At 47.5% G+C, this 72,089-nt stretch overlaps 2 protein-coding genes and 1 non-coding gene across 6 annotated transcripts; 1 reads left to right on the top strand and 2 right to left on the bottom strand.

The window, feature by feature from the left end:
• Nucleotides 1-19,165: 19,165 nt before the first annotated feature.
• Nucleotides 19,166-53,132, bottom strand: LOC125939634 (eukaryotic translation initiation factor 5-like). 4 transcript variants are annotated; one of them, XM_037720241.2, is made up of 10 exons: nt 52,979-53,132; nt 52,498-52,622; nt 41,124-41,265; nt 39,987-40,051; nt 36,964-37,621; nt 35,538-35,912; nt 25,241-25,495; nt 23,072-23,386; nt 21,322-21,576; nt 19,166-20,273 (listed from the first exon to the last, which is right to left on the bottom strand). In XM_037720241.2, exons 5-10 carry the CDS (start codon nt 37,036-37,038, stop codon nt 20,142-20,144), a joined length of 1,407 nt encoding a protein of 468 aa, XP_037576169.1. In that variant the 5' UTR covers nt 37,039-37,621; nt 39,987-40,051; nt 41,124-41,265; nt 52,498-52,622; nt 52,979-53,132; the 3' UTR covers nt 19,166-20,141. The 4 variants fall into 4 exon arrangements, with proteins under 4 accessions (XP_037576169.1, XP_037576170.1, XP_049527122.1 ...); XM_037720242.2 differs by lacking the exon at nt 52,979-53,132 and adding an exon at nt 52,804-52,966; XM_049671165.1 differs by lacking the exon at nt 52,979-53,132 and adding an exon at nt 52,795-52,960.
• LOC119458403 (uncharacterized) lies at nt 25,576-35,508 on the bottom strand. The gene is made up of 3 exons (XR_007468023.1): nt 34,308-35,508; nt 28,407-28,634; nt 25,576-26,965 (listed from the first exon to the last, which is right to left on the bottom strand). It is a non-coding gene; the product is annotated as an uncharacterized LOC119458403 (transcript).
• Nucleotides 53,133-53,418: 286 nt separating the features above from the next.
• Nucleotides 53,419-69,502, top strand: LOC119458404 (zinc finger protein 622; the record flags this gene model as incomplete). The annotated part of the gene is made up of 4 exons (XM_037720244.2): nt 53,419-53,817; nt 58,720-59,229; nt 61,131-61,330; nt 68,151-69,502. Coding segments are annotated over 4 exons (1,344 nt in total), but the record flags the coding sequence as incomplete, so codon positions are not given.
• Nucleotides 69,503-72,089: the final 2,587 nt, after the last annotated feature.

The following is a 72,089-nucleotide window of genomic DNA, read 5'->3' as shown; positions in this document are numbered from 1 at the left end:
TAAAATCAGAAAGAAAAGGGTACATGAAACAATGGACCACACAACTAATTGAGGACGTTGGTGCCACAACTAAAGAGGTGCTAACGGATGTCCCGATCGACAAGATGGGCAGCCGATTGGCACACCTCATAGAAGCTAAACAATCCCTATTTAACCGATAGAAGGGGCAGAGGCTGAGAAAGAAAATTGCCGAAACCAATCGAGCGACAGAGGAGCACTGCAAAACCCTCTCTAAGCAACAGTGGGATGAGGTTTGCCACTCTATAGATAGCCGAATGAAAAAAGGAGGAACCTGGAATCTACTGAAGTACCTACCAGACGAAACCAACATGAAATCGAATCAACGCAACACGTTAAGTAAAATCTTGCACGTGGCAAAGTATGACTCATTCAAGTCAGGTACAGCTAGTGAATAAGTACCCATCCGTCGAGGACACGCAGCAGCCAACTCTTCGATTGGATTATACGGGAACACGCAATCCAACTTTAGATGCTGAGTTCACAGTAGGAGAGGTCAGGGCGGTTTTACAAGACCTTAATGGAAAATCTGCCTCCGGTCTCGACAGGATAACAAACAAGATGCTCCGCAATTTGGATGACAACTCCATAGAGTACTTGACCCAACTAATTAATGAGATGTGGAAGAGCGGTGACGTTCCTGGCGAATGGAAGACCACCAACACCATTTTAATCCCAAAACAGGGCAAGCCCCCTGGTCTAGAGAATCTACGACCGATCTCACCCACATCGTGCGTGGGAAAGGTTGCTGAACATGCAATACTGAATCGATTATCTCGGTACCTGGAAGAGCATGAGGTTTACCCTCACACGATGATCGGCTTCAGACCTGGTCTATCTACGCAATATAGTATGCTCCTACTCAAGAGCCAAATAATCAGCCACAAGACTAGGGACACGAGAGCAATACTGGTACTAGGCACGGAGAAAGCCTTTGTTAATATCCTCCATACGTTTATACTCAAAACAATTTGGAACCTCGGTCTGCGTAGTCACTTTCATCAATACGCCGTAGCCTTTTCAGCGGAAGGATAGCCACACTCAAGGCTGGGGACCTAACGTCAGATACGATGAAGCTAGGCAACCGAGGCACACCTCAAGGAGCGGTCATCTCGCCCACTCTCTTTAATATCTCCATGATAGGTCTCGCTAGAAGACTCGAAGGCATAGAATACACCATTTACGCGGATGACGTCACGATATGGTGTATTGGAGGCAGCGATGGAGAAATATAACAAAGATTACAAGAAGCCGTAAATGTCACTGAAGAGTACCTCATCCCAACGGGACTCCGATGCTCACCCAAAAACCGGAACTACTACTATACAGACCGTATTACAGCAATAGATTATAACCATAGAGAAATTCCCAAACATCTGCGGAAGAATACCACAGTCATGCCTGTTCCAAGGAATGTTCACCCCATTCATAATGTGGGCAGAAGGCAAGCCAGAGCCAAAGCCCATCTAGAAAAGCTAAAAATGAGGCTGAAGAATGCTCGCTCGTCGACGCGGCTTTCATGTCCATAGACGAGCCTTCACAGCGGTCCTTCTGAACGGCAAAGGTGAAGTCATTAACTCGGATTCCACGTACACCACGCATCCAGAAATTGCAGAACAAGTAGCCATCGCATTCGCACTTTTAGACCGAAATAGATCCAGGATCCACAGCGATTCTAGGGCAGCCGTCCGAGAATTTGCCAAAGGAGTCATCTCTAGACAGGCCCTGGTAATTCTCGACGGAAAGGTATGTAGCAAAAGAACGACGGGGATTAGACCCGCACCCGGACGTCTGACTCGTCATCTGGTAGCAACTGAGCCAGCAACGCCCATGGTCACTGCGCGTGCTCGGCGCACTTTCTACTTTATTTGCAACACACTCCCGTGGCCGACAAAATTGCTAAAGGCTGCCGGCTTCAAGATGGTAAAACTTTTGGACGGGACGCCTTATCGCGGAGCCGGACGGCAACTTCAGGCAGCACGCTTGAGCGACGCCGTCGCGACTAGGAAGCAGTTCCGTCACCGGGGTCAGTTTCCACAGGATAGGTGCGAATCGTGGTCGTCTTCAACTTGAAGCCGTGGTGGTAGCTTCGGTGTCGCCTCGTGCGCAGAGCGCAGAAGCAGTAAGTACACTATTGCACGCCGAAGTGCAACCACTGAACGGTAGCCACGGATCGCTGAGCTAGCACACTGAGCGGCAGTTCAACTGATGGCAGGAGCAGTTCAAGTGACAACCTGAACAGCAACACAGATGGTAACTTGGTCAGATCATCACCGGTGATGATCTGAGTAGCAACGTTTGTGTTGGCTAGATTGGCAACGACCAGCGTCAGGTCCTGACGTTGCCTGTGGTAGGCTTTGTTCTGCGAGTTCCAAATACGAGTCCTTTCGTCTGTAGGGTATGTTTTGGGCATAGTAATGTGTCTGATGCTGGCTTGTCGTCATTCGCATTTCGACTCGTTGCCGCACCGGCAGTGGCATCCATCGCAGACGCCCTTGTGACTCGACGTAGCATTTATGCAGTAGGTGTGTTTCCGCTTGTTTTGATCTCCGCTGGAACGTTGTGCACCAGCGTTCATTCCGGAAGGGCGGCGTTTGTGCACCTGCGTCTTGACGTAGTTGCGTATTGTCATGCTTGTACTTGTCGAATTACCGTCCGGAGTACGTGAAACCATCGTTGGCAATGTGCTTGAGCCTCGTCTGTTACGCTTGGACAGCCCTGTAGGAGGTGGACATTTCTTGGCTTTAGGAGAAGCGATTCTCACATGTCGTCGACAGAAGACATCGCAGCTGAAGGCGACGAAGGGACTACTTAATTTTTTAAAAGAAGCGGGCTTGGACAAGCGGCTGTGACAGTGATGTCACGTACCACACAAGAGTGACGGACGGTAACTGACGATGTGTGTGCTGTGCTATGTGCTCTCTCTCCTCCCCATGTTTCATTCCCCCTTATCCTGCTCCCATGTGTAGGGCAGAAAACCGGTTGTGCTAAACTGGTTAACCTCCCTGCCTTTCCTTCTCCACTCTCTCCTTCCTTCCTTGGCGTTAGGAGACTTCGTCGGCGCATCGTCACTGGGAGGCTCTCCAGTACCAAAGACCAGAGACATGCTTTTTACAGTTGAATCTTGGGAGAAATCATGGAGGGTTCCCTGGACCGTCCATCCAAAACGGGTTTCCACTGCCGTAACTTGTGGCGATAGTCGAGCTATATGTCCGGTTACAACGTCCCAGTAGAAGTCGGAGCCTATCAGGATGCTGATCTCGTCCTCCCGGAAAGACTTCGCCTCGGAGCGTGCATCAGTGGGAACAAGATCGTGGTGCGTCATGATGGTGATGATCGCGCCATCCACTGGTGGGCTGGTTACCGCAGAGATTTTCGGTACTTCGAGGGCATCTATAGTGAGCTCGTTGGTACTGTGCTGGCTGCGGAGCGTAACCGACACTCGGTTACATATCAGGGTCACAGGGCGATGCGTTTTTCCGAAGGTGAATAGGGTGAGGCGCTCAACGCTTTGAACCAGGCAATTAAGTGTTCGACCAACGTCCCGCCGAACGAAAGTGCGCTGACTGCCCGTGTCTAGCAGGAAACGCAGCAAAATTGACCTTGCTGGTCTGACAGCCCAAGCTCTGCCTATCTGTAGGAATACTGGCATGAGACCGGTGCCACTCGTGGACACGGATGTTGCACGAGGTGGTGTATCGATGGACACTGATTCGCGTGCGCGTTGCACGGACGGCGCAGACACGTTGCCCAGACGCTTTGATTGCTCGTGACTTGGAGTAGATGCGTTGCACAGCGACGTCAAGTGCTGTCCAGCACAGTGGGCACATTGCAAATTCCTGGCGCTTCGGAATTCAGTGGCAACGTCGTTGCGCTTGGCGCAGCGGAAGCAACGCCTGCGCGCCTGAAGCTTCCTGCGCGTTTCTTCTGAAGTGAGCGACGTGGAGCATTCGTGAGTGTGGTCCGACGCGTTGCACAGGAGGCAGGGACGCGTGTACGGCGTTCTGACTTCAATTGATAGAGCCGCTGCAGAGGGCGGGTTTAGCTCCAGAGGTCGCGATTCACGTTGATGAAGCCGCTGGCTGGCAGATGAGCTGGCTTGATCGAGATTGCTTTCCTCTCTCGCCTCTACTTGAATGCGTAGGAAAGTCATAAGATGTTTTACTTGCTGGGACTTGTCTTCTGTCACCGCTGCCGTGTCATCGTGGTTCGACAAAGAAGCCTCCTTCAGCCGCTGACGGTACAGGATACTACTAAGCTCAGGTGGTAAAGCCTTCTGATGACGCGTCGCAGAACAGCAGCATACTCATCTGGTCAAACGCCAAGGCCCTCTAGTGCGCTTGTGCGGAAAGTGATCTCACCATAAAGATTCCGAAGCTTGTATATACTCTCCAATACTGAAGCTGGGCGTGAGATCCTGAGACAACTTCACTACGCGCCACCACTCAACGAGAATAAGCGACATCAACTTCCTCCGAACATACAGGGCCAATACCACATCCTAGAGCACTGCACGGGCTCGGGCTTACCCGAAAGCCCGGCCCGGCCCGGCCCGTGGGCCGGGCGGGGCCGGGTAGGGCACTTTTTTTACGGGCTCGGGCCGGGCTCGGGCACGGCATGTGCTTTTTGACCCGGGCCCGGGCCGGGCTCGGGTTTTTGACGCGGGCCCGGGCCGGGCTCGGACTTTCTGGTGGTTTGCATGTAACGTGCAGCGAGTTGTACTCGCGCGTCTCGACTCTGAAAAAGATGTCTTTTTCGGTCTCGGGCCGGTTTCGAGCCGGGCTCGGGTCAGGCTCGGGCCTAAGGTAAAGGGGTGGCGGGCCGGGACGGGCGGGTAACGTAGATTATTTCCGGGCCCGGGCCGGGCCCGGGTCTCGCCATAATACTTTTGGTCGGGCTCGGGCGGACAACCCAATGTAAAAACGGGCCCGGGCCGGGCCCGCGCTGAAAAAATTGTCCCGTGCAGTGCTCTACCACATCCAACCCCTACCCAGAAACATGCACCCCGAATTTCACGTCGAACGCGGGAAACTTCGAGCCAAGGCGCTGCAACGCAGCTATGGACAGGCGGAAGGAGTCTACTATGTGGACGCCGCAGCCTATAACACTAAACATCGTTATGCTCTAGCGGTCGTAGACAAGCAGGGCAACACTGTTCGTTCAGCATCAGTCAGGACCACCTCTGCGGGCGACGCAGAAGATGCCGCCATTGCACTCGCATCGGGGCTACCTGATTGCGATGTCATCATCAGTGACTCGAAGACTGCTATCCGGAACTTCAGTAGCGGCTACATTACAAACCTCGCGCACTCTCTACTTGTCGCTCACCCACCGAAAAACTACATCGCTCTCATCTGGACTCCAGCACATGAAGGACTACCAGGCAACGAAATGGCTCATGCCGCTGCTCGAGCATTCACGGACCGAGTGGACGGAAATGTGGGCCTTACCCTAGAACCCAATGACTCCCAACAACAGACAAATAAAGACGCACTCATCACATTCCATGAAATTTGCACACATTACAAACACCAACGCCTAACGTATCCTCCTCTCTCTGTGTCGAGCACGCGCCAGAGAGAAATATTGTGGCGCCCACTACAAACTCGCATTTTTCTTACCCCACGAACTTTGCACTTATTCTTTCCCGACACATACCCGACACCCAAGTGTCGCTTCTGCCCTGCCCAGACAGCAGATCTCTCCCATATCATGTGGAAATGCCCCATCAAATATGCCCCCCCCCCCCGCAACCTCAAACCAGTGAGGAGCTGTAGGAGACTGCCCTGCGCAGCTCCGATCACACCCTGCAGGACCGATTCCTGAGGTAGGCTGAGGAGGTAGCGGAGGCCTACCACGACTGGTAGGCGGACGTCTGGCAGCAGAAGGTGCTAAGACTGGAGCACAAAGGCCTCTCCCCCCCCCCCCGGCCCCTCCCCTATCTTAAAAAGGGAAATAAAAGTTCATTCATTCATTCATTCATTCATTCATAGATTGGCGGAACTACGAACAGGTGCCATTGCGAGTAGGTGGTCCAGATGGTCATCGACCAGCATGTCGCGACGGCCGAACCAGTCAGACAGGACCTTGATGGCGACATCGCAGTTTGCCTCGGCGAGGCGGATAGCCTCAATTGCTTTTTTAGCTGACCCGGGCAGGTACGTCAGCAGATATTTAAATTTGTATATTTTCGATAGCGAGTCATTGCTGTGAATGCTTGCCTGGTACTGGTCCCAAAAGCCTTGCCAGTCGCGTCGCTCTCCAGAAAAGCTCGGGATGTGCAGCTTTGGCAGGGCAACGCGGCAGAAAGACGCCGCGGGTGAGACTCCGGGCGCGGCGGAAGGAGCAGCTGGGTACGGTGGCGAGGCAGATTGCGTGGTAGGACCAGCAAGAATCGGTGGACGCGGCTCGGTAGCGAGGCGCATGCTTGTCTTGGTGAAGCTAACCTTTTGTTCATATTCGAAAGCTGTCAGTTCTGCCTCCAGGACTGCATCCGTGCGCGTCTCTTGCATTGCGCGGTCGAACTCGACGAGCTCCGCCTGCTTCGCAAATACGAGCTCGAGGTGATGGTGCAGCACCCGCACAGGGGTGGCCCAATCTGACAGCAGGGCGTCGATCGTAGAAATGGCCTTGGTGATGGCCCTCCGGACGAAGCTGCGCTTGGCGCGGAGTTGCTCCATTGCCGGAACGCGAGGGCCAGACGACAGGGTGGGTTTCGGCACCAACTTGTAGCAAAATAACGACGGGGATCCGACCCGGACCCGGACGTCTGACTCGTTCGTCATCTGGTAGCAACTGAGCCAGCAGCGCCCGTGGTCGCTGCGCGTGCTCGGCGCACCTTCTTCTTTATTTGCAACAAGGTCGTCAAACCCCACACGATCATCTGCTTTCCTGCTCATATGGGAGAAATCAGCGGTGCTCCCGCGAACCTCAATGAATCTGCCCACAATGCTGCACGGGACTTGCCAACCGTGCAGCAACAAGGCAAGAAGATGCTGAGGTTCCTGATTGCAGGGACCACCTCCTCAAGTACAACGAGCTAACCAAGCACTTCTATCCAGGACGCAGGGTCTTCCCCCCTGCGCACCGTAAACTAAATAGAGCTCAGGTCAGTACGCTAAGGCTCTTAAAAACAGGAACCTATCCAAAGCCGCTATTAATTAACAAGATCTATCCGGAGTTGCCTACTCCTACAACATGCGATAAATGTAACGACACCATAGTTCATAGTCATATGCTCTGGCGTTGCTCCGCGCTACGCAGCGACAAGGACAACACTGAAGAGAGGTGGGACGCAGCTCTACACAGTCTCACATTAGATGAACAGCTATGGGCAGTCCAACGGGCCCGCGAAGCGGCCGTAAGGCTAAGCCTTTCGGTCCCAACGTGGGAGCGGCCCGCTTCGGGCTAGGAAACTAGCGCGACCCAATGGACTTCAATAAAGCTTTTCCATCCATCCATTAATCCATCCATCCATCCATCCATCCATCCATCCATCCATCCATCCATCCATCCATCCATCCATCCATCCATCCATCCATCCATCCATCCATCCATCCATCCATCCATCCATCCATCCATCCATGCATCCATCCATCCATCACGATGGTGCGCATAGGCCCGTTAACGTTATGCGTCAGCTTCGCTTCACTCATTCTCACCGACAAGGAACACAGGTATCTACTTGACTAATCATTATTAATCATTATATGATTGTGTTTTACCTTCAGACCCTAGCGCGACTTGCATCTAAACCCCTTGCCCCCTTGTTTTTTTTTTTTGCCTCCCTTTCTCCCTTCCATTTCAAGTTATATATTTGTGCACGCACAATAAACCGACCATTGGCAGTCAGTGTTCCTCGTATGCTCTTCCTTCTGTCCGTGTTTTAGCACTGTTTTTTACATCTTGATCTGACCTTTATAAACCCTTACCAACACTTATCGCCCCTTATCAACCTTATCGGATTTGATGCAACCCTTATCGAGCCTTAGTGGGTGTTATTCACCTTATCGGACACGATCCGACCCTTATAAACCCTTATCGGTCGTTATCAATCTTATCGCAATTGATCCGATACTTATCTACCCTTATCTCTCCTTAAAGTCCTTATCGGACATGATCCGACCCTTATCAACTTTATCAGCCCTTATCATACCTTATCAGACTTGATCCGACCCTTATCAACACTTATCGGTCCTTATCAACCTTATCAAAATTGTTCCGGCTATTAAAAGCCCTTATCGCTCTTTAGCACCTTATCCATCCGCGTCGAACCATTATCAAACGCGACGAGACCCATATAACCTCTCATCACTCCTTATGAACTCAGTAGTGACTGCTTATCTGTCGGTGTTACGCAACGCGAAGCGCATGAGCCCTCAGAGATCGGTGACATTTCGGTCGGTGAAGGAACGCCCCAGCGCAAAGCGCATCCCGCGACCACCGAAACGCACCGGGGGTGTGGCGTGTTTGGCTATAAATTGTGGCAAAGTCGGAATTTTCCTTATGTCTACAAGGCTCCAAGTCGGCTGTACATGTGGTCCTACCTCCCTATCTACCTACCTACCAAATCTTTTAACAAAGCCTCCATAGAAACTGTTCTCCTTTGACATTTGTTTTGTACCGCCGGTACAACAGATTCATAATGTTCGGATATATTCACGTTCCGGAAGCGTGGCTGCGTAGCCCAGTTATAAGACGATTGACTGCGATGAAGATGTGATGTCAATGTTGGACACTTGAACACATATAGAACGAGTGTGATCTGCGATCACAAACTGGCTATTTAGGCTTGTAGGACAAGCTGGAAATAAAGAAGAAAAAAAGGGGGTGTGTAGCTCAGTGCGTAAGGCACTCCGCTTCTGAGCGAGGGTGAGGTCGAAACTCACCACTGCCAACGTTTTCTTCTTTCCATGTTTTTTTTTTTTTTTTTTTTCTTTTATGGAGCGCATCGTTTTGCGTGCTTTGGACGGACGGACGGACGGACGGACGGAGGGTTGGAAGGATGGACGGACGGACGAATGGACAGACAGATCGACAGACAGATTTCCTGGGAGGGTCGCCTAAGAATGCTTACGCATTAAAATCGACTCTGGTGGAAGGGACCCTAATCTAATGTAATGGCAGATGAACAAGTGTCTTGTGAGTCGAAGATGCGTGTGTTCCGGCTTTGATATATGTGGTGAAAAATCCCATTTTCAGCCTAGAGAAGTTCGGCTCCTGGATAAAGACGGTATGAGTCGCAGCTTGGATAAAAAAACGCTTCTTGGTCAACGCTTCTTGTCAGGGCTGGGCAAAGATACTTTGCAAGCTAGTATATCATGATACGATAGAAGATACTCGGGCAAGAAGTATTTGAGAAACAGATACAAGATACTACCGCAATTATTGTATCCGGTGGGATACTTTCCATTTGTATCTTAAGATACTTCGCTACATTCGCAAATTTCTTATTACAGAACTACATAATGTAGCAGCAAACGCATATGCACAAAAATGTTTGCTTGGACATTTCTTGACTCCGACCAACCTTATTTCATTTGAATGAAATGTCTGCCAGTATCTCAACATTTTTGTCTTTTTTGCTGAAAGTATCATATTTTCATTCCCAAACAATTTATTGGGGTTGATTTAGCTGCTTGAGATGAAATCTCTTTATGCGCTGCGCTGTCAGCGGTTTTTGCTTGTCGCTTTTGTAATTGATGGGAGTCACTGCTTTGCTTGCCGACCAGCTAGCGGGTCGCCATCTCATTACTACAACGTCAATGCAAAGCCTCTGCACGATGACGCTAATACCGGTGTGGTGTTTTACCTTCTCCGTAAAAACGAAAAAAAATTAGGAGTCCTTCCACTATTGTGAAGATGGAAGCCAGCGAACTTGTGACTATGGTGGGTCTGCTGTAGTGAATATTGCTATAGTGAATTTATATATTATTATTGACTATATTGAGCGTCTTCGGCATGTTCGTCAAATAGCAAGGACACCGGTGTCTTGTCTTCGCCCGGCGCCATGGCCAAGTAGTGCATTTGCTGCGCCAAGTCCGCCCCATCGTCATAGACTAGCGTATGAGCCACAATGTTCATAGCCGCGGCACACTGCCCGGCATCGTCAGGATCCTGACGTCAGGATCCTGGAAGATGTGGTTAAACGAGCGTCCGTCCGATAGCGAGTACAAAGATCAAGCTGATAAGAGAGCTAGCGTGATCTCTACGTCACGAGACAAAGGGGCACAACGATTGGTGGGACGTGCAGCCGCCGAGTATCACGACACTTGTGAAAGAGGCATCTGCGGTGGCGAGGGGAATAATAATGAGCCATCCATAATCCGTTTTGACACTTGTGTTAAGGCGCAGCTGGTGGGAAACCACCACACACATGTAGCCAACCACCGCGCACATAGAGCCGAAAATTGTTTATCTACTTCCGGTCTATCTGTCTACTTCCGTTGCCGGACGCGATCTCCTGGAACCTAGCCTATAATAGCGTCGCTGTAAGGGCCCATTCACACTTGCGACTAGGCAAGGTCGCGCGACCGATTGCGACTGGCGACCAGAAAGCTACTCAAGACGAACGATGTTCACACTGACAAATGCGACCGACGAGACGCTAAACCGAAATGTCTCACGATATGCCGTTCACGTCTGCTTGAAATGTCATCGCCGCGTAAAATGAGCGTCGGCGTATACGAACATCCTGTTCCTTCGCATCTGATTGGTTCAGCTGTTCTGCGACTGCGGTCGCGCGACTGAAAAATCGAGCAGTGAGCGTCTGGCCCGAAACGGTCGCATTTCAAGAAAAGCGACCATTTGCGACTAACTTGGTCACGCGACCTCGCCTAGTCGCAAGTGTGAATGGGCCCTACAAATCAAGAAAGTGCGGCTGCTGCAGACGTTTGCGCGCTTGTTTTTGTCGAGACGGCGCGAGAGCCATCACGTGGCACTGCTCCGCCGATAGGGACGCGCAGACCTCATCGCCTGCCCTCGCCATGGAGGGATCTGGTGGAAAGATAAAGGAATGTCGCTGCCTTTAGTTTTATTCCGGTGGCTTAGTGGCAGCAGTTTCAGCTTGAGAAGCGGAGTTCAGCCAACGTTTATAGTTTCGCACGGTGATGTTGCGATAGCAGTATCTTGCATCTTAAGATACGCGATACATTTTTTCATGCATTGGAAATACAGATACTGATACACGCCTTGCCAGACGCCTTGCCAGATGCCCAAAGAGTATTTAGGATAGCATCTAAGATAAATGCATTTTTGATACTGCCCAGCACTGACTGTCGTTTTCCTAACTGCCATCGACAAGGAACATTGTCTACGTCAGAAGTTCACGAAACCAAAAATATCTGTTTTAGGATATATATATATATATATATATATATATATATATATATATATATAGAGAGAGAGAGAGAGAGAGAGAGAGAGTAAACATTTTATTACAAAAAGAAAAGGTAGTGAGAGTGTGAAAGGGACCCCTAGTCCGGGGTCCCTAGAACGATCTCAGCGACAGCACGGGCCCGTTGAACTAGGGCCCGGTGGACCTCGGGAGGCCCGTCGCGGAGGGCATCCTCCCACAGCTCTTTGGTGCCGAAGAGGTGCAAGATGACTGGCAGGGGAGGGAATAATTTTGCGGTGCACTCCACCGTGAGATGGAACGCCGTGGGGGAGCTTCTACAGCTCGGGCAAGAGTCTGCGTAGCGGTCCGGGTAAAATTTATGTTGGGAGAGGAGATTGGGAAATCTCTTTGGAGTTGGCGGAGTGCCACCTCTTCCTCTCGCGAGAACGACGGCGGCGGCGGACCCATGGTGTGTCTAGCTCGTGTAGAGTAGTTTAATACGTCTCTGTATGTGACCGGGGAGCCCGCCTGATCTGGACTCCGATCCTCGTCATGCCGGGCAGCTCGGACGGTAATTTCTCGAGCGAGAGCGTGTGCGCGGTCATTACCCGGCAGTGAGGCATGGCCAGGAGTCCAGAGCAAGTGGATGCGTTGTGGGGCAGATGTGTCTGTGTTTGGTGACTGGTGTAGGATGTGGAAAGCCGCCTTGAAGAAGCCGCGTCCCGTCAAAAAGGCGCGGCATGCTTGCTGGGAATCGGTTAGGATATACACCTCCCCAGGAATCTGGAGAGCGTGTCGCACAGCAAGCGCTACTCCAAGGACTTCTCCGTGTCCAGGAGTAGAACCCCGTAAGGAGGCGACCGTAATAAATGTTTCAGCGCCATCCAGCACCACCGCGGAATACCCGTTGTGGCACCGAGCAGCATCCGTCTCAGGGATGTTACCGAGCTAGCTAGCATGTGCACCAGGTACCGTACACGGGCGCGCCGGCGTCCCGCATCATGCTCAGGATGCATGTTTCGTGGTAGTGGGTGCACCTTTAAGGCTGTACGGACCCAAGTTGGAATAGTGATGGCGATGTCTTAATCATAATTGTGCAAAACTGGATGTCCCAATCGCGAGAGCAGGTGCCGCCCAGTGGGTGTGAGCAAAAGACTTGTCTTTGACTGGCCCACTGAGCTTCCAATAACTCACCGAGAGTGTTATGCGTCCCTAGGGCTAGCAGACGTTTCGTTGCGGTGTAGTGTGGGAGGCCGTGGGCGAGCTTGGTCGCCTTTCGCAGCATTGTGTCGACCCGTACGTATCTGCTCCAACTGCGTAAGTCTATGGAAGGGAAGGTGGTAAGTAATGCGACTGATCACAAAGGCCTCCACCAGACGCAGCAGGTCCCATTCCCGTAGACCTGAGCGCCTGTTGGAGACCCGCCGAATCATGGCCAAAGTCTGTTCGTTCTGCCGGGACAAGAGAGATATAGTGTAGTTCAACTTCCCGTTCGCCTGAACGTGTAGTCCAAGAATGCATGCGAGCACGGTCTACCTGGGGGACAGGAACGTACGTCATCCACGTGCACCGTCATTTCGGGTGGAGGGGTAATGCTACGTGCGCGGATGAGAACAAGCTCGGACTTTTGTGGGCACAGGACAAGCTGCCTTGTCGTGCGTAAGCGGTGACGATGTCGACGGCCTGCTGCAGTCGATCCTGAATGGTGCCGTCTGACCCTCGCGTCGTCCAGATCGTGATGAACGTTGTCTGCGTAAATCGCATGTGCAACATCGGGGATCTGGTCGAGCTGCTGAGGTAGTCTTGCGAGTGCGATGTTAAATAGAGTGGGGGACAGAACTGCTCCCTGTGGGGTGCCGCGACATGTGAGGCGAATCGTATCCGACCCATGTGGTCCTATTCCAATGGTGGCTGTTCTGTCCCGCAAAAAAAGAGTGAATGTAGTTATACATACGGCTGCCGCAATGTGATTCTGCAAGATTTCGAGGAATCAAATCGTGTACCACGTTATCAAATGCTCCTTTTAGATAAGGGCGAGGATGGCCCTCGTCTGGGCACGGGACGGGGGCCCATAACCTCTTCCTTGAGCTGCAGAAGCACGTCTTGCGTGGAGAGATGTGCCCGGAATCCGAACTGTGAGTGGAAGCTAGAAGAAGGACTGTCGTTCGAGAAAAGGTTGCGGTCACCGCAAAAGCACGTGTTCCATTAGCTTTCCGATGCATGAAGTAAGAGATATTGGCCGTAAATTTGCTATGGCTACGGGCTTTCCTGGTTTGGGTATTAGCGAAATGTCAGCATGACGCCATGCCTGTGGGAGCGTGCCCTGACGCCAATGATCATTGCATAGGTTTGTCAGATGATGGAGGTCTGAATCACTGAGGTTTCGAAGGGTGGAAAATCTGATACGATCTGCGCCTGGGGCCGTGTTTCGACGGAGATCTTGAAATACCACGCGATCGAACCTCATCGATTGTAATGTCCGCGTCAAGCTCCTCATTAGATTCTTCTGCGTGCGGGTAATTCGGATACCGTGGAGGTGTGCCGGTAGGGATGAATCGTTTTTCTAGCTCTTTGAGAAGAGCAGCCGGATCGTCTCGGTACTTATGTATTAAGCTGTGTAGGCGATGAAATGTTTGCGTCCTTGTGGAGGGATCTATATATGAGTGAGCGAAGTATTGACCATGTTTTCGAGGTGCCTAGGGTGCCTGAAAGACGCTCACAAAAATCTCGCCAGTTGTTTCGGACGAGTGTCTCGGCGTATTCTTGCGCCTCCTGCGAAATTTGGGCGATACGCCGGCGAAGCTTGCGATTGAGGCGTTGGCGTTTCCAGCGTCGCGTGAGCCCCCTACGTGCCTCCCACAGATGCAGTAGGTGCGGGTCCGCGTCCGGGGTTCTAGTTGTGGTAACCAGTGTGCGCGTACACGCATCTAGGTCAGCAGAAAGGGACTCGAGCCATTGCTCGTATCCTAGACCTTCAGGAGGATTCTGTCGACGCTCCCTGAACCGTGTCCAGTCCGTGATGCGCACTTTCCGCTCGGGACAGTATGCACTCAGCAGTGGTAGGGTAGTGGCCACGATGTAATGGTCGTTGCCTGCGATGTAATGGTTCATGTTTTAGGAAAGACATTTACGAAAAGCAGATAGTCCAACTCCCAGCAGGAGATCACCTGAATAATTCACCAATAAAGGAGTTACACCTATCATCGATGAGAAAGTTATCATGAGGACACGAAGTCGCCTCGAGAATGATATGGTACACTCGCTAGATGATGGTGCAATTCTTAGAGATTGTGCGAACAACACTTGGCCATTTGAAGTTTTTGCCGCGCCAATGTTTGTCAAAGGCTGTGGTTCTCTGAAAGTGTATATTGTACTTTTTACTTGTGCAGTTGTGAGAGCCATTCACGTTGAGCATGAACTGGGTCTTGGGCGGGTGCTTTCATAAATGGCTTTTAAGAGGTTCTGTGCTTGACGGGGAACAAGGCGAATTGTGTACTCCATAATGTCGCCACATGTAAGAAAATACCAGGCGAACTAGCTCGCGTGCACGAATTGTTAAGAGACGAGGGGATGGACTACTGTACGAGTCACAATATAGCCTGAAAGTTTATAGCATAACAGGGTCCTTGGTGGGGTGGCTTTTGGCAGAGGCGAATGAGAATTGTGAAGGAGTGTTTTCAAAAATCATTGAGGAAACGGTCTTTGGATTAACAGCAGCTATTTACTTTGCTAGATGAAATTGAAGCTGTGGTAAATTTCAGGCCTGTAACTTATATGTAGCCAAGTCCCAAAGAGTCTGTCGATGTATTAATGCCATCTCATCTTTTGTTAGGTTGTCGTTTGTTATCGATACCAGAAGGAGTTCCTGATCGAAGAGCACAAGGCAGAGACTCAGTTACTGAACTTGTGGATCCACGGGCAGTGCGTAATGGAACATTTCTGGAAACGATCGCTACGTGAATATTTACTACACATCGTTCATTCAAGAAAGGTACTAAAGAGCAACCAAATCAAACAAGGTGATGTAGTAATTATTCTCAATGACAGTGCTCCTAGAATGATTTGGAAAACTGGTGTAATCAGCTAAGGTACTAAGCGTAAAGATGGTGTTCGTGCGTGTGAATAAAGGCTGCCGAAAAGCTCTGAGATTGCCCAACCTGTTCAGCGCTTGTAGCCTCTAACTTTTCATCTCAGGCCCCGGAGTGTATTGAATTATTCGCAAGAAGACTAAGAAGGCGGAGGCTCGTACTGTGCTGGCACCTGGAATGTTCTTCAAGATGCACGCAGCAGATCAGCGCTTTGAAGAATAAAAAGAGTGTTCCACCCCAGCCTCAAGGTTAAAATACCTTTACTACACAGCAGCCACGGCCTTTGTTCAATTGCCAACCAAACAATTCACTCTGCAGTGAATGCATCTTTCACCAAGTGAATGTTTCGTGAAAGTTCTGGCACTTTCATTTTGCGGGTGCTGTAATAAAGAGGGCCGAGAGAAAACGCCAGGGACAGTCTTTTAGCTTCTGTACAACTTCTGGCTTTAGCGTGGTCTCAAATTTCAGAATGGTGTGCTTGCCTAGTGCAAGGTGATTCGGAGCTTTATGCAGTGTGCTCCACTGCCTGGAACATGCAATGGACTTAATGATAGACCTAGTTCACGCCAATGGATGCGAGATTCCATTTGGAGTGTCACCATGCGAGAGCCAAAAGGTTCCCGTGAATGTTGTCTTCTAACCAACTTTATTAAGGACAATGTGTGTAATGATGCATGGAGGGATGATTAATGAAACAAGAGAAAGCTATGTGTTACATTTCCCACATGCATTTCGACATTAACAGCATGGGCGAGAACAGTTCCTGCTGCCCTTCAATGTCTTAATTTTTTTTAAGGTAATCATCTTGAGGGCACAAATCAGCTTTACTCAAGCCTAGATAGTAAACAGCATGTGGATCGATCGATTTTTGGCCAGTAGGCAATTCGTATTTAAACTCGCAAATATAAATGTGATGGCTTGAAGAGGCAGCCAGCACTTTACTAAAAGCCACAAAGGGCAAGCCATCATTAGCCACGACTGCTGAAAACGTAAGCACGTGCATTTTTTTCCTCAAGGGTCAGCGCTTGTTAATTTGCAATGCACGAAATCAACCCGTAAACATGTTCCTGGAAACACGTGCAACCCTACAAACGGGAATAAGGTGAAGACGTGGTTTGAGCACTTGTTTTTTCGGCTTTTTGTAGCTTCCAAGTGATGTAGGCGCCTGAACATGTGGACAATTAAACGCGTAATTTTCAAAGCTGTCACCACCCAAGAAAGTCGGCGGATGCTACGGAAAAAAGCGATGCGACACTATAGTGCTTCATTTTACTCCTGCCAAGAATCCACGCGGTATATACAAATGCGACAGCAGCCAGCAACTAAGAGAATTCGGCTGCTCGTCTCACACCAAAAACACAAGCCAAAGAGCCCGATCAACAACCCTGCTACATAATATGCAGCTTTCCTCCGTCTACGTAGATATATAGGCACTGTTTACTTACGACTTCGCTCGGGAACAAAAATTGCAAAGGACAAACCAACACAACAGCATCCCACCACCATTCTATGCGAAGCGTAGCCTGTTGTCATGGCAACACTTTTTTTGCTGTGCTTTGCAAACTATTCTTTTTGAACACTTAATAAAGTATTGACCCTTTTCGTGGAGCAGTTTGTTTTAGAGAAACGAGATGGCGTTCACGGCGGCGCGCCATATCTCTCCTCAGCGACCGCGCACGAATACGAAACCATTACCTACCTTGCTTCTGTGCGATCAGCTGTCGGAAATGCAACTGAGTTTTCGCTACCACACTGTGCTCCAATCATGCTAGATTGAATCATGTGGATTGAAGACGTGTGCAGTAGTTGGCTGCAAAAATAGTGACTGGCATGTCAACGAATAGAATGAATCTGTGTGGCCAAGTTCGCGGAGGGCTGCTGCAACTGTCCGAACGTGTTACCGGCACTTCGTGATGTACGGCTTTCCTCGAGGATACAGAAATTTGCTCATCCGCCAGCCTTGTATCGCTAACCTTCAAAGAGGGTGCTTCATCCCCAGAACGTCGGCAAGAGTGAGTAGCACTCGTTAAACAATGACAAAGGGAGTAGCGCCGCTTCCTGTCATAGTAAGTTTCGCGCACGTTATCTATACACATCTGTCCCAAATGGCAGGAAAACTTGCACCCACTGTATCGCCGACGTATCAAGAATAAGTGAATGAGCTCAGACTTGAATATATGCGCACTGTATACGCACAATAAATGACGGACTACACCGATGGCACACGAATCGAAGCTGAATGTTTCGCGACGGTCCACAAGAGTAAGCGAGTTTCTAGCTGTAATATACATTTGCTACAAGGTATTACAATGTACAAAACAGCTACGTTTCAAGCCTTGTGCGCAGCAAGAACAAGTCTATCGGAACTGAGCACACCTGCGAGCGATTAGGCAGAAATTAATCAGATAGTGGCCGCACCGAGGAACTTCACTGAGTCAGAAACTGACATGGCACTGCTTCAAAATATTTGCCAAATAAAGAACCAAGAGCAAAACACACTAATCCTGGCTGAATTCATGAGCGGAATGTTTGGATAGCTTGGAATACATATTTGGCCCCGCTTTTAGAACAAGCACCATATACGCTGCTTGCGCCGTTTGGACATGCCTGAATTAGCTCTGAAAGCGCTTTTGCACGTTCTCTGAAGCTGTGATCAAAGCTTTGTGTCGTCCACCTAGTCACCGTCTACGAGATCTCCGAAAACAGAGGTTTTCTAAGCCGCACCGACGTCATACACTTCCATTGTAAACAAGGAGGCAACGGAGGCAGTTGAGGCAAGCAATGGACGCGTCACCACGTGATCGCCGCGAAAAGGGTCAATACATGGAAGTTGGCCTGCTGCGAGGATTTATATTTCATAGAATTGCAACGTCATGCGGCAGTGACACCCATGGCAGCATAGCTAATGAGCAGATGATGTGGGCAACAAATAAACCCCCCCGCTGGTGGGGAACATTTGTAGCTCTGGAACAAGCTATATAGCAATCAGCATACATACGAGCCTAGACTTATTCAGGTTGCAATGTTATTTTTGAAACTGAATTGAAACAATTTGCAACAGGAATGTCTCCATATGGAGACTTTTAATTTGTGTATGTATTTGAATACATACACGAATATGTTAAGGAACAGCCATTTGCAACATCAATAATGCTCGTGTCCTAGTATTCCCAATGTTATCAAGTTTCCAGCATTTCATTCCACACTTTCAAGTGTTAAAAACACGAACACCAAGATCAAGTACTAAGCAGTTTGTTCACACAACCGTCACTTCAGTGCACAAATTGGTAATGGTCAAGGGCTACTATTTAAGCGACATATTAGTTTGCTCCACTTTGCAACTTCCCAAGTTTTATGTCCACCGCCAGGATGAAATTCAAAGCCCTTTCTGCTCAAGCTTACAATAATGCACATTTTACAACTTGATATGCTAAAGAACTAAATTTACTGCAAGCATTTAATTCAGAAAACAATGTCATATAGGACAATATTGGACTTATTTTAATGTGTGCACACCCCTATCATGCATAGCCAAATAAGAGGTTGGAAGTGAAAATTCCAAACTTCGAATGAAGCAGGATATCTGGTATGGATGTGGTTGTGCCTCTTTGTAGCAAGCACACCCTCACATTGCAAGTACATAGTGAATTGGGCTTCACATGAAACCACCACAAAGGTACCACACTTGTTCGTGTAATCTCTTCCAGAAATGCAAGCCACTCCCAAAGTGGTGTGAATAAATTTTATTTGTAACATGAAATTCTCCATACCACAATACACAAATTTACTTAGGGGACGAAGAAAGAAGACTTATTTTTTTTTGCAATTGCACAAAGAGCGTTGCAGCTTATTCTCGGTTGCGGACAAAAAGTGGACACGTCCGAAACAAGAAATCAAATACATTTTTTTATTAAAATAAAAAAAGGCATATATAGTGGTAAAGAATTAGAAAACAAATTTGCCATGCAACAGCACCAAATCAATTTTCTTTTTGTCTTTTGCCTTCCTTTTCTCCCCTGACATTTCTTGACCATTTTCTCTGTTTTAAAACTAAAAAAAGATGCCCCCTCCCATGAGCGAGACATCAGCGAGTTGCCAAATTTTACGTTAAAACCCCGCATTTTCTTTTTGTTTCCTTTTTTTTGAGTTCCCCCCTCTCCCCTAGTATTCTAAGAGAGGCCAAGGTTCATTGCTTCGCCGCTTTCCTTGTTCGCAAAGTGCCACAGACCATTTCTTTCCAAGCAAGCGACCATGTCCCTTTCCTTTTGTAGAGCCCGCCAAATCATACCGAGGGGGGAAAAGTGAGCTGCTCAAGTTTTGCCTTGTCTTTACTCCCGCATACGAGACAGAATGCGAGAATGAACACACTTCTCCACAAAGAGTTCACAGACTGGGAGGGTTTGTGCAGAAGCAGAGAGAGAGATAGAGGTCATTGACACAACGACTGGAAAAAGAGACGGCTGGCCAAAAAAAAAAAAAGGCATGCGCACAGAGGAAAGGCGAAAAAAAAAAAAGGCAGGAAGGGAGCCAGCCCAGGTGGCATGTCGTCACTGCGCCAGCAAGATGCACCGACTACACAGGAAGAACGGAAGACGCTGTAAAACAGATGCGAGGAGGGCAGCAAGCAAGCCGGACAGCCGGCAAGGTCGCTGCGCACGACGCCAGCGGACAGGGAGAGAGAAAAGAAATGTGGCCGCCTCCTAGATGGCGTCGATGTCGATGTCGTCCTCGTCTGCCCCCTTGGCCGGTGCGGCCTTGTTGGCAGGTGGTGCCTTGGGCTGTTCCTTCACCTCCTGGATGCTGGTGCTGATGTGACGGTCCGAGTAGACCACCTAGAGAGAGAGAGAGAGAGCACAGCAAATTAACATTAGGCTCCTAGTCTGTGTGAATGGAGTGTGCACACAGTGTGGGAGAACCGGAAACACAGCAAGTCATTGTTTTTTGCAAGAGAGATTCAAGGGTTGTTAATGACTTGCAAGGCCCCGAAAAGGATTTTCAAAAGACTTGCATGAAGTGATCGCTTCAGCACAAACAAGTTATTTACAATGCGCAGAAATTATAAGTGGTTCCAGATTCAATTTGATAGCTGTAGTTCCTTTAACATTCTCGTGTAAGGGTTGTAGTCAAACACCCCCTTGAGCAATGCAGGAACGATAGTGTACGCATAAACAGTGAAAAGCCTCATGTGTGGTACACATACACGGCAGCATGCAGCTGTGCATGCAAGACGGCATGGCTCAAAAGTGCAACAGCACAAATCGTAGGGCCCCATAGAAAAAGTCGCAGTTTCACCCAAAAGGCGAAGCATCAATTGCGATATCAAATTAGTGGACAGCTATATGAAGTAAGGATAGTGTGAAAGTTGCCCCTAATCTTTTTTCTTGTTTAATTTGACCCGCCAGGTAAATCAAGTCTGTCAATCTTGTCAGGGTCAAATTAACCGAAGCCAACTGTACTAGCCAGTGGCGCACCGACGGGGGGGGGGGGCAGAGTTAACCCCCCCCCTTTTGTTTAACCCCTTTTCTTTCCTTGCGCTTTTGAGTACTGCACTAAGATGCAAGACGCACAATCGTCTGCACACTCGCAAAAAGCGCATTTTTTTGACAATTTCTCGTGAACAAATTGAAATTAGTGCTGTTTAGATGGTACTGGCAAACTGTCAACCCCACCCCTGGCAGAGATCCTGGGTGCGCTACTGGTACTAGCCACCATTCCATCGCTGGCTGGACCACCACAGCAGCCTCCCACAGGCACTAGTGCCAAAGCTTCTGACAAAGAATTAGCAGAATTCTTTGTCGTAAACTCTGCTACTGCCTTCACATCAGAGTGAGGGCAGCCCCTGCACCAAGGAAGCAAAGTACGTAGCTCCACCGCACTGACCTCGACGTTCTCGTCCTGGGAGTCGTCCCCGTCGCCCTCGGAGGAGCTCTCCTCTTCCTCGGCCTCCTGGAGCCACTTGATGAAGGGGCGTGCCCGGTCGTGGATCTCCTGGGCCACCTCGCGACTCACATACTTCTTGGAGACACGCTTGGACCAGTCCAGGAGAACCTCCTCCTCCACTATGTCCTGGTCGTAGAGCAGCTTCAACAGGTGCGGCACTCGCGGCAGCAGGGCTGCGCTGTACTCCCTCACCACCTGGAACACAATACAGACTTCACGGTGACGCAGGGGACAGGCCGTCTCCCAACTGCAAGATGCGTGGGGAACAACCACTTCCACCAAGTCAATGCGACTTGGTACAGTCGAAACCGACGACAACGAAATTCCAAGACTACGAAATTCTTGAGACAACGAAATATTTTCGTATCCCCTGCGAACACCCATGGGATGCAATACATTTCGTACCTCTCGACAACGAAATCCTGCTAAACTGCAATCCCGCAACAACGAAAATTGACGTGACGTTTTCCCACACATTACCTACTTGCGTAAAGTCAGCAGACTTCACAATATGCTCAAATCCCTTTGCTTCACACTTAAATTGTGTAAAGCCCCACTCGTCTAGACTGCTTTTTCTTTTATGTACAGTTGCATTGGCGATGCAACTGTACCCCCCCCCATTTTCGTTATCGAGGTTCAACTGTACACGCACTTTCAAGGGAGCTAGCAGTCTTTTCTAGTGTCGTGATGCAAGCGTCCCTGGACTAACATGACGCATGATGTTAGTACAATGACATTTTCTCAGCCGTTTCTAGCTGCCCTAGGCCAAAGACTAAAAGCATAAACCTGACTGATTGAAGGGTTTAATGTCCCAAAACCCTTATCTCTTATCACAAACACTGAAATTGAGCGCTCTGGACTAGCTTTGATTACATGCTGTTCTTTACCCTTCAGAGGGTCATGCACCGAAAGCATCTTTTTTTGTGTTCCATCCCCATCTAATGTAGCAACTATGGCCAGGAACCAAACTTATGTTAGCAGTGAGGCATTATAAATCATGATCTGCTGCAGAAAATGCAGACCTCCCAACAGGATTCACATGACACTGTGACCATGAGCTTAGCATTGTGCCCAAAGTGAGACTTCAATGCTTTTCCTTTACAAAGAGCACATTAACAAACTGCAAACCTTATACCAAATTTAAGAATGCAGTGGCGGCTAGTGACTTGTCTAACTTGAGAGAGAATTTTACAGATGCACCAACCAATTACATTAGCTCATTTCCGCGATGTCACCACAGCAGAGGTGCAAGTCGCAACATCGCTGCCTATCGGCAAATACCATGTTTTCTCACGTATAACCCGCACTGAAAATAAAAAATTTACCAGTAAAACTGATGTGCAGGTTCTATGTGAATTTCGCTCTGTGTCACTTAGCAACGCACACAGCGCTGCAGTAAAGCCACACCTCAGGGCAAGGTTTTCCGTCATCCAGTTTAGTTATCTTCTAGGGCAAAGGTTCTCAAACTGTGTTCCACGAACGGCATCTTAGGGCACCGTGAGCAGTCAGAATTAGACCCCATCCTGTTTTTCCCCACTGCTTGCAGAATTTATCAATCTGGAGAAATTTTGCAACTTTTAATGAAGTCATTGATTCGGAACAAAGGGGACTGGGCAGGCGGCACCCTGGTACACAGAAATTTCAAGGGGGGCGGAGTAGGGCAAGCAGGCCGAACCGAGGCGCAACTGACCTGCTCGATGCCCCCGAGGAGGTACCGCTGTGCCCGATGGTTTCCGTGGGTGAAGCGCAGCAGCAACGCCCGCTGCCCCGCCACCTGGCCCAGGATGTTCTCGTCAAACAGCAGCTCACACAGCACCAGGGGGGCCTTGTCCCGAACCTCCAGGCGTTCGGCCTCGCCCACCACCTCTTTGCCATCCAGGCCAGACCCCTTGCGGGCCTTGACATAGTTGTAGAAGATGTCCATGCGCTCCTGCTCCGTCTTCTCCAAGTCGTCGTCCAGCATCAGACCTTTGGCACCAGCTGTCAGGGCCTCCAGCCGACGAGCCTGGTGGTAGCCATCAAACAACACCCTTGCAGCAGTCCAAATTGCAATTTCAAAATGAACACGAAAAACTGATCTGGAGGGGAAATGGTGCTTTTGGAGCAGGTGGCCTTTTTTTTTTTGCCTACAGTACGAATACATTTAGCATGAATGCTTGAAGATGCTTTTTTACCGCCATGCATTTTCTTTTGCAACTTGAGTAGCGCTCTGCCATGTATAACATGTTAATACAGTCAACGACCGATTTTCCGGACACCCAGAAGGAACGTTCGGCGGCTCCCAACGAGCTGCCGGAAGTCGGACGGAAATCGATTGTTGCAACACCTGGGGATGTATTCTGAAACGTTCCACTTCAGCGATAGTTTGCCTAGGCGACAATTTCACCTTCAGGCGCGCGCTGATTGGCCGTTTTAGCAAAATTGGATGAGCCGATTGTCTGGTTGAGCCCGACGTCGTTCAATTTTGCTCAACCAGCCAATCGGTGCGCACCTGAAGGCGAAAGGCAAACTATTGCCGAAGTGGAACGTTTCAGAATACCTCCCCTGGCGAGTGTGCGAGGCACTCTCGCCACTTCCGGGGCTGGAGTTTTTCCCGATTTGGCCGCCAGGAGCCAAATTTTTCGACACCAAGGGTCGAGCGTCTGCCGCGGGTCGAATTTCGTCGCTTTGACACCAGTTTTCCGCTCCATGTATCCCGGCCTTTACGCTGCGAAGCATTGTGTTGAAGCATACCAAGAGCAGAAAGGGGCAATTGTCATGGGACACTGTTTGTACAGGTGCTGACATTTTTCGGACTTGTTGGCTATTCCAGACTTCGTAAATGCACCGTAAGGGTGCCCATAGAGCTAATGCATTTTCGCGACTGATTTTTCAGACAAATTTAGGCTCCAAAGTTCGATTTTCCGGACTAAATAGCTCGTTTCAAGCCACGCTACGCGATCTTGGATGCCAACATGTTGAATTTTCCGCTGGCTTGGCCCAATTCCAGAGGCCTGCTCTATAGCCTGCAGGATAAATACACTATCAATAGAGAGCACGCACCATCCTCACATTTCAGAGGCCATGCCACCGCAATACTTCACGTAAGCTTCACCGCGATACTCCACGTATCTTCACCACATAAAACTGCTGTATTGAGGCGAAGCTGACTTTTGGGAACCGCCATCATGCAATACACTGTGCTTCCCGAGCTTTAAAGCCATGGGCAAGAATTACAAAGGCGGAGTCGGCACCATAGCTAACAGCGGCGAATTGTTAGAATGAAAAACACGGCATTGAACAGCAAGAAGCTCAGTAGCAAACATCGAAGCAGCTAGGCCTAGCGTTGCCGCAGTGGTGGCTACAGCTGTCAGCGGATTTGCATACAAGAGTGCCAGTTCAAGGCAGCAAGATAATAAGTATAGCAGCAATGGTGGCTTCGATTATTCCGTTTCGGACCTGCAGCCATGGCAACAAGTCCACAAAATTGGATGACGAAGGTTTCTTGCGTCCGAAATTTCAGACGTTCTTATACATTGACTCTATGGGGTACGTGGCAGTCCCACGAAGGCGTCCGAATTATCGGGCAAGTCCAACAAATCGGGCATCTGAAAAATCGGTCGTTGACTGTATTAGTTACCATGATTATATCAGCAATAAACAGTCAATTGACTTCATTATATCCACGCCCATTATATAAAGTTCTGGTGAAACTTTGGAGAGGATGGCATCAAAAGATGCTCATTATTGAAATCGGCAAGGAGTGTTAACGCCAGAGAACATGTTATCTTTAGACTAAGGGCAGCGCTGTGCTCCGCTCGTTCAAGGTGGAGTCCGTGAGGGTGACTATGGGGGTGACTCGTAGGTAGGGTTACTGCACCTTGGCGGCCTCACTGGTGTCCTCGGCCCAGTCATCATCGAGGTCGTCGCCCCAGTCGTCATCCTGCGGGTCAGACTCCTGCTGCTGGGAGCCGTCCTCGCCACCACTGCCGTTCTGCAGCTTGCCGGAGGCATCGGTGGTCGAGCGGCGCTCATCGCGAGACTTGCGTTTGGTCTTGCCCTTGGCGGCCCCAGCGTCCTTGGCGGCGGCAGTAGCTGCCGCCACAGCTGCTGCCTGGGAGCCCTTGGGACCCTCCTGAAAGACAGGCAGGTGGGAATGGACAATGCCATGGTAACTATCACAATGGCCCCTCGGCAAGATAACACCAGCCCACCCAAAAATATCAAAAGAGGTGACTTGCTTTAATTTTGACCCTGACGGGAGAGACGTAATTAAAGTTCGTGGGAAGAAATTAACTAGCAGCCCTTCTGTCCAAAAACCAGATTTTGAGTGTCACTTTCGTTCCCAGTGTGTTCCCGCACCTAGCAGCAAATTTCCATTGAAAACGTCCATCTAAAGAATGAAATGCTGTGGCATATCGCTGTTTCAAAATGGCACCCGGTTCTGATCACCTGCAACTTCGAAACTGCAAGTACAGCCGTCATTTTTTATTCGAGAGCTTGTGACATGTTTACTACCCACGAGACAGCCCTATATTCTGCATAAGACATCAAAGCATTCTAGTTGTCTGAAAGCATAAATTTTGGAAACTACTGTGGCATGTCTCGGCATTACGACTACACATCAGCCACACATAGCCGTAAAATTACATTATCTGTGTCGCTTCAACTGAAAAAATATGATGTTTGAAGGGTAGAATGTCACCACGAACTGTTTTCTTCTTTCTGGGGTTTTACGTGCCAAAACCAGTTGCGACTATGAAGCACGCTGTAGTGGAGGGCTCCGGAATAACACTAACTGTTATCAGCAATCAGCAAAGTGTAAAGTGTCGTTGAACCCTGATCTGATAACAGCGTAATAACCACCGATCCATTGCAACGTTGCGTGGCGGCAGCGCGGGGCACATGAGTATTGACAGTGGCAACAGGAACGCCTGAGCACCTGTTCTCATGGTAGAAGGGAATTAGATGGTCACACCAAATTGTTTAAATACAGTGGAATCTCGATACGACCTTCACGGGAACCAGAAAGTAAAACGTATCATTCGAAAATCGCATTACCTGACCATAATCGTATATAGAAAAAGGAAGTTATCACGAGAAACGTATTAAGCAGAATTGTTTCAAGGAGATTTCACTGTAGGTGTAATGCACGGACAATTATGCAATAACGGGAGTGCCGCTGTCGTAGCATCTGATGTTACACCTCCCAGCGCCTGTTTTTACCAAGACCGAGTTCAAAGCGTTTGTTATAACAGTACGGCGATTAAAAAGACGTTCATTATATTTGAAAGCACTTTCATTTGGCAGGGTTGGAAAATTGTGAATACACTGAAATGTTGTGGTTATAACCGGTACATCCTTATAATTGGGACCATTATAAGTGGGTTTACCTGTACTTGCCCTATTCTAACACGCCCCTGAATCAAGCGCACTTTCTATGTTTTCGAAGTAGGAAACTAACATAGAAATGACATTAAATCTCATAAACAAAGTAAAATCTAATGCACACTACATCTTTTAGCAAGAAAAATGGGCAAGGGTCTAATGTGTGTTGCACAATGGTGGCCGGTTTGCTAAAATGAGCTCCCTGCAAACATTGATGCTATGCAGTAAAGCAGGGGTTCTCAAGCATGGTCGCTCCAGGGAACCCTGCTAAGCTCCATGAAGCGCCAAGGAACGCCCCGAATTAATACGTATGTCCTAAATAACTGAATGTCGAAGGTATCAAGACAACAGACAAATGCTTAACTACGTCAACACGCTTTTATTTACGCAATGAATCGGCAAATCCTGTTTATATTTAGCACAACACCAGTGCGGAAGCTGAAATTCTCATCATCTCATAACTGGTTAGCGCTAGCAGCGGCGAAGGCCTCGCGCGCGTACATCCCGATTATTTTTTCGCCAGTCAGCTGCTCGCCAACAAATTGTCCGTCCATCGCGATGTAGCCGGTGCTCTTAATCTTCGACAGCTCTGCACTGAGTCGAAGCAAAACTATTTCTTGCCGCAACCCGCTGCGGACGAAACCGCAGCCGCTATCGACGCGATCATGGACGGCGACCTTGCGGTTCAGAAGGCAGGCGGCCGACGCACGCACCAAGTCAAAACGAAACTACCGTTCGCTGCAAGGAGTGCGGACGAAGCCGCGGTCGCTATCGACGTTACCATGGATGGCGACTACGCAGTTGTGAAGGCACGCAGCTGACGCGCACATCGAGTAAAAACGAAACTACTGCTTGCCGCAACCGCTGCGGACGAAACTGCGGTGGTTATCGACGTGATCATGGATGGCGACTACGCACAGGGCGAGACACACGATGCGATTTTGCGTGCGATTCGTCGTACGACACGCCGCATCGGCCGCCGCACTCAACAAGTTTTCAACATATTCTACTGCAGGCGGCGGCGGACCGCCGCCGCCGCATGCGACCAACGTGTTGGATATAAAAGGCATGCGGCATGCCGTCAATGCGGTGTTACGCGCGGCGATAAACGCAAGAATAAAGTCTATAAGGGCACAATTAGGCACGAATCGCTCCGGCGTTGCTGTCAAGTGCCGCGTACGATTGCCGCTGAGGACCATGGCGATGCGGACTGCGCCGCTTCGTTTCGGTTGGACGCTAGCGCCGTTCTTTCTCTAACGGCGCGTATTTGAAACGTTCCGCGCATTTTTTTTCTTCATTTTTAAATTCCTCCAACGTATACGTCAGTGCGCACGCAATCGGCACCTACGCTATCTACAAACGGGAGAAATGCGCATGTTGGTAAATTACGGCCTCCGAGATTCAAGTACGAAAGCTTAGGCGCGCTGCCCGTTTTCGGAGGTTGGATGGCTACAAGCTGTTTGCGGATTTATTGCCCAGTTCGCGCGTTGCTGTTACGCGCTGTGCTGTGCTTTTTGACACACGGGCATGAATAATGGAGGTTCTGTGGATCGAGCGCACCTCGTTTTCGCCGTTTTAGCCACTTGGTGACGCGGAAACGCGGAAATTTATCAGTCGCTCGCGGAACCCCAAGGTTCCGCGGAACCCACTTTGAGAACCCATGCAGTAAAGCATATGAATGCCACGAAGGTCGTTTCGGTTTTGTGCCTGATGAAGAGACTCGCGCAGTGCCACATGCGCCACAGAGCCCCTTGTGTTTGATGCTGCTGAAGCCAGCGTTATACTTTGTTCTCAGCACAACAGGAGTGCAGAGTGCCGTGAATGGCAGCTGGTAGATCAGAATAAGCAAGTGGGTCTGAAACCGATCCTGAGAAATTGGTGGGCGACTGCATTTTTATTCGTATAAAATGAGTTTTGCCCTTCATCATCATCATCATCTGCCTATATTTATGTCCACTGCAGGACGAAGACCTCTCCCATGCGATCTCCAATTACCCCTGTCTTGCGCTAGCGTATTCCAACTTGCGCCTGCGAATTTCCTAACCTCATCATCCCACCTGACTTTCTGCCGTCCTCGACTGCGCTTCCCTTCTCTTGGTATCCATTCTGTAACCCTAATGGTCCACCGGTTATCCATCCTACGCATTACATGGCCTGCCCAGCTCCATTTCTTCCGCTTAATGTCAACTAGAATATCGTCTACCCCCGTTTGTTCTCTGATCCACACCGCTCTCTTCCTGTCTCTTAACGTTACTCCTAAGATTTTTCGTTCCATCGCTCTTTGTGCGGTCCTTAACTTGTTCTCGAGCTTCTTTGTTAAGGGGGGAGGAGGGGATGAAAAATAACTTTTTTGTTTCTTGGCAGAAAGGGCTGAAATTTGGCACACACGCTGTACATTGCAATAGAGGAACAAATCCAACATTTCATTAGGATGTCTTCATTAGTTTTTGTTTTATAAGAATTTACAAACGTTTACAAGTTCCTTGCTCGTGGAAAGCCTGGCACAGTAACGAAACATGGTACGGAACTGGGAATACTTTGTATGTTTGCCCAGATGTCTAATCTATATCAAGACAGTGTTAGATTTTTTTTTTTAGTGTCCTTATAATTTTTTACTCAACATGACATGCATGTAACTTGTGCTTGACTGCATAGAGCCATGCAGTAATTGTGAAGTAATTAAATAATGGAAAAATAAATGAACATTTCAAGACTGTCTTGATGTGCAGCACAGTTCATGGATCACAGCAAAACAAACTGGATCAAAATCGGTCCAGCCATTGTTGTGCTATGCTTTCCACGAGCAAGGTGACCGACCAAAAAAACACTATTGAGAAAACGAGCTGCAAAGTTTTGCAAGCAGTGCAGGTTTATTAGAACGCATCAGGGCGGTAATTTTTGGCATCAGTGCTGTCAAGCATCTTCTTGCACCTTTGCCTCTTCGTTTGGTGGGCTTTGAAAATTTAATAGCCTGGCTAGTACATCAAATTGAACTTCCGTTCAGTTGCGGACATCGCGCACGCTGCATGCTCGCGATTCTGCCGTCACCGCTGACGCGAAACGCGGCTCGAGGCGCGTCTGAATGGTGCGCTGTTCGGGCGACTATTTGTCCGGTGAATTTTCGGATATTACACTGTAGCTCGTCGACGGTTGGGGCTCGCTCAAAGGCGGCGTGTTCATGTCGCACGATGCATCAAACTAAGTACACCGTCTTCGCCGGCGATGGTGACCTTCGACCCGCGTCGATACGATCTCGGCTGGTTCGCGCGGCCGTACGCCGAGGCGCGGGAGCTTCCGTTGGTGCGTCTTCCGTCGACTGCGTTATTGGTACCGATGGCACAGGGCGATTGTCGGTTTCGCTGCTTGAGTCACACGGTGCAAGATAGCGCGGCACGTAATCCACAGTGCAAGGTAGCGCGGCACGTTCAGTCGGGTGCTCCTCCGCTAATCGCCATATTTTTCTCGCCGTAGGAGACTTGCGCTTCCGTATTCCGAAGACGTGCTTCGTCCAAACTTTCTTCTCCAACAAGCGACGATCCTTAAGGGGAGACACGGCTCTTAGGAGCCGAAAATTTGCCCAAAAATCGAGTTTTCAGAATTGTAATTTTTGTGTTCCTACTACCATCCCGCACCTGCCTGCAACTTTTTATTAAAAAATACCACGTATTTACGGCGTAACAGCAATTCAAAGATTCGTTGGCACACCCACAGACCTTTAAATTGTGGACAAATCGCACTTATTTCGGCTGCCTGTAACTCGCGAACGGCTCGCTCCACCGCGGCCATTTTGGTATCGTTGGAAAGCTTGTGCGTTTGGCTTCTTTTTATCACTCGGTAAGCAACCCTGTTGTCGCCGCCTTCACAAATAAAACGGAAAAAAAAAGTGCCCATAGAAAGTCGTCATTGGCCAGTTGGGATCACGTGGCTAAGATGGCGTCACCTTATTGGCTTAGGGCACTGGATTGAAAAATCTGGCTGGTAGAGGCGCCATTTTGCCTTTGGTTGCGACCGCGCTACGACGAACATGCCTGGAGGACCGAAAAGTTCCACACTGTGTATCAGTTCGGCCGAAAGCGAGCGAAAAATAAGAAACGCGCTAAGGGCACGACATCGCGGGACACTGCAACGGATCAGCAAGCGACCCTCGTCGCTAAGACACCCGACAACGGCGATGGAGGTGATAGCGGTTCGACATCGCGCGGCTCTACAACGGGTCAGCAAGCAACTCGCGGCGACGCTGGTGATAGCGATCTACAGAACGACGGCTTCCTTGGCACCGACTCCGGCCGTGTGATAGTTGCGGCTCGCGGCGACGCTGGTGATACCGATCTGCAGAACGACGGCATCCTTCGCGCCGATACCGGCCGTGTGAGAGTTGACGCTAGAACTGTCACGAGCAGCGAAATAGCTCAAGTGAGTGCCCGTGATCAAGTCACGCTTGATAGACTCGAGTCGACGCCGGCAACAGCGCGAAAGACTGCTGTTTTCACTGATGCAAGTGACGCGTCATCGGCCTCAGCCGTGGACAATGCTGCTTTATACGCGATTGTTGACCTGAACCTTCTGAATGTGCTGCTCGCTGCCCTGCAGTGCAAGGTATGCGGAGGGTGTGCGAAACTAGTCACGGGCGACCGTGACTACGGCCTCGCCAAGAAACTGGTCGTGTTGTGCGAGAATTGTGGTGAAGTTGCGGCGCAATGGAATTCGCGCAGAGTTGATGGTGAAAAGACATGTAATCCATTTGAGATTAACATGTTAGCCACACGTGCAATGCTCAGCAGTGGAAATGGCCAAACAGCCATGAACGACATCTTCGCGTCGATGGGGCTTTCGCGCCGGGGGCTCCACAATAAAACGTTTCAGCGCCACCTGAAGAAGACGCTAGAGCCTGCTGCCACCCGAGCTGCCGCGACCGTTATGACTCGGTGCGCGAAAGAAGTCACTGAACTGTATGATGACATTTGTTTTGGACACAAAAAGAACATTGCCGTGTGCTACGACGGAACTTGGTTGACAAGGGGACATTCCTCACATATTGGTGTTGGAACTGTTGTGGAGCTCTTCACTGGATATGTGCTCGATTATCATGTGATGTCTAACTTTTGTTTGGGGTGCGAGAACGGTCCTAAGCCAGACAGTGAGGGCTACGACCTTTGGAAGTTGAGCCACCAGTGCCAGAAAAACACAAGCTGCAAGTCTGGCCAGATGGAAGTAGAAGCAGGCAAAATCTTGTTTGAGAGGTCGCTTCAGCGACATAACCTTCGTTATACCACCATGTTGTGTGACGGTGACAGCCGCACATACAATGCAATTAGAGAGGCAAAAGTTTACGGATACATTGAAGTAGAAAAAGAGGATTGCGTTAACCATGTCAGAAAACGCATGGGCACTGCACTCCGCAACTTATTACAGAAACACAAGGGTGAAGGCAAACGAAGCCTCGGTGGTAAGGGGAGATTGACAGCTGAGCTGGTCGACAGGTTGGCTATCTACTATGGCCGAGCCCTAAAATCGCATGTTGGTGATGTGGAAGCCATGAGCCGTGCAGTGATGGCAACTTTTTATCATGTGACTTCCACTGACAGTTGCCCAAACCACGCCCTGTGCCCGGCTGGTGAGCAGTCTTGGTGCCCCCACAATGCAGCAAAGGCCAAAGGGGAGCCAGAGCCTAGGCACAAGTATAATTTGCCTAGTGATGTGGCTGCAGCTCTTTTGCCAGTGTACCAGCGCTTGTCAGAAAAGAGCCTGCTGCAGAGGTGCCTGAGGGGAAGGACTCAGAATTCGAACGAGTCTCTGCACTCTGTAATCTGGAGCCTGCTAGCAAAAGAGCAGCACTGGTCTCTAGTTGCAGTACAGGCAGCTGTTGCAGAAGCTGTGCTGCGTTTTAATGCCGGCAACGAGTATGCAGCTGCAGCAGTGCTATCACAGCTGGACATGAATATAACACCCACTGGGTCCAGCAGGGCAAAAGAAAAGGACTTGCGGCGTAGCACAAGTTCTTCCAAAAAAAGGGCAGCATCACTTGGCCTTGCTAAGGCAGTCAAAAAAAAGCACCACGACAGCATGCATCCTGACTACTCCCCTGGTTCATTTTGAGAGATATTGGTGGGGGGTCTGTGAATAAACGCAAATATTTTTGTCCGTTTTCTCATAGCAGCATTTCTGATGGTGTCATAGTCTTGGAGCAACAATATCTCCAGTTTTACTTATCCTATCGCAGTAATTCTTTTTTTGTCTGAAAGGTAGTTAATTGGTGAGTGAAGTAGGCCTAAAATATGAATAAATATTAATACAGAAAATTTCTAAAAATAATAATTTTTCCTGGCAGTTGCATTAGCTTTTTACTTTGAAAATTTTGACATGCTCTAATTGTGGTCCAAATTTGTGAAAAACATTAATTCTTGCCTGGTTGAACCCCTGTATCAACCTAGATCAATTTAGTGTTCAAGCATTTGCCATAATCACCACGAACATGTCATGAAATGTTTTTCCTCGTTTTCTCAAAACGACATTTTTGATGGTAGTGTAGTTTTGGAGTGACGATATCTCTGGTTCTACTTATCTTATTGCAATAATTCTTTTTTTGTCAGAAAGGTGGACAAACTGGGAGTGAAGTGGGCCTAAAATATGAACAAATATCATTACAGAAATTTTGAAAAAGTAATAATTTCTCCAGGGTTTTACTAATGCCTTCTGCTTACAAAAGTTTGGCATGCTGTAACTTCGGCATAAATCAGTTTAGAACATTCATTCTTGTAGCACTGCAACCTCTGATCATTTCAACATCATTTTGATGTGCCAGTCTCCTTCATAACAACCAGCATTGTAGAGAGAAGTTGCCTCCAAATTGGCCTATACAAAAAAACATGAATTGCTTATATTTTGAAAAGTACTTGTTGCATGCGAAAACCAATTGCATATTTGAAATCAGCATGTCAAAATACTGAAGTGATGGAAGTTTGATCAAATTGTGGCCATAAATAAAAAATTTTAAAAAAAGTGGGGTGTCCCCCCTTAACTAAACTGGGCGCTCTCAGAAATCCGAATTCTGCGTGTCAAGTGAAGACGCCGGCATGGTTTGCGAAGCGAACAACTGCGGTAGCCATCTTGCCCGCTGCCGCAGCAGTAACCAATGGGAAGACGCCATTCAGCACGGCAGCCAATCGCAGGCCCGCTTTCATCGGAGGGCCCGTGTGACTACCCCAAGCAGACCCGCGATTCTTTTGTGTTTGTGCGTTTGTTACAAGATGGCGAAGACCGACGAATTGAGAAGCGGAACGGCGAAACTTTGAGCTTTCGAACGATACCAAGATGGCGGCGCTCGGTGGCGGGAAATACGAGATATGGCTCCGTGAACTGCGGTGATTTTGCGCAATTTAAAGCTGTTTTTTCGCCCTGCGCACTGACAAATTAATTTTTTTCGGGCACTTTTAGTGCGTTTCCAGCCAAATCATTTTGATACAGCGTAGATTAGGCGTTGCAGATACCGAAATGCGGGGTTTCCAAAAACCTATTTTTCTCGTGATTTTCGCGATCTGATCCCCGCGTCCCCCCTTAACCTCCAAGTTTCTGCCCCATATGTTGCCCTTATCTGGCAACAAATGGAAAACAGTAAAATTACTGGTGTCATTACGAGACTCGTAAACAAGCAATAAAAATCCGGCATTTTACCGTAACAGTTGGCATGTACGCACAATGTTGGAGAAAGGGTAGACCAAACCTGCTTCAATCTTCACAGGTATTTGCAATAAGGTGTAGCATTTGCTCCCTCAAATAAACAATGTGTACCTTTGCTTTTTCAGTAAGCTAATACGAAAGTATGACACTTCTGCAGCATCAGGCTCCATCACCTGTTTCCTATGAAGGACCACTGCCACATAGACAAGAGTACGAGTTGGATGACATCATGATAATGTCCTTCAATGCAGCACGCAAGATTTGTCCCGTACAGCAAACCCTGCGTTCTGTACTGCCATAAGTGCATGCAGGGACTACACATGTGCACGCAGCTGGCTGGAAGCCAAAGCTGCATGCAATTTAAGGATCAATTTCATTATTATGGAGATTAGAAACCGTAACTATGCAGGAAAGCTGACTTGTGGTGCTCTGAAGAGCTTTAAGGGTGGTGTCCAATACAGTTCTCAAAGGCCACGCTTTTGCTGGCTGCATGCGGCGGAAGTGACTGCGGGAGCCAGAAACATCATAGCATCACGTTTTGGACACCACTCATAGCTTTACGAGATAACCTAGATGAACTTCCAGCCGTATGCCATCATTTTTTCACGACTTTAATCATTGAAATAAAAAAGTTTACCGACGCTTACGATAGTCCCCAATGTGAAATTTGAGCGCAGCTGTACACGTGTCTTCATTTCACGATATATTGGCTGGTGCAGACGATCTGTCTCGTGCGGCACGTTGCGAACAGAGCGAAGTGTGGCACGACTACCTCGCTGATCTAGAGATCATGAGAGCCAGCGCGTGGGTGATGCGTGGCCACTATTCACAGCAACCGCTGCACTACGCTTTTCTTATGCTTTTGCCATATCCTCCTCCGCTTTCGGCCTCATGGTTCCGCTGCACCCTCGCGCCTTTCGTCCCCTGCCGAGATCTGCGCTCATCTTTTGTTGTGCTCGTTCGCTCGGTTACAGCACCGCTAGCCACAGGAACGGGTGTCCGAGAGAGAGCTGTGCCCTAAAACTGACACTTTGCAGACTTTGACAGGTGCTCAGAATTTCCCAGACATTCACCCAGCAAAAGAAACCATTGTCGTCTGCACGAGCTGTTACCTGCGTGGGCGGTGGATTCTTGAGGATGAACGTGTTCAACTTGTGGGCGCCGTCGAGGGTGCCTGAGTGGCCACAGGCGCGGCACTTGGTGGTGATGACACCCTTGCGCTGAAGGACGCTCAGCACTGTCTCCGGGTTGTCGCACGAGGCGCAGAGGACGTAGCGGCGGATGAACCCGTCCAGGATGTCCTGCAGCTTGGCCGCCTCGTGGGCCCCGTTGACAATGTAGCGGTCATTCTTGGCATCCAGCTGCGTCTGGGCGCCCAGCTCGCAGCCAAAGTACTTGGTCGGGTAGGTGGGCGGCCGGTTCAGGGCCTTGGCCACCTCGGTCATGTTGACCAGCACCGTCTTGATGCCGTTGCCCTTGCCCTCCACCTGCACCAGGAAGGGGACAAGCAGCGTGAGTCTCGACATACCCGGAACCTTATGGCAAAACCTACAGGAAGCCCAGTTCAAAGTAGGCCACCATTCTTGCTGAAACAAAAATTTTAAGACAGCAAGAAATGTGTTCCCGTTTGTCTTGTTAAATACATTCCTGTCCAAGCTTCTTTAGAAACCTATTGGCATCTTGCAAACACTTGTGTATGCATTACAAACCAAAACGTAAGTCTTAATACTTTTCTACTTCTACTAATACTTTTTGACCTGTCAACCCTATAAGTCTGTGATACAAGTAGGGAAAGACTACTCGTTCAGCTACTTGTTTGATCACTGCTGTACAGAATGGCACGAGGCTGAGGGGTGTAAACCAGGAACTCAAAAGTTGGTTTAACTTCGCAGCTCATGTTCGTGTTCCACCTGGCAGGGGGGGGCAGAGCGACGTGAAGTTTCTCACTCCCGCCGCGAAGAAATTGTATCGAGAAATGAATTGCTATTTCACTGCTCTATCTTGAGGTTGACAGCTTCATTCGGTTTAAATGGGGCGGAAAAAGCTAGCGCCATCTACACTAGTTTTCTTTGATAACACTTCTGGCAGCTGCCTTCAATGCCTGTAAGAGGAATGCTGCAGTGAAGGGCTCCGAATTAGTTTTCACAACCTGGAGGTTCTTTAATATCCACAGTACACGAGGGCTTTTGCATTCCCACTTCAATCAGCATGAGGCCATGGTGGCCTAAAATTCTTTCTGGGCTTTTACGTGCCAAAACCAGTTATGATTATGAGGCACGCCGTAGTGAAGGGCTCTGGATTAATTTCGACCCCTTGGGGTTCTTTAACGTGCACTACAACGCAAGCACACAAGCGTTTTTGAATTTCGCCTCCACTGAAATGCGGCCGCGGCGGCCGAGATTCAATCCCGCGACCTTGTGCTCAGCAGCGCAACGCCTTACCTGATTGAGCCACCACGGCTAAAATTGACGCAAGCACAATACCATAGACCACCACAGCGGGTCACGAGCATACACCAGACAGGCGAACAGCACCCACCTTGGCAATGATCTTCGGCATCTTGTAGCGGTAGAACTGGTCCGTCAGGCTCCGGTTGACGTTGACGCTCCCCATGGTGATGGTTTGTGGAGGATCAAGCGAGTGCCTCTCAACAGACGGCGGAAGCCGGAACAGAAGACGTTGCTCAAAGCCTCAGTGACGACACTAATCTCTGAGAACCGACGGCAGTACGGCGACACCTAGTGGTCAGAGACCGGGGCAGGGCAGCAGACTCTGCAGAGATGGGGGGGTCGGCGAGGACACCCACGACGACGACGACGAGAAGGGGCAGCGAACGCGAGAGCTAGGGGCCTCGAAGGAGGTCGAGACGGCGATGTCGAGGGAGGGAGGACGGGGAGACAGGGTTGCACGACCGGGCAGACAGGGTTGCTGTCACACGACACGAGTCAACTATGACTCGCGACCACGCAGGGGACGAAGACGGGACACGCGTGGCAATACGGCCGACCCTTTGGCGCAGAGGCGGCAGTTTGGACGAGGAGAGAGACTAGACAGGACAGAACTTGGCTTCAGCGGGGAAGTGCTGATGAACGAGGCGAGACAAGTGCGAGAGAAAAGTGTCGAGAAGAGAGAGAGAGAAAAGACAAGTCAGGACTGGAACGGCTGCAATCTTTGGCGGGGTTTATCCGGGGACAGTCTGGGGATGCAAAAGCATACGACAGGGAAATGCGGAAGTTCGAGGGAACGCAGCACAGAAGGCGCAGCATGATCAGCAGGAGTGGAGGCGCAGCATGATCCAGAAAGGGGGTTAGGGAGAGGGGGAAGAACAAGAAAACAAAAATTAGACATTCATCCAAAGGATCATGAAAGCAAATGTAAAGTCAAGCTGCGGTAGCAGACTGTGCTTCGGAAGCAGTTAATACAATCGAATTTCGTTGTAACAGAGCCACATCCATTACAGTAAAACCTTGTTAATTCAGATTTCACAGGACCAAAAAAAAAAACCTGCCGAATTGACTGAATGTCAAATTATCGAGGTTATCAAGAAAACGAATGCTTGCTACGCCAATCTGCCTTTATTGACTGAATAAAATTTCAACCCTTTCTTATAATTCACGCAAAATCAGTTCAGAAGGCCTCGCGACTATCACACACAGCCGCAGTGCACGTCTTTATACGAGACAAGTTTTGACTAACGCGCGCACATTCGGATAATTTTTTTGCCAGTGCGCTGGTTGCCAACAGATCGTCCGTCCATCGCGATGCAGCTGGAGCTCTTCATCCTCGACGACTTCCACCGTGTTTGTGACATCAGGCACACAGCTTTTGCACTGAGCCATACCGAAAATTGTTTGCAACGACCACTATCAACTCAATCATGGACGGCAACCATGCAGTTCTGAAGGCACAGGGCTGACATGGTGTTATGCATGGCAGAAAATGCAATAATAAAGGCTACAACGGTACAAATAGGCACAAAGCGTTCCGTTTATGTACGACTTCCACTGATGACTACGGCAATGCGGACTCCACCGATTTATTTCGGTCTGGACGAAAGCGGCATTTTTGTTCTTTTTCATCGCACATTGCGGCGTTCAGCTCTAAGAATTGTCCGAATTAACGAGAGCATTTCTATTAAGTAATGCCTACACCAGCTGGGACCAGAGGACAAGTCCGAATTATCCAATTTTCCGAATTAACGAGGGTTGAATTAACAAGGTTTTACTGTATAGAGGCTCAACCATACGGGAACTTTTTAGCTCAGTGTACAGGAGGCAAGCATTAGGTAAAAGACGGCTGATGTCATCACATTACAACTGCTGAAGTGATATTTCAGATAGTGGCAATGATTGGTGGAGGCCAGTGTAAACTGTCATTAAAAAGTTGACGAAAAAATCAATTTGGTGAACTTGAGGGAAAGTCTTTTACTGCCAAGAGAGGCCCCAGATTCACCAGAGGACCTCATTATTGATATTAACACCACCACTGCTACAGCTTCTGCACAATTAAAGTGAAATTCACGCTTTAGGCATTTGACCAGTCATGCTCGCTGGCCTTTGCCTGACCGACATGAAGAAGCTAGTGGATTTGCAGGTATTGCACAATTGGCTTGTTATTTAGTTTCAGCTGGGCGTTTGCGTTCCCATGCCAAGTAGCTATCTCTTCCGACACATCCTGGCAAACAAAGCTCATTAGCCACAAGAGCCGACACGAGTAGCAGGTGAATGTTTAATTCATTGGCTGTGGGAGCGAGATTTCAGACTACCAAGGCTTCCACAAGTAAAGGAAGAGATTCATTTCGCAAATGTGTAGCACTGTAAACTGGCTAAATTCAAGTCTACATGGAAAGCCTGGCAAGAGATTTCTGAACTAAAAAAACAATACCTTGGACACATGATGCCCTCATTCCCAAAGAAAAGAAAAACTGCCAGTTTTGCTCGAAGCATTGACAGCGTCAGCAAAGTTTAGCATTGCGCTTGGACTCCTCGAATTGTGTGCAACGTATACGCAGGTGCGACATTTTTCGCGTGACTCAGCACCTAAGCTGACTCATGCTGGATAGGAGTAACCGCGCCTTGTATATTCTGACGACCCTGGCGTGACCAAGAGCGCTGCCGGTGGTTGCACGTGTCGCACCTCGATGGTGCACGAGGCGAGACCACTGAGAAACCGTGGGTGTGCTTCAAACGCACTGAGTGCCTCAATGGGCTTGCACGCGGGAGATTCTTGAGGGACGTTCTATTTTGTATGTGGTATAATGGCTAGAGAACCGGGCTTCTGTGCTGGAGGTGCCATGATTGAATCAGTTGTCAGACATTTTTATTTGTGTTCATTATTTAATTAGGTATATACACACACACACACACACATATTTATGTCTGGAACATTATGGCAATGCCGACGGTGTCTATACAATTGCTATTGCAATAAAGAATCCTGCACCTGACTGACCAGAGTTATAGCTTCTGTGTGATATCTGGCACCAAGAGCTTGCGCTAAAACCATCCACTAACTGCTAACTGGCATGCAAACGAGCATGGAAGGGCAGCACATAAACTCACCTAATTATTCCGTGGTAGGATATGAAGGTTAACTGTTAATTGCATTACAAAGTGTGTTTGTTCTCCTGAAAAAGAAAAAGACCAAAGGTTGCTTAGAACAACGGTGCCCTGAGTAACAGTGCAATGTGAAGATTAAATGTCCAATACTTTAAAATGTCAAAACCTTTAAAAGGTTTTTTTTTTAAAGTCTACTCATAAAAGTAACATTTATCCATAATAAACTGATTGCAGTATTTTGCCAGAAAGTGGCTCACATGATGCATTAGGCAAGATGTACATGCATAAAGAAAAATTTTTTACGAACCATCATTGCACACTGCTGCTGTAATCAATAACCAGAGTTCTACAGTACAGTTAATACAAACTGATGACTACAGTACGCATACATGATAGCCACGAAATTAGATTAACAAAAATGTTTAATGGCAAACACATTGCTTGGAAAGCTTGTGAAAAAACAGCACCTTTTACCAAGATTTTACTCAGCGAGGTGTCAATGGCTTCTTAATGATTTAAGAAATCCAAGTACCGTATTTTCCAGTGTATAAGACGCTGTTCTTTTCTGAATCTGGTTGGTGTGTCTTATAAAACGGTGCGGTTTATGCACCTGGAGTGGAAATATGTGGCACCATGCATATGCTTGCACGTGACTCGCGTTCACGGAGTGAAACGTCACTGCATTAAAAAAAAAAATTGCCTATGGAACCAACAGGTGTGTCTTATGCAAAGGTACGACTTATATTCCGGAAAATACGGTAAGACCAACCTTATTTCTTTACCCTAGAGCACTCTTCCCGAGTGCTCTCAGGTAGAGAAACTGCAACTGCGAAGTTTCAAACAAAGACTCAATAAACAAAAATAAACCTCGCATTAGAAATAAGACATGGTATTACACATAGATACATGTTTGTAACACCACAACTAGAAGAATAAAAATTGTAAAAAATTTTTGGACAGTGAACTCCTCTCCAAGTTTATCGTAAATTTAATCCTGATCTGCAGCAATTCTACAGTTTAATTAAGGAACTTTATTTTCCCAATGGTTTCCTTGCTCCTTTGAGGAAAATGTTCTGCTTGTTTCAATTATGGACAAGCACATTGCACAACAAATGAGGTGATATGTCTGCTCTGTCTCACCTGTCTTCTCGTTTAGCGTGAAGACGGCCAGTGGTGGTGGTCAGGGTCCCCCGGAAATGCATAAACCTGTCCGGCTCAAGGGTGCAGCTGCTAGGCTCTATCTGTTGCCGGTAGTTTGCTGGATTGCCTCGTCCCAAGAATTCTGAACAAAAGGGGGCACGCCACGATTAGCACACATTAGTACACAGGACTGAGGCATCACATTCAGTCATTAGAAGCCACCATACACTCAATTGGTAAATGAGCCCCTCTCAGTGGAGCTTAATGCTACATAGCGATGGAACACAGGGATAATGCGTGCCGAGAAATTATGCAGATGCAATGTACATGTTAAGACATATGCGAAGAAGTGATATTCGATACAACTAAACGCGATATCTACAGTTAACTGTTTATTTTCATTCTATGCAATGATAAAGTTTATGCAGTACTGAGTACACTGATCGTGAGCTTATGCCAGAATGCAAACACCAAAGCGGGCGGATGCATCGAGCAAACGTTGACGCAACAATGTTACAAGGATGCTTGTGTAAGGAAGAATGGTAATGAGACACATCTAAATACATTCAAGTATTCCACAACCACTGTGGCGCCAGTACATGCCCAGCGGCACATACCCAATGCCCCAAAAACGGGGTGGCGCAAATCCGAAACTGAGGACAATCAAACATTGCATTGAGTATCAAGTGTTATTCCATTAAGAGACCTCTGTGCTTCAGAGATAAATACGAGCCGACGATATGTTCTCCCGAGACCCAAACACATCTATGATAGGTACATATACCTCTTCAAGGTTGTTGCTCTTCAAGGTTGTTTTTATTGTCAACTGTTATGTTAAGAAAAACAATTAAAAAAATTTAAATACCACGGTTAGATGCCAAAAAAGTGAGTCTCCATGTACGTGAACATCTCATGCTTGCTATGGTAAAAACTCCATTTCCTTGTTTAAACGCGGAGATGAAGACGAAACTACGTGTAGTACATTGCCATGTTGCTGGAGCGTCCAGTTTTTTCATGCAATCTGTGATTTCGAAACGCCTCAAGTTTGCTTTCGGCCGTCTGGGACTACACAGAGGTCTAGATCAATTGAGTGTCAAATTCCTCAAAAGCGGATGACAAGGATATCAGTAAACCACTTATGTACAGTTGCACATACACCGTACTTCATACCAAGAATGAATATTTTGCGTAATCACTTGCGAGTGAATTTATAAAAAATATTTAGGGCAATGTGCAATGTATTGTACAAGGTGTCTTAGGAGGATATGTACAGAGGTCAGAACACTCGTCTAGAACCCACTCCCGAGGGCCAAAGAAGCCGAGCCACAGAAGCTTAAGCCGACCCCCCAGGTCGAGACAAATCAATGGAAACTGTAAATCAAGTCGCGCAACCTCACATACAGCTGATTTTGTGCCACGTCATCGTCGGATTCGACAGCGCAGTCCTGAGAATGTGGTTCATGCATTCTAGAGAAGTGTGTTGATGTATGTACAAGTTGAGCCGCGACTTATTACGCCGAAAAGAGGCGTGCTCACTGGTAAATTATCAGTCAAAATTCCATGCTACCACATGTAAGCAGGAGCACCCGGTCAGGTATTGACCCTGCAGCCGCCTGAAAGTCTTCGGCTGTAGGCAACCAAAAGATCCGCTTAGAAACACGCATATTTTGCACTGCAGGGCCCCTTTATGGGGCCCCCCATTGATGGCCACCAACAGTACACTTATGGCAGCAGAAGCAAGGCCCAAGTTTTCATGGCCAAACAATGTACTTGCGCGGCAAAACGAACGTTTGAAAAACACACTTTTTCAGAACAAAGCACTGCCTTGTGTCGCTCCAGAGGTGCTGCAACCTTCAGCGACCTGGGCTAGAATCGATATTCAGCTTCGCTCTACGGTGGCTGCAACTGCGGTTGTTTAGGAGGTCCCCTCGTCACCCACTTCACTGCTACGTGCCCACACGAGCGTTTGCAGATCTTATATGTGGCATTCTCACACGTCACTTCTAGTTACGAGCACCAGAAAAACCGATTTCAGTCTCGCTTCTTACCACTCAAAGTGGTATCGCGAGGTGCTTGCCCGTGCAGCTATGTGCCACTACTTTGCTTACAAGTGTACACTGGCAAACCAGCAATATCGCCACGTGCACATCTTTTTGCGAAACATACGAGAACTTAAAATCTTGTCTAGTGATCAAACAATTGATTACTGCAAGATTCTCACTGGCTTTGTTTTTCTGACAAGAGCGTGCCTCTGCATTTGCTTATGGGCCCTTGCATCGCATGTCTTACTATGGCTGGGCATCCCTGGGGGCTGTATTGCCTAACAATCCATACGGGCAAGGCTCGCAAGCTGCCGCACAGTCCGCTTTGGCGAGATCGCACTCTTGGCATAACGTTATAAAAGTTAAATAGAAATGTCGCAAAATAAAGCCCTAGTTGTGTCAAGCATTTAGCCAAAAATAGGTAGTGGGATTTTTATTACATCTGCAAGAAATTATGCTAGCTTACTTACGTAGTCAAACCATGTAAAACACGGCACACATTTAAAGGGAAACTAAAGGCAAGTACTGAGTCAAGCTAAAATGATCATTGCTCGAAAAAGGTTAATGGATCAATATTATTGACGACTGAGCGTTAATAAGTGAAATTAAGGTACATGTAGGACACGATTGGGACTTTGCATGACGATGTATGTAACGCCTCATAATTGTGTCACTGTAGTCTGGGTTGGTAATATAAATGAACGATTATTCGATTAAAAGTATCCCGCAAAACAATTATTCTTCATCGATGTCCACCTTTCATTTAATTGACTGAATCGATTAGACATGTTTGACTAATCTTTTTCTAGAGTTTGACAGGAGTGGCGGAAAATTTTGATATCGTACTAGAATGGCGGTACATGAGCAGTGACTATGCGGCTGTGGTAGAGCGACTGTTCACTGTTTTTACGAGTCCCGAGTGATACAGAGCCGAGCGCTCCCGTCTATTCCCCCACACCGCACATGCCACCACGCCACTCGAAGCCAGAGGCTTGAAATTCCCTCACAATTCCAAGTCATTTGGTAGCAACGTACTCGTTGATCGTCGTGCCGCTCAATCCACTAAAGACGTGGCACAGCATGCGCGCGGGTTTGGAGCATGTATTTGACATAGCGATGGAGTTCATGTCCATTCCGGCAAATCCATAGCTCCCAAGCGTCTATTCTCGCATGCCGGTTGTATGGCCATTCAAAGAAGGCCGTCGGTTTCACCCCAACATCCTTCACTCTGTAGAAATGAGCATGTGGCTTAAAATCCTAAACCAGCAATTTTCTTTTCCGCTGTGCATATTGCAATTTGTTGCATACTTCAGTTGAAATTCACCTATCACTTTTACCATTATTTTTTAACTGTACTGTACAGGGATTCACTAGTGCCATGTATCTTGTTTAATTCTGCACCGAGTGCCATTTTGTACAATATGCTGTTCACCTTTTCAAAGGATACTTGTGCGAACTCTAGTATTTAACAAATTAAAGATTATTCTTTATCAAACTCTATACCCTTGCATTTATAACTTGGTTCCACCTCTCAAACATTAAGATAGGGCCCTACAAAAGCAGATCACTGTTTCAACCTTTTTAAGGTGTCCAGTAAAATTTAAATTCATCGATGAAATACCTTGCATCGAAAGTGATTAATCAATTGAAGGCTAAAATGAGGAATGATTAATTGAATAAAATAATCGACCATCCCTATTATAGTCAACCACAGCTAATAGATCAGTACATTGCATTATAACAGAAAGAAATGGCACTTGTCCACTTTTCGATTTTTAAAAAACTCAGCACTGGTGGTCAAAAGGTTTGTTTTTGCTTGACCCCATGACCCCTGCGCTCTCAAGTTTTGGTAGCACTGCGCTTGTTTTGCTGGCTATCAAAGCTCACACTAACTGCAAGCAGCAGAAAATGCCGCATCCACGTGATGTCTTGGCTTGTGGCTATGCTTTATAGAGTTTTGTTTTTCATGATGGCATGCATCTTTTTTGAAGCTTGCTCTGTGCCCCCGCGTTTTGAACGGTACACACAGCTTTTATTAAAGATTTAACTTTAGATGCAACAAGCAAACAGCACAGCTATCTTAGCACAACAAATACTGAGAAGCAACACATTGTGTTTAGATCGCAGTGACCTTTTCAGTGACTATAGTGTAAAGTTCGCCTGCTTCACGGAACTTGTCTGCACAAACTCGAAGAAAGTATCCCTTGTGCGTCTTTTCACCACCTAAAAAGACTTACCGTACTTTCCGGTGTATAAGACGCATATTTTATTCAAATTTTTCGTCGGTGCATCTTATAGAACGGTGCACTTATGTACGTTTTTTTTTAAAGAACTGCCGTCAAAATCAGATTTGATGTTATGGCCATGCAAAGTGCGCTGGTTTACTTAATGGCTATGGTTCAGTACCGGGTACGTTCTTGTGATCGAGCGGCGTGCGAGAAGGACGGAGCAGCAACGCAAACGGCGGCAGGCCGACCAGGACTCTGCCGACCCCGAGTTCGTCGCATCCGCAGATCGCTGTCAAAATACGGCGTGCGCCGCTGGGCAAACTACGCAGTTGCTAGCAGAGTACAAGCCCCCCACCCTCTCGCGCTGCCTTCCCGCTTTCCTCCCTTAATGCGTGATTCGGCTCACTGACGGACGATTTCACTCGCACATACAGCACGCGGGGACGCTGTTATCACCCTTGGACTTTACACAGAACATCGCAGCAACCACGACGGCATAAATGCGCCTGGAGTGGAAATATATGGCACCCATACGCTTGCGTGTGACCCGTGTTCACGGAGTGAAACGTTTTTTTTAATCGCTTACCGAACAAACAGGTGCGTCACATGAACCGGTGCGACTTGTATACGTTTTCAGGAAAAACCGACGTTTGAGGGGGGTGCGTCTTATACAAAGGTGCGACTTATAGGCCGGAAAATACGGTACTGCATTAGTTGCGCCGACCAACAAGTAAAACATTGTGAACTCTATTTCTCCTAAAGTAACGTAACATTCATAAAATCTTAAAACGAGCCCCAATTCAAACTTTACGGAAAATTTGGGACTCTTGGGAGGTAGGTAATAACCCAGCAAACAGTGAAAATCGCACCTTTTTGTGCAGTTTGTTTTTCACAAGTCAGCCCAATAAATTGCAGATTCGTTGCTGGCAAAATAAGACTCAGGAAAGCAGCCAGGCTTCCAGTAAAACAGGAGTTGGCAGCGCAGGGCTTCAGATAGAAGCAGATGGGCTTCCTGCCTGGCATCACTGCGATCTGCCGATTCCGGATGCCAGTCTCAGATGTCCTCTCACATGGGATGAATAGGAAGCCATCGCGAGACTGGGTCGAGCCAACCGCAGAGTATACGTGATATGCATGCATGTATGGGGTAGAAACAATGTTTCCCTGAGCACGTCTCACTATGAAGGGAGCATCCATTGTTGCAACGGGAGAAAGCTCTCGGATGACGAGCCGCTGTAGGAAGAGCTCCGTTCTCTGCGTTCCATCCTGGAAGCGCACGCTGCATTTCTAGCACGAGGCACTACTTGCTGCGTGAAAAGGTCCCCCGGAAAGACCCACGTTGTGGAAAGGCGAAAATAATTAGGAGTGCAATAACACTAGAAAAACTAACAGAATAGATTAACCTGCTATTCAATTCTGTTCCTAAACTGAGAGCCGTTGGTTGACAAAATCAATTATGATCACTGGTTCAAGGAATATTTTAAATACCAAACGTGTTTTCACACAATCCAGTCAGACACGAAGTTTATACAGACAAGTAGGCACCAAACAGATTGGCATTCTTCCTGAATTGCAAAGCAGTCAAACGGAAATATGAAGCTGTGATCAAGTCAATTATAATCTGAAGCATCTGATCAGTTTATCTGCAAGATACACTAACCAATATGGCTTCACAGCTGAACTCGCATTCAATTAACTTGGAAAATTAGCACTCACACACCCTAAAGATAACTGAAACAATTGACATTGGAATAACTGAAACAATTGACATTGGAATAACTGAAACAATTGACATTGGACTCTATTCAGCACTGTGCCTGAAACAATGCAAATGGCAAGAACCAAGCTATTGTAAATGAGCTTCAATTAGGATAAAATTTGATTCAAATCAAGCACTGTATACAGAGTGAGAAAGGGGAACTGAGGGCCTAAGAAGAAAAAATGGTGACAAAAAAAATGGTGTTTATAGTGTCAAAACAACAATATGATTATTAGGCACACCGTAGTGGGGGCTCCAGAATTATTTTGACCAGCTGGGTATTTTTAATAGTTACGCGAGTGGTTGCGAAATTTGCCCAAATCGAAATGGGAGCTGCCATAGCCGGGACTGAACCCGCGACCTTGAGCTTAGTTTAGAAGTGGAAGAACCGAGGGCAAATTTTTTTTTTTTAGTCACAACCAAATGAAGACAAAAAAGAATGAAGCCAGCACATAGCTGCTGGTTGGTGGCTCACAGCTCAGCTTCACTGAAGCAAGACATGACAAGACATGCATTTGTTTACAACAGCAAAACATGGAATTCGGTCGGCAGTTTATCTGCTCCCTAAAAGGGCGCTGGCACAACAGAAACGAGGACAAAAAAGCAGTGGGCATAAATGGAGCTAGCCTTGCATTCGACACACAAGCTTGACAAGTGAACGAGAAGAAGGGAAATCGAGAGGATCAATTGTTAGTCACAACCACAGGAAGCCAACAGATTACGAAACGAAGAAAAGCATAGGGAAATTACCGGTGGTTTTTCAATGGGCTGTCGAAACAACCGGAAAAAAAGGGAGTGGACAAAAAGACAACTTGCCTACAGTGGAAGCCGAATCCACAACTTTCTGCAGTATGGGTGCTCTGCTCTACCGATTGAGCTACAGTGGCGGCCTTCTCTGGGTGTTTTGAGTCACTACACCTGGCCATGGAAATGTAAGCCAGCCCCACCTAATGCCATAGTTAGAAACCACAGTTCATTTCCCCTATGCTTTCCTTGCCTTCATGGGGTTGGCAGCTGCCTCACGAAACACTGACAGTGGATAACACACTAGCAACCACAAGGTAGGTCAAACTGCGCCGACGACAGTTTCACGCAAGCAGCATATAATACAATGCAAGCCCCGTGTTCTAAGCCACATTCATTGAGATCCACAAGGCTTTTAAAGAGAAAGATCCCTTGAGTTGTAGTTGAAAATTAACCTACAATACCAAAAACACTCACTCTAGAGGAGACTGAAGAAGCAAAACACACACACACACACACACACACACACACACACACACACACCAAGGGACAGGTGAAAATGGCGCCTTGAAAGTTTGCACACAAGCTTGCCGCAACGTAAAAAACAAAAAGAATGCTGGGGTTTTCTGTGGTGAAACCACAATCTGATGATGAGGTACACCGTAACGGAGGACTCCGGATTAATGTTGACCACATGGGGTTCTTTAACGTGCACCCAATCACAGTACACAGGCGTTTTCGCATTTCGTCAGCCATTGAAATGCAGATGCCACGGCCGGGACATAATGCCGTGCCCTCGCCGCAATGTCATGAAATTCGGGGGTCTCTCCAGAGACCCCTTCAATTCTTGAATCCGTAAAGATGAACTACGATCGTATTCTACAGGAGACAAAGACCTAGCTGGCTTCGAGAACTTCTACCAAGCCACAACTGCCAAAATAAGGAAAAAAATACTTTTGAAATCAGCGACGAAACGTACTGTTGTCGGGATTGACACAGACAGAAAAATTTTTTTTATATAATCTATTGCAGCAAAACCGAGAAAAATTGGTTTTTAAAAGAATACCTAATCAGTCTAAAATGATGTATTTCTCTCCGAGTTTTAACCCTTACCAGGCATCGAGTCCTAACCCTTACCAGGCACTGTAGGAAAATTCCACTACACCCTAGAACTTGCAAAGAAACATCCTGTGAGCCACAAAAATTTTTTGAGAGTGGTTTAGTAACAATGGATATTATGCGGACACCAAGGGCATGGCCTCTGAGCGCGTGGCAGGCACCACCAGATCTCCAAGTCATGCCAAAAAAAGTTGTGCTGGTTCTCAACGTTCCAGGTTCGTCATTTCCAGTGATCAATAGTGGCAACATATTTTCTAAGTTTCAGTATTAAAACTTATTTCTGCAAAGTTTCTGGAACGCATCCACTCATATACGCACGCCATCTGAAACTAGGCTTTTTTAACGCAGGGGCCTGAAAGTTCATTGCAGCTGGTTTTTAAAGAATAGCAACTGCGACCGCCTATAAAAATTTCTACACACCCCAAGGGGCCCCACTGACACATCCATCAAGCGTGAAAGAGCCTTCCCCCAGCTGTTGTTCAACAGCAGAGTGGAAGGTCGTTAAAGAATGCCAGGACAAGGATATGGGAGGCCCACACAGCTGGAGGCATTCAGACTCCCTGCACTTCGCAGGCCTCGACAAGTCCGCCTGACACTGGCATTGAAAAAGGTCACCCCCCGGCACATGTAACGCAGGCTGTGAACTTGCTTTGTGTGAACTTACACAGCAGAACCAAGCGTCAAAAGCTTACACTCCTGTTACGACACAAATGGCTGCACATAAAGATTTTTGCCGTGTCGGAAACATTACCGTTTGCAGAATAGCGGGTTACTGGAGGTGTAAAGCCAAAATGACGGTGGTAGCGGCCCACTGTTTATCCAGATAGCCCACAATGCCAATACTGCCGTGGCTCATCATATTCTACTGAACTGCTGGTGTAAACGCTTTGTAGTGACGACAATTAACACGAAGTCCTTTTATGGTTTCTCCCTTTGACGAGAACGCTCATGGAACTGAAAGATGTCTCAAACACATTGTAGTGGGACAAATTGTCACAAGGTGTAGCTACCAGCTTTGCTACCGGTGTGCACAGCTCCAGTAATTCGTAAACAGTAGGAAGTTTATGGACATGCCCTAAGCTGTTTGCCCAATTTATCTTGCTCCTGTCCGAAGAGCTCGCAAACTTCTCGAGCTAAATGGCATTGACAGCATAGGAACGGTCAACTGAACAACAAAAGAACAAACAGTGCTCTCCATGCGTCATTAGAAAAAAAAAAAAAAAGGAAGCGGCACGCTACAGTGTTTCACATGATAACGTCCACGCCGTCCCACGTCAGCAGTGACAATGGTTTCGAAAAAAAAAAAAAAAAAAGAGCACAGCTGCAACTTGAGGCAGGCGGTTGCCCATGCAACCGCTAACAAAAATGCCAGGAGGTGCCTGCTGGCGATAAGATAACGCAGGTACGGTCCAAATATGTGAACAATAGTTACCAAGCTCATACAGAAGCTCCTCTAGAAGCACCAACACAGAAAGGAGAAACACGACGCAGGAAGCCAAGAAAACGAGAACGAAAATCTAGGCAAGCGACAGCGAGGCATTTGTCCCAACGAAAACCAGATACTACAAGTGGCAGTGAAAATACCACCGTGCCCGCACAGTTGAGTTTTATTTAGATAGACGAGGTTAGATACTACAAGTGGCAGCGAAAATACCACCGCGCCCACACGGTCGAGTTTTATTTAGATAGACGAGCTTAGATCAAACGTGGGGCCACAAGGCATGCAGCAGTCGAGGTCGCTGGTTTTATTTTTCGACAGGCCTGGGAACTGTGGAGGCAGCATGATGATTAAACCGCGCCAGTGTACTGCAAGTTCGTATATAACATTAATATCACTATGGATGTTGACTTCCACTCTACCAATCTTTATTCGACGTCAGTCTCGCCTTTCTCTACTTACAAGACACCAATATATAAAGTCTCTTGCTTACGTTAACCACACAAAAAGTTCATATCTTTTAAAACCTCGGGCTTCACACGGTCAATCCAAACACCACGGGCACCGAGATTGACACCGGGGGGGGGGGGGGGGGGGGGGGGGCGTTGACAGTATAGATGGCCACATCTAAAAGCGATCGCTGGTCTGGTCGATTGCGGAAGTTGCCACAACGTTTCCGAAGCCGCGAGCAGTTACACGAAAGGCAAGCTGGAACGAAAAGTGCGCGATACTTCTGCACGGGCGGCGCGGTGAAAAAACACGCGCGGCAGACTACTCCGTCACACGGTCGACAAGCGACGCCAGCAACAGTCGGGACGAAAACAGCTCGGCCCCCGATAAATGTGCCGACGCAGCCGATGAACGACTGATTAAAATGCGCCAGCGACAAGGCCTCTCCCCTCCCGCCGCCGCCAGCAACCAAAGCTACAACAGAAACCAACCCGGCGCGTCTGCGTAGGACAGTTTTGCGGTCGAAAAAAAAAAAAAAAAAAAGAGGGGCAAACCGCCTGCTAAGAAACTACAGAAAAATAAAACAGCACGACACGAATAACAATCATCGGGCCACGTCGCGAGCGCCCCGTTTCCAAACAAGACTCCCGCTCAGATTTTTTTTTTTTTTTTTTCACTTTCAGGCGCCCAGCTAGGAATCGACAGCAGAACCTCCGTGAAACTTCTCCGCGGTGGGAAACAACAAAACGCTTTTTGCTTGCAAGTTTGCGAGTGCACATACGGCGGTGAGGCTAGTTACGTTTCCCGGACGGCATTGTTTACCCATCATTTAACAGCGTAGGCCGAAATCGACCCGTCTCGACCGTCGCGCACGATCCAGACTTTTCGAGAAAGTGCTCCGTCCGTCACATGTTAGGCCTACGACCTCTTGGGTGCAGAGGCGCGAAGCCCTGCGAAATGCCGACGAGAGGACACCGAACCGCGCGGCGGCGGCAGGCAGCTCCCGGTTTCGACACCACACCCGCCGCTCGCGGTTTTCGCTCTCGCACACCACGGGTTCAAAACCCTGCCCGTCGCCGCCGCAGTGACTTAGGTCGCGCGAAGCCACAACTGCACGCGCAAAAAAAAAAAAAAAAAAAAAAAAAAAAAAAAAAAAAAAACCGAGACGCGAAAACTCCCGTCGCCACGACAGAATCGGGCGGAGAACTTGTCCCCCGCCGACGTTGTCACGGTATTCGGGCGCCTTCGCGTCACCGAGGAGACGGGAGGACAAGCAGAACGTGCGCTCTGTCGTACGCGAGCGACAGCACACGTCTAGGCCTAACGTATGTTGCGTACACATACGCAAGGCCCTCGCGTGTCATTCAAAACCATAAGGAAAAAAAAAAAAAATTATCCTCGCGCCGCTAAGAGCTCAGTTGTGCGGCGATCGCACACATCTGCCAGGCTGGCATATCTCCTCCGGAACCCTTCTCAAAGTCTCTGACGAAACGCTCTCAGCTGTTAAAAATCTCCAAACGTGGCAGCTCGCAGCTGCCCCTGCCGCTGAAAGGGGAGCGCGAGACCATAAAAAGGAAACGAAACGCTCACTCACCGATCCACCAAAATAAAGACGTCATATAAAACTGTTGACCAGTGCTGTTGCGTGCTGAGAAACACGGTCGGCGTTCAATCTCCGGAGAAATGGTGGCGACTGAGGTGGACCTCTTCCACCGACGTCTTGTCCAGGCGGCACCAGAAAAAAAGAAAAAGGGGAGGGACGAGAGATGGCGAGGAAACGGTACCCACGTTAGAGATACAGTTGACGAGAAAGGTCGAGAAGGCTAAAACGTGAAGTAATAAATCACGAGCCTCCCATTCTTCCCTTTAAAAGGCAAGATACGACACACACTGCCGTTACCTAGCAGCCTCGCGGCGATGGATCCCCCACTTTAAAAAAAGAAACCGCACCGCGCAAGGCTTGGCGTGGTGTGGGGGCAACGAAACCGACACAACGTCCACGCAACGGCGAACAAGTAACGAGAGAGGCCGCGGCCACCGATGCAGTCGACACGCCGCGAAAGACGCTCACTTACCCGAATACTGCAAGTCTGCGGCGCAGCAGCGAGCGACCAACGACGCATCTGCAATGGAGCTCGGCCTCACCACGGTTCCCGGATGTCTCTCGTTTCGCCGACAAAAAGAAAGACAAGCGCGCACACGGCACAAAAAAGAAACTTTTTCTTCTTCGCAAGTTATCTTAGCGCTGGGAATTAAATATTCCTGTCACCTTCATTATGATTTTATTAACATTTTAGTAGCAATGCTATAAATCGAGCGACGTTCTACACGCCGTGTAGTTTTTCATCATGCCTGAACATAAACCTGCAAAAAAATATCGTAATATTCTAATACTACAGTGCAAAAAATAAATTAGTCTTTTGACGCATTATCTTGAACTAGCAGAAATACGAAAAAACGAATTCCTTTCTTTACGGGACTACTTTCATTGCGTGGCTGTGCTCGGCGGTTTTGACGCGACGCGTCCGCTAACATTGGGCCTAAAGAACTGGAGACAAACATGGCGGCCGCGTCGTCGTACGCATGTCTCTCGTGCAAGGTGGTGTTTGCCAACGCGGATTTACACCGGTCACACTACAAGAGTGACTGGCACCGGTACAACTTGAAGCGTAAGGTCGCCTTCCTGCCGCCGGTCAGCGCCGAGGAGTTTCAGCAGCGCGTCCTAGCGCACAGGGAAGCCAGTGTCGCCGCTGAGGCCCGCGCCGCCGGCAACTACTGCGATGTGTGCGGCAAGCGCTTCGGCGCCCCGAAGGCTTTCGAGAATCACGTGAACTCGAAGAAGCACCAGCAGGCCGTGGTCATGGCTCAGTCCAGCGCGCCAGCGGAGCCTGCTTCGCCGTCCGAGGTTATCGCTGTAAGCTTGCATGCATCATCGTGTCTGCAGTTGCCTGGGCCCCGTCTTTGCACTTGTCCCGCGAAGGAACGGCGTTTGCGAGCCTCATTTATTGCAGTTCGCGTCGATAGTCAGCGACAGCTGTCAACGTTCGCGCTTTGACGACATCGGTTAAGATGACCCCCCCCTTTGGTAATCCACAAGTGATTACAGCTGAGTCTGAAAATGGAATTCCTTAATTACGTAATTGCGCTGCCCGCACCTCGGTAAAGTTGTTCTCGTTGGAAAATTACTTCCGTCAACACTTTAAAACGCTCACACCGTGCTTTTATGTACTCTCGTTTACGACCGTGGTTAGACGGGGTACTTGCAATGTTATCGCTCCTTCTTGTGCAATGTTTGCGACTCGCACAGCGTTTCGACGTATTCTTGGACGATCTCTTTCGGTGGTACTATCACTTTCGCGTGACGTGGTACACGGCGCGGTTTATGATTCCAGCAGTTTTGCTCAACCAGCCAATTAGCGCGCACTGAAGGTGATATCTCCGAAAGCAGACTTGTACAAGATAATTTAAAAATTTATTTAAGATACGTTACGGAGCATAGAGGGAGAAACTGTTTAAGTAGAGTACTAAATACTCGTAAAAAGTATTTCGTTACTTTAAACATATTTCCAGGATACATTTTCCTATGAAATTTGGAAAAAAAGTACGTTAAAAAATGGTGTGTGCCAGAAAGCTTTATTGGCGTGCAAGATGATCTGCTTTTTGACGCTTTCTTGAGAGGTTTCCCCTGTTCTTCGTAAAAAAAATATGACTCGCTGTTAAAAGGGCTTTCCAAAGATGTGCTCGACTGGACGACGACATTATGTCGCAGGACGAGTTTATCGTAAAGCCCAGTGTACTTCAGTAGAACAATCTCTTCCACTGACTCATTTTTACACAGGTATGCAGACAACACTGAAAGTCTATTGCTGCAAATAGGCTGAAAGTCTATTGTTTCCTACAGATGCCTTGTGTTAAAGATTGTTGACTCTGGACTCTCTCAATTACTATGAAAAGTATTTGAGATAAATTAACTTGAGTAGAGAATTTAAGATACACCTTACGCGATGTTGGGGTCCTGTTACTGTGCCAACACTTTTCAGCAGTCAAAGAAATAGGTAGGGTTCATAAACAGCAATATTTAAGAATCAGTAGCGCAGCTGTTGGGGTCACATAGAGTTTCTAACTGAATCAATGTTAGTAGTACTTATAGCCGTGGGGTTCCAATGACGTGAAACACACACTCTAGGTGCTTATTCCAGTCACTTGCAGGAGCATCAAAACTGCTTGTGATTGGGACAGGAGGGGCGGGAGATTTGTAACTGTCATTGAGCTGCAGTGGTTTGTTGGATTGGTTTAGGTTGGCTGGAACATTTTAGAAAAGGGTACTAGGCGAATTGTCAAATCTTCTCAAATGTAACACAAGCTGTACCCAAAATGTTGTGGTCACCATTTCGAATACCACTGGCGTGGTGCAAAAGTGCCCCGCAATCTGATTTCCCAACCTCCACTTCAAGTCTAAGCGCAGCGGCCGTTGCGCTTTGTGCTAGATGCTCAAGCGGTGTGACCAGTTTGTCGTCTTATTCAGTTCTTTAATGCTCAGTCAAACATGAAGTGCAGTCTGTGTCATTTGAGGCACACATCTCTTGAACATTTTTGGCACATCTGAGCAGGCGAACGTGACAGGGAGCACATGACTGCAAGATGTCTGCCACTAGCGGCAGAACCACAACGTTTCCTACATTTGCCTTGCAGGCAAAGGGGTGCTGTTGCGTGTGTAGGGGAATTTCCTCTGCTCAGGATCGTGTTCTAAGCCAAACCACATTCAGGACAAGCTGTACCTTTCGTATCCCTAGTTTCCCAGATTCAGAGCTCACTTTAAAGGTACACCAAAAGCAAATGTTAAGTCAGTGTGGGCATTCAAATCTGGCAGCCCTTGTTTCGAGCCAAGAAAAGACTTAGCTCAAGAGAAAATCGCCTGGCCACGGATGAGTCGGTGTGATACGGCATGGGGGGGGGGGGGCGTGTAATCTCCGCCTTTTACTGCCATCAGTCAAGCAGAAAGTAAGCAGTAAGATATGCCTGGAATATTGAAAATACATAAGCCTAGTGGGTGTTACAAAGGTTAAGTGCCATCCACAGTCAAAAGTGATAAGGATTATAAAATGAATTATGACACCATTAATTTCAGAAAAATTGCGAACGACTTCATATGTACTCACCACTCCTCTCTGTAATGCCCTCGGGCCTCGAGAGTAGGTAATAAATAAATTAGTTGAAGATATCAAAATTTCTGGGTGTCTACCAACAGGGAAAACCTTGAGTTTTCAGAGTAGTTGTCAGTTCTGGAAAATTCAGACAAAAAACAGGGACCTCTCATCCCAGTTTGCTTTGAATCAAGGAAATGGGTACTTAAGTGGTTGTGGCAAGCACAGTGTTTAAATGAACGTGCACAATCTGCAGATAATGGTTTCTTTTGCTAGTTCTCCGAGTGTGAGCCTGACTGGGTAGTTGAAATATCGAAAAACACGATTTAGTTAAATCTGGTAGTGCACCTCACCTGACTTCTAGTTTACGGGTAGCATTAGCCTTTAAAACTATCAACTAGCATAATAATTTGACAATCTATAAACCACCACTCCTTTCTTGCATCTGATTCTCCAGTGTAACAAACTACTACAGAATTTTCATAAACACAATCAATGAAAAACCTGGGAAATTCAGGAAATTGGAAAGTTACAGCGTATTAGACACCCTAAAGGTGCTTAGATGCTTACAAAAAACTAAAGAAATTTGGGAACCACATTGCCATGGAGGGAAAACACTAAGTGTACAGAACAGAACTTGTTCGTGCATAATTATATTGTTACGTGTGATAGTGTGGACAAACAACAAAATGAAATGGGACACTACCAGATAACTTGTGCCATTCCTTAAACTGGAAAACTTAAGTGTGCACTTGTATTGTCCTATCTTTTTTTTTTCTTCTTCAGTTCTTACACTATCGGGCAGTAACGCAAGCCACTGCATGCTATTTAGGAAAACTGTGCGAATTAATTGAAGAATGTTTCATAGTGATTGAGAGATTAGAGCATTAGGGGGTGGTACTCTTAGACATTTACTTTGGCAACACAATGACTTACACAACATTTTGAGGGACTAGCTCCTGAACTGTCGTCAACATTGTAGACAATGCGTCAAGGGGCAGTCAAGTTTTGCACTATGGCCACTTGGCGGTCACTGTCTAATGTGTTCAGTCAGCAGACCATTAAAGCGTCACTAAAGGCAAGTACTAAGTCAACGTGGACTTTTAAAATACCATTACAGAAACGTCGCAGCGCTTGTTTTGTGCCCAGAAATGACTTCGTTTACGAGAAAATTGTGTCTGAAAGGTCCAAATACCTTTATCTCAATTCAATTCTCCCGCCACCCAAGCGGCAAGTGGTGACATCGCATGCTCCATCACCGCCTTTTACTGCTGTCTTTGAGTGAAACGGTGCCCCACAGATGGCGGTGCGGTCTTTTGCACAAAACTCGAATGCGCGGCCATGGAGAAACCGAGCCAAATCCAAGTTGGATTTGCTGCTGCAGCTGCTCTTGGTCATGATACTTAGGAGCGCAAAAACTTGAAATGAAGATAACAGTGACAGGCAAGAGGAAAGATTAGCGCTACATAGCGCTCGTCTTTCCTTTCCTCTCGCTTCTCACTGTTATCTTTTATTTTGAGTTTTTGCGCTACTAAGTATCAGGTTAAGTTAACACCAACTCGCCCAAGAAGAAGTTATTCTGAAGTGCTCTTGGTAAAGTGGCATGGACTGTGCAGGAATTCCGCATCATCACATGGATGTGGCATTCTCTGCTACATACAGTTTGTGCCGAGTTTCACGAGCCAGTGACACCAGCACACCACTATGCGATAACGAAACTACTGAAACGCGAAAGCGCGGATGGTGTAGAGTGGAGAAAACGAGACCTTTTGCCCGCGTGCGTTGTAAAACGGTGCCCTACAGATGGCGCTACGGTCTTTTGCACAAAACTCGAATGCGCGGCCATGGAGAAACCGAGCCAAATCCAAGTTGGATTTGCTGCTGCAGCTGCTCTTGGTCATGATACGTCTTTTTTCTAAAAGTGAAATAGAACTGGACAAGTGGCACTTTTATCAGTCTAATAATTCAATGTAATTATCTTTTTATTACGAGTGGTTGAGTTCTAGTGACAGAATTATAATGAAGAGTGCCTTCATCATCGGGCTAGTACTTGAATGTCCTGGGGGAGTCTAATCGTGTCCTGCATTTACCTCATTTTCTCGATTACTAAAGCTCTGCTTGCAATAATATGAGAACGCTTTAGATGTTCTCGAATACTAACCTATCACTTTAGCTTGACTTAATATTTGCCTTTAGTGTCCCTTTAACAACTGGTGGGTCACGACAGTTATTTCTCCAGTGCATCTGCAAAAAAGCAGGCTTAGTGTAGAGGCAATGGCATTGCAAAACCGTCTATGTGAACATTTCTTGGCGCATGACTCGCCAGTAGGTCATGACTTTACAGGAATTGAGATCTTAGAAAAATGCTCTTGCAGTGGACATGCTAGTTGCACAGTCATCTTGAAAACTTGCAGCCAGCTACCTAAGGAGTTCAATAAGTTGCGAAGGTTATCATTTAGGCTGTAGTACAGATTGGCCTAGAACTATCGCTTTTCTTTTAATACATGATATTTAGAAGACAATCGTGCTGTCAAGTGACGCCGGCTACTCCGTCTCGCATAGAATGCATACATGCTAAATATGAAAGAACAAGACAGCACTGAATAATCAAGTGTTGCAATTGTTAATTCACCCACCTGCTGTCCCATCCCTTCTTGCGTGTCCCATCGCAGAAGCCAAAGTCCGAGAGGAGCGAAAGCACCAGCAGTTGCAGCAGCATGGTCGCCCGGAAGAACGCCAAGAACGCGTCCGAACACGCTCCCCTGCCTGGTCAGAAAGCTCCGGCTCAACGCATGCCGTGGACAAACAGGGCGCCGGCCACAGCTGCCATCGTCGATGAAGACGACAGTGGTGACAGCGAGTGGGAGAGCGTCGAGGGCGAGGGTGCAGACGAAGAGATCGACGACGAAGAAGAGGACGAAGCGATGGAAGATGACTCTGAGCGGGTGCCCCCCACCGAGTGCTTGTTCTGTGGCGAGCAGAGCGACAGCGTCGTGGCTAACGTGGCCCACATGGGGCAAGCGCACTCCTTTTTCATCCCCGACGCGGAGTACCTCGTGGATGTCGAAGGCCTGCTGACATACCTGGGGTACAAGTTGGGCGTCGGCCGGCTCTGCCTGTGGTGCAGCAACGAGCGGAGCGCCCCCTACGGGAGCTTGCAGGCCGCCCGGCAGCACATGCGGGTGAGTGAAGGTGCCTGCTGCGTGAGATTTGGAATGCCTTAGCCAGGTCACAGTCGGCTCGTGTGACTTGGGTAATTCAAGTTCTGGTTAGCTCCGAAAAATTTGGTTGGCTGCTTTGTTCTCGAAGCTTATTAACCATTTGAGGGTTGATTTTTTTAGAAATGGATCCCTCCCCATTGTCAGCTTTCTTTAATTGCAGATTTTAGTTATGAAGAGTGTCTCATATCAAGAAAAAAAACAAGAAATTTGTAGATGACATTAAAGTGAAAAAAAATCTAAATGTGTGCAGTGTTATGCATTGTTTATTCTTTAATACATGGATAAACTGGAATAATTAGTTTTCTTACAAATGTGGTAAAATTCGTACAACATATTTTCGTCTTTTAAATAGGTTTGAAACAACCAGGGCCTGTATTATGTAATGTTTCTTATCACATGTCATACTGAGTGGTTGATCCCAGGAAGAACAGCAGTGCGGTGGCCTTTAGAGCCATGTTCGAGCCAGTGACAATGGGGAAACAAGAGGGAAATTAAGTGTGTCATCAGAGAATATGACCCCAGCATGCGTGGTCATAACAAAAGTGAGCCATGCCGCACATGTGCTTGCAAGCAAACTTAGTGGTTGTGCATGCATTAGTAAAAGAAAGTGCGTAAGAACATGCAATAACCAATTGTCCAATCGCTAGACGAATACTATCAGTTCTCGTGCGTCTCCCAAAGTTACAGGCATGCGCAGCAGTATTGCCACGTCGTCGTCATCACGCTGTTGTCGTCACACTATCGTATAATTTAATAATTGACATCTCATTGTCATTTTGCCGTCTTCGTTATACCGCCTTTGTTGTTCATCAATATCGCTCTTTCTTCGTCTAGATTTCTGAGTGAAGCTTTTCCCAGCCTTTGTCGGTCTCATGTGGTTGCAATATGCAGCAGCCTTTGCTGGAGGCTGAGTCTGCAAACTTTTCTGTGGTGGAATATGCACACTGGTTGCATTGTTTGGTGTGCTTGCATTCAACACTGGTGCACATTTTGCATACCTATGAGCAGTGTGTGCTGGATGCAGTGCCATGGTGCGTAATGTGACGCGTTGTACATCACACACAATGGCCAGGCATTCAAAGGCTACATCACACCAGCCATTTTTTGCATCCAACTACGATGTGCCTGCTGAAGCATCAAAAAATGAAACGCATGTTATTATTGTTGGGCATCGCTCGGCACAGTCAGTGTCGACGCAAAAGGCAACACCTGCAAAGGCAAACTATGTTGGTACAAATAGAAATGTTTTGTGCTAAAAGACGTTGCGAGCCAGTAATATCATTCATGCCACAGTCGAAAACAATTCTCAACAGCTTGTCGCAATGCTAGTTATTGCATACAAAGGACGGCGCTGAAACAGCGCTCCATAGAAAAGTTTATGACATGACTGGACAAAGCAGGTTACTTATGCACGGCCTTGCCAGTTCTCTATAGCACACCAAGTGCTCAAGGTCATATCGCATATCAGTCAATCATGAATGAACCAGAAGGAGGATTCTTTATTTTCTGGGGCTGATCCTTTTTTTGTGCATCACGGTGCAAATGCACTGCAATACAAGGAGAGCTCTTGTTCCACACTGTTTATTACTCTGCATGTATAGTTAGAGCATAGGCACATGTCGGAACTGTCACATCCCCATTGATGACATCAACGGACGAGGAGCACTGACACTCTTATCACCTTGATTATAAATGGGTTCGGCCTACAAGTTCCCCCTGCTGGTTGGCTGCTTTGCTTCATCACCACTTTTATGTGTGCCCACAGCAGCTGGAACTGTTGTATTTTGCACCGAGTTGCTCCTTTGCACTGGAATGCCGTCATCATGTCTTTGGTTTTTCTTTTCTCTGCTCCACTGTATTAGGACAAAGGCCACTGCAAAATGGCACATGATGGAGTGGACGGCCTGATGGACTACTCTGACTTCTATGACTACACAGCGAGCTACCCCGAGGGCGAAGGTGGAGATGCAGATGAAGAGGTCGATGTCAGCGTGCTTGAAAGTGACGGCTGGCAGCTGGTGCTGCCATCTGGGGCAGTGGCGGGTCACCGTTCCTTAGCAAGGTCAGTAGTGAGCTTGTGTACTGGTTTCACTGCCCTTGTTGAGTGGGCACTCTTGAGTGCCAGCTGTGTGAAATGATTTGAGTTCATCTGAACTCAAGGGATTCTGTTGCAGGAAAGCTATCACTGAGGTGTTTTAAAGGAGCACTGACATCCATTTGTCACTTCGCTTTTTTTTTTCACAAAATGGAGCACCATGCTGTGTCCTAGAAAAAAATATTGAAAAGCACAAGTGATAAACAGTGGCTGAACAATGAATTTCAGTGACAATGCTTCGACAAGGGGACCTGCCTTCACGAAGACAAGTCAGCTTGCTGAAACGTTGGCTCTAGTGACGTTCCTTGTTCAACTAATGTTCATCACTTCAAGCCTACATCATCACGTGAAATTCTTTCATGTTTGGAAAGCACGAGAGAAGCAGCAGCAAATGGCGAAGTACTGATGTTAGCAAGACGCCGATCGTTGGCAAACTACTGATGATTGTGTCTGCAGATTATTAGGCACCACGCGCCATTAACACTCCTGGAATTCCAGATCAAACGGTGCGCGTCCTCTTTCTCGAGGAAGCTCAGCTCCCAGTGAGAGTCGTTACCACACGCACAAATGCCTCTTCGAAGTGCAACTTGCATCACTCGCCGTGGCTAATCATCACATGTGTAAGTAGCAATGCCGCCGCTGTAAATGCACCACGTAGCAAAAATTTAAAGAAGAGAAAACAAAAGGAGGCAGGGCTCAACGCCGTGGCGCGTCTCTCGGCTCTGGTATGGGAGAAAGCAGGGAAGGAACATCGCTTGGTTTCGAAACCTGGTGCCCTCCAGCAAACAAGCCCGATGCTCTAACCATTAGAGCTTGGACACATGCGTAAAAAATTGGAATAATACACCCTTACGAATTCCCTCATGTAAGCAGTGCTTTAAGATGCTTGGCACGTCAGGTGCATCACATAGCAACAGTTTCTACTTATTAAAAGTACAGTGGAACCTCGATTATACATCCCCCAGTCATTCGACGACCCGCATTTTACGACGAATTGGTTTGGCGACGGCAAAAACCCCTTCGAAACAACGTATTAATAACCTCGATTATACCACGCGATTTTACGCCGACCCACCTCATACGACGCCTCTCTGGTACCGTCGGAGGAAAAAAAAAGTTCTAAGGGCAGACGCAGGCTGGCACGTTAAGCACACCACAGCCGGCTTATAACGGGCGTGCAATACCGTATTTACCCGACTGTAACACAACCGCGATTGCAACGTGAGATGAACTGAAAAAGAAATGGTACCTTTATTCAAGGAATTACAATTCGGAAACTAGTTCTCTTCACTCCTCATGTTCGTCTGAAGAGGAGGCGGAGCTTTCCTTGCGTGGTATTCTGGGGCATCACTTTCGGACATACAGTAAAACCTCGATAATTCGAAGGTCGCCGGACAACGAAAATTCGTCGAATTAACCGAAATGAATAAAAAAAGAAAACAAGCAAGAACTTGCCGCAAAAAGAAACCACCTTTATTTTCCATGTCCGAGAAAGATTACTCGAAGTATTCACTGATGCGGGATTACTTGGCGCGGTAGTTCGCCGCTCCTAGTGCCAGCTCTCCAGCTGGCTCACAACACGTAGCATACAAATATCTCCCGCACTGCACTCAACAAAGTTGTGAATGATGTGCACGGAATTGATAACTGCCGCGAAAGCGGGCGTGGGGGTGATTGACTCCAAAAATTTGGACTTGCTGGATATTCCGAACATGCACCGGCAGGGTTCCCATTGAGTTCATGCATTTTCGCACCCAACTTTTCTGACGAATTGAGACCCCAAAGTTCCATTTTTCGGACTAAATCGCTCATTCCGAGCCATGCTACCCAATCTTGGAGGCCGCCATGTTGGACTTTGCACTGGCTTGGATTCCAGTGGCTCGCTGTATAGCCTCCAAGATTGGAAGGCGCGCACTATCAATAGAGAGCTCGCGCCATCTTCCTGTCTCAGAGACCATGCCCGCTCTTCCTTGGCTGACACTTTTTCTTTTTTATTTCTAGTATATTCGCTCAGCACTATCATTGTAACCATTTATTGTGGGATGTTTTCTTTATTGTGATAGCAATTTTATGGACACTTCAAGCGGATGTCTGCCGTCGCCGCCGTGAGGTTCCATATAAAGTCCAAGGGCGATAAAATCATAGCCGCGTGCCGTATGTGCGAGTGACAGCGCACTTTCATGGAGAGCGAATGCACGGCGGAGCGCAAACACGACTTCCTCCGTCGCACGAAAGGCCGTGGGGGTATGGCAGGAAGGAAGGGAGCGGGGGGGGGGGGGGGGGAGCGACGCTGTGCTGCGGCGCCAAATGCGTAACTTGCAACCGGGCGCAAGGCTAATTGGCGACGCAATCTCCCATGCACAAGGAGGGAGGGAGGGGGGGGGGCACTTTTACTCTTCTAACAGCTGCGTACTTAGCGCCGGAGCGGGTTCTCCCGCGCACCGTATCTTGAAAGTGATCTCCAGACGGCTGACTTTTGTATGCGCTGTGCATTCGCCGCTCAGTTTCCGTTGAAACGATAGACCGCACGAAGCTTCGCTCGCTGCGGCGGCCGCGCTCGTGCACGCTGACACCAAGCTTGTTAATTCAGTGAGTTTTTTTTATTTCTCTCTCTAAAGTTTCGGTTGCTATTTTGAACGTGGCGTGTACACTGAGCAGGTGTCTCGGAAACCCATGTCTCAGTGATTGGCGCGCCTCCTGTGCCTTCGCGAGAGCTAAGCGGTGCGAAGCTTGTTTCTTGGATCTCCATGGCGAACTCCGTTGGCGGAGATCGCCAACGCGGTTACGTTTGTGTCGACTGTACACAGAGACGACGTCACTGCTGCGCAAATCCAAGCAAGTCGATCCCCTCCAATCGTAGTATGAAGCAGTGCAGTATTAGAGATCTGTTTTAGGCCGCACTAATAATTTTTTTTTCGGCCGAAGTTTTTCGGACTACTTTTCAGTCCCCACGAGCTCAGAAAATCGGTTGGCGACTGTACAGAGCGCCGTAACCTACAGCCGCACGTTGCTGCCAGCCGGAAACTTCGAATTATCCGAATAGAGCTGCGTGGGCCATTCAAATTATCTGGTAGAATTTGCATTGAAAATGACGGGACCGCTCAAATTCTTCGAATTAACCCAAGTTTCTAATTAACCGAGTTCGAATTATCGAGGTTTTACTGTAGTTTCACTTTCACAAAATTTTGTGTTTGTCGAAACACTTGTCGTTCCCGACAAGTGTTTCTGGCGCTGTCCTAAGCTCACTATCAGTGCCAAGTGAACTGTCGGCCATTTACTTAGAGGGGTTCGGGGCCGGGACAAGCCGAGTCTCGCGAAAGCGAAACTATCTGCAAAAGTGATCGCCCGAGAATCAAATCATCTTTCGTGCCGTCGCGCTTGTTTGAGATTTAAGTACTTCTTAAAAGACCACACAAACATTTCATTCGGGGTCAGTACCAGGCCACTTCAAGTTGCACAGAGCCTTTCCAACTGGCCTCGCATTTACAGAGGGCCTGCCGCTGGTCCCGCATTCCACAAATTGTCGACGTCGAGACACAGAGCCGCGGCAGACTTTCCCAGCTCCGCGGCCACAAAAATTGCTTGTCTCAGAGCGACCATCATACCGGATGCGCTGGTCGCCATAACGTTGCGAATGAGCAGAGTCAAACCGCAAAAGGCCATAGTGTATTTCAGCATCGTAACCAGTCACAAGCACAGCGAGAACAGCATCGATTCCAACCAAAAACAAGCTCTAACTTCGGTCGACTTTTCTATAGATTGGATCCAGACAAAGTTAGTTTGCCAACGTAACACTAAAAATTGCGGGATTTAAAATATTTGTTTTAAAATGGTCAATTTTGTTGTTACTCAAATCTAATGCAAGGATAGTGAAAGTTGAAGCAACAAAAATTACGAAAAAACAAACTCGCGTTACAATCGAATAAATATAGTCAACGACCGCTAATTCGGACTTCACGGGGAACATAAATAAGTCCGAACTATCAAATGTCCGGAAAAACGAATGTGCCCAAAATATATAATTTTATTTACGTTTTAACGCCCCTGTGCAAGGAAGTGGTAGATTCGTTGCTGCACACACTTCTGTTAACGTGCAACCAAGTACGCCTATATTGCTGCCAGTTTTCTGTTGCTGTACACTGATGCAAGGACTGCAAAGGCCTGAGTCAGATCCGCATAGCACATCATCATCTGAGTTAGAGTTGCTGTTTGACGGTGGGAGAACTTGCTCAATTATTACGTCATCATTCAGTTCAGCACACAACACCGCGCTGTCGATGTCTGCAAATTCTTCAAATGTAACGGTGGAAGGAATTGGCACACCGCAGCTTAGCAGGTCAGCTCATGTGATAGGCGGCAGTTCAGGCTCTTCAGATGTGGAGTCGCGGTCATTTGGACTGCGACTCAAGACTCATTCAGAGTCGGCCTGCGAGGGGATCGTTGGTACCATTTGACGTGGCCTGTCGATAACTTCATGAGAAAAACTTCGTTGAGCCAGCAGAGCGCTGCCTGGAACGCCAACTAAACAAACAGAGTGGCAAGAGTGGGCCATGCGCTGAGGTGCCGTTGTTGATGCGACCTCACAATTCAGGCAAAGCCTCCAAGATCAGCATTTGTAATTTATTCTAAGGCTTAGTGCTGCGACCGAGACACAAGGCCTCAGGGATTACCGTTTACAGGTAATCTCTGAGGCCATACTTCCTGTCTCATCGAGGTTGCCAAAGGAGATAATGGCGGCAGAATCCGCGTACGCTACAGTCACGGACGGAGTCCGGATAATCGAATGTAGAGCTGTCAGCTGTCCGAAATATCGGTCGTCTTTACACATTTAGTCTACGGGGCCATTGGCGGTGCCGCGAAGGTGCCCGAATTACCGAGCATATCCGGATTATCGGTGTCCGATTTATCGGTCGGCGACTAGTATATGTGATAATTTTTTAATAATTTTATCTTCCTTCCTTGGAAGCAGTGTAGGTTCGTGCCGCGGGCTTATTCAGGCGGTTTGTACCCATTTTTTGGGCAAGACTGAGCGTCACTGCCTATATTCTTAGTTTTTTGAATATAGAACGCCCGGATTAAATGACGGTATTGCGCGGTCCCCTCAAGGTCATATAATCGGGGTTCCACTGTAGATAGAAGTTACGTGATCCATTCATCACCGAAACTCACTGCGAATCTCTCATCGTACAGTGGCATTGTGGTGCATTTTTGTACAAGGACGAGCACGTTGTGTTTTGCGATTCAACACATTTTAGTGCTGAATAAAATTACCTCTTTCTCCGCAAGGTCCACCACAGTGGCTGAGACACGTTTGTCACTGAAATTTTCAGTGCGTCCCTGGTTGTAATGCACCATGTTGCCTTGTTGGCTCATGAAACCTTTGCAAACAGATTCCCACAGTGGGTGGTATCTACGTAATCTTGTTAATGTCAAGTTAATTCTCCAAATCCTGACACTTCTTTGTGCCAGCTCACGTGGAATTTCTCATATTTAGTGGCATATACCGTCAACCGTGAAAGTTTACGGGATGCAGGATCTGCCAAGAAGCTGAATTCTCGCGAAGTGATTCATTAAATTAGTAGTGCCATGTCTTAACAGTGCAGGAATTCACATTTTCAGGGGAAATCGCATCCCATAAACTTTTGTGGTTGACTGTACTTCAGTGTGCATATCATGGCAAGTGGTTGAAGTACCAATGTGCCAATTGGGGAGTGCTAATCTGTATAATATTGTGAAAACAGCTACAAGCCTACTGCAACAGCTTACTTACTTAGTGGAAATGAACGCAAAGCAGTGCCAAAATGGGCATCCTAAAAATAACATTAGATTCTTGCCGCATGACTTTTGCTGTACATGTACGGCGCCAACGTTTTGTTTGATATTTCGCATGTCTTCAACACCGCTTGTTGTTGCGAGGTGCTGCGATCTTTATGGAGTCATGTAAATCAATTTAAATTGCATTTCCATTCACCGGAGGGCACGCAACTTGACTTGAGGTTGCACACAGGCGTGCGTCGCCTGCTACCTACAAGGCATGCGGGGTGGCACTGCTGTTGCCTTTTACAGCCCGCATATGGCTGCGCACAGTGCATCTTCTAGCGGTGACTGCTGAAGCGTTTATTTATGTCTAACGTATTTTTGGGGCATAAATTTTGCTGTACACATTTGTCTCGATGTCTTAGTGTATGGCGTGTTTGTGTGCATATGGTTGGTGCATGTAATTTTGATACAAAGTATTGTTTGCAGTAAATTTTTACTGTGTTTGTGAGTTCATTTCCTGCTACTGGAAGTTGCAATTTAAGAAATTCACAGAGTGAAAGTGTAGAGCTCAGCAAATCTCAGTTAATAGGCACTGAAATGATTCAGTGCAGTTTGAGATGAGGTCTTGAGCAATGCTAGAGCAAGGTAGTGGCATTTTTGATTTGATAGTTATGGCATTCTTTGGAGGGGCAAAAAGGGCGTAACTTTTCTGCATTTATTTTCTGTGTTTGTTTCATGGGAAGGCCCTGTAGAAATGCCAGTCTTGAAGCATTAACCCGACAATGCTCGCGAAGTGAAAATGATGTAACCATCCTCTTCACAAATTTTGATGGGCAAATATGCACAATCGCTTTGTCTACATGTTTCACGGTGCAGGCATCGAAAATTAATGTTTTGGTTATAGTGCAGATGTAAGCAACTATGGCAGCTTGAGTTACAAGCAGTCTGCACTGTACTGTCCCTGCTTACATGCTTCAAATTATTGGCACTTGCTCCTAGTTAATTGTTCCACATGCTCTTTTTGCAGGTACTACCGTCAGAACCTGCCCGCGGTAGCGGCATCGCGGCCTGGTGACTCAGCGCGCCGTGTCCTAAATCAGTACCGTGCCCTGGGCTGGACGGGGGCGACGTCGCGCGAGGTGGCCCAGCAGAAGGCGCGCGACATCCGCTTCATTCAGAGCGTGCGTGCCAAGAGGCACATGAAGCTCGGTTGCAAGGCCAACAAGCTGCAGAAGCACTTCCGGCAGCAAGTGTTGTTCTGAAGCGCGGTACGAGCAGAGCTGTGTGCATCGGCGCTCCATGCATTCACTGCCGAATTGGACGACAGTTCTTGTTGGCAGACAGACCAAGCCTGCAATGCGCCTTTACATATAAAATAGGAATTTGTTTTTGAAAGATGGACTGTCACTATGCTGACATATCCTTGAGCAGTTGGCAAGTCATTGGAGGACGTTCTTGAGTTGCCAGTGTGCATCTTCTGCAGATGAGTCACTTCAATGCTACTTTCCGCGTGCTGCGGTAGTTATTTTTTCTTGGCAACGTGCAGCAATTGGTGAAGCACGTCAGCCAGCCCTGCAGGCAGGCCTTGGAATATGTAAATGGATTTAGAGGGCTACACTTGAAGCACGAGAACAAAGCGGACAGCAGGACAGACACGTGGAAGGGATAACTTTAACTCAGCTTTATCGAGCAAAATCGGCACTAATACATACACGCGGTGAGACCAAAAAATAAGAATCGTCACAGTACATTTTGTTAGAAGTTGGCACTCGTGCTTGTCTTTCCAGTGGTCTCTGCCTTGTCCTGGCATTTTAAGTCTCTTCAATATTGAATTACAACTACGCTGCATCCTTGCCTTGATTTAGAGAGAGTGGGCATTGAAACACAAGATATGTGTTGCTCTAGCAAATGGTGATGATCAGAGCCTCTGAAATACTTTCCTGGGTGCCATATTTAGGGCTGCCCTTTGGAATTCTTGTTAAGTGCGGTTTCACAATTTGTGGCTCCTGTCGAACTTGAATTCATTTGCATGGCTTGGTAAGGGACGACTCGAGTTCATATTCTTTTATTTGAAATTCTTCAAGCGAGCTGTGCTGCTGGGTGCCTTTTAGTCATGCTTCTGGGCCGAGTCATTTCCATTTGTCCTGCATATGAGATGTGGGCAGTAGGCTTTTTTTCTCTGAACAACAGTGTTCCTTTAATGTAAAAAGAGGATCCCGAGTTTTGTGCATAAAGGGAGAGTGCTGTTTTCTTGCCTGCATTGCTTAACCTTGTGCATGCAAAGGACGGGTTGTCTATACAGCAGTGCATATGTAAAAGTTAGATATGTAAGATATGTACAGCTTGTTCTTTTGAAATTAAAATGTGTTGAGCGTTGGCTTCCCGTGTTTGAATAATTTAAGCATGCTTGTCTTGTGTTCAGTGAAGACTTGGACGCCCTGCTGGAAAAATGTATAATCCTTATCTTCAAGAGTGATGAAATTCTCAGCTTTGATACGTCCCGCATTCAAGCTATCCGCCTATTGCTAGCACTTCGCAAAAAACTTTTCTATTAATAGGTTGTGACATTTATAGACCCTTCACAGTGGTTACATTGTTTAAGGTAAAACAGAGGGTGCCACAGGCAATAGCTAACTGCTGATAGTTTTTGCAAGCATAGTGTGCATATACTACAGAGTTTCTGTGACAACTGCTGCAGATTATTAAAATTAAGAAATTCGAAACACAATAGCTTTGACTGACAGCTTCATAGCAGTGGCTGACATCAGAGAGAGAGAGAAACGTGCTTTAATGTGATGCTGGAGAAGTTAGCCTGACAAGCTACTTCAGGTGCTGGGTGATGATTATGACATATATACAGTGATAAAATTTAACAGTATATACAGTCACACCTACACACATATTACACTATTTACAAAGTTTATTAATTTGTGTGGTAGTTACCAATACGATGATTAAGCAGATTTCACTTGTTAAGCTCCATATTATGACTTGTATTCATGACTGACGTAATTCCGAAATTGAAGTCATCCAGCAGTTGCAGCATAATCTTTAGCTTGAAACTGTGTCTTACATCAGTATTCAAAAATAAGTTGTTGGAATCTGCAGCGAAATGCATTACTGTTGCAGTGAATGCTTCTACACTGGAAAATGTGAAGTGTACGCTGCTGTTAATTGTAACGGCGATGGACTTCATGGTATTTGAGTTTGTGTTTCTTAGAACTGGCGCCAGGTATAATGTCATCATCAGCCAATTTTTTTATGTCCACTGCAGGCGAAGGCATCTCCCAGTGATCTCTAATTATACCTACCCCTGTCTTGCGCTAGCTGATACTATGCTATGCGTGCAAATTTCCTAATGTTCTGTCATCCTGAACTGCACTTTCTTTCTCTAGGCACCACTTCTGTAACTGTGATAGGCCACCAGTTATCTGCGTTATGCATTACATGGCCTGCCCAGCTAACTCTTTCCTGATGTCAACAAGAATATTGATTACCCTCGCTTGCTCTCTGATCCACGTGGCTCTCTTCCTGTCTCTTAACGCTATGCCGGACATCTTTCGTTTCATCGCTCATTATGCATGCGTTGACTTGTTCTCCACCTTTCTTGTTCAACTCCAAGTTCCTGCCCCATACGTTAGTACTGATAGAATGCAATAATTGCACACTTTTCTTATGGATAACGGCAGGCTATCATTTCAGATACAATGTATAGTGAAAGGTTATACCCTGAGCACTGGCAGACTTCAATTCTCAAATGACAACATGCTTACTAAAGTCAGCCGATTTCGGGGAATTTAGTTTAACGTCCCAAAGCCAAAGTGGAACTATGAGATGCGCTGTAGTGGAGGACTCTGAATCAACTTCTGTTGTTCTCTGTGCACCTAAATGCAAGCACACAAGCGCTTTTACATCCACCTTAAGAACCTCTTGGTACTCGTTGAAAACTTTTAGGACTTCAGTGGGCGCCTAAAGGATTCATGGACAATGCTGGTGCTTCGTGTAATGCATAGTTTTATTTGAGTAACTGTGCTACCAAACACAACATGGATGCTGTGTTCATCAAAAGCAGACACTGGGTATGCTTCTAAATATGGTGCTGCATTACGTAAGGATTCTTTTCCTTTGATGCTATACGTTTCTTACCATCTGCTGCAGCGAGTGGCCAATAATACTGGTAGTTAAGTCCTGGTATCATGCCAGCCTATCACGAAGGGCGAAAAGAAGAAATGTGAAAAGAATTCTTGCATAATAGTACGGCCCTTAGTTGCAGTTTTGCCTACCTTCCAGGCTTGCATGGAAGTTGCTGGCAGGGCTTACAGTTAAGCGATGGTTGGGGCATACTTTCGCTATGTAGAAAAAGACGGGCGCAGGAAAATGCAAACAGACAAATGGTGCACAAACTTGCAACTGGTTTAGCTTGTGCGCCATTCATTTGTCCGTGCTTTTCTGTCCCGGTCTTTTCACACGTAGCGCAAGAAGAAAGTATGAACAGCCACCAACTAGCCCCTGTCATCACCCTTTTGATGTTACTACGATCCAGACCCTCTCTATAACGAAGTCGTATCCAACATGAAGGTACCTTGGTTGCATCTGATTATTCATTATTACAGCGAAGCTGTATGCCTCTACCAGCCACGGAAATTTTCGTGTCGTTGGCATAAGCAAAAAAACGCCAGGCTAAAGATTGAATACAAACAGCATATCTCCTTTGAAATCAGGCATACAACTCAGCACTTGTTTTCTAAAGGAAAACCACAAAACCAAGCATCAAAACCACATGATGGATGAGAAGGCGCTTGTGAACAATGGGAACACCCTCTGACGCGTTCCGGTAAAGATTAGGTTTGCAGCTGCTTCGAAAGGGGTTGACATCATTCAAAACCCTCATGTGAAGTGCAAACCGTATAATGTATGCTAATGACGTCTGTGAATAATGCGAAGCACGTTCCTTCTACTGCGTGTG

Source organism: Dermacentor silvarum, chromosome 7, assembly GCF_013339745.2.
Source record: "Dermacentor silvarum isolate Dsil-2018 chromosome 7, BIME_Dsil_1.4, whole genome shotgun sequence".
NCBI lineage: Eukaryota > Metazoa > Arthropoda > Arachnida > Ixodida > Ixodidae > Dermacentor > Dermacentor silvarum.
This window is presented reverse-complemented; position numbering and strand designations above follow the sequence as displayed.

Bases quoted from the DNA above. Each gene is read 5' to 3' on its own strand.
- LOC125939634 (XM_037720241.2), bottom strand. From the start codon at position 37,038: ATGGGGAGCGTCAACGTCAACCGGAGCCTGACGGACCAGTTCTACCGC. The intron at 25,496-35,537 runs GTAACAGCTCGT...CCTGTCTTTCAG, and splicing joins AGAATCCACCGCCCACGCAG to GAGGGTCCCAAGGGCTCCCA. The intron at 21,577-23,071 runs GTCAGTTGCGCC...ATTGTGTTCCAG, and splicing joins TCCTCGGGGGCATCGAGCAG to GTGGTGAGGGAGTACAGCGC.